Below are 66,247 nucleotides of genomic sequence, written 5' to 3'. Positions count from 1 at the left end.
TTCCAGTTCGATGCCCTCCTCCTAACCATTTCTATTTCCTACCCATTTTCCCATTCTGAGGTTTGCACCTTCCCACCTCTTATGCCTGGAACAAATTCCTCTTCCTAAACACTGAGCATCTTTTCTTTCTTCCTCCAAATGCTTCTACTAAAATAAATGTCTTTTGGGAATCTTGGCTGATAGTATCATCAGGATCCTCTGTACATCTTTGAGTGTGGACTGTTTCCCTTTCCTGGTCCCTCCATTCATGTGATTCAGATTCTAACAATAAAAAAAAGCATTGTTTTTATAAGATTATATAAACAGCTTGAATATTGCATTACACCACTTTGGATTATACTTATCAAAGTTTCTATTCATTCCCCTTAACACCATTATCACAAATGTATTCCTCAACATGAAAGTAATCACATTATGGATAAGCCACACGTTAGCACTGTTCCAAGAATTTGAACTAATCTGGTTCTGGACTGTGCTAATCACGTTATACTAATTAAGCCATAGCTCTTGTTGCCCCAGGCTCTACTGATCAGAGAAGATACAGTGGTGGAAGCGGTGCACACAGGTTTGAAGGGGACTGTTACTCCTGTGGGAAAGCTTTGTAATAATTTTTAAAAAGAAATACTTTTGGAACAGCAGGGACCTTTGAATTCTAAAATTCAAATGGTATCATAGGACTGAATCCTGAGAAGTGCTGAATGCTTGAATAAGGCAACTAAATTTTAACCTCAATTTATAAGGTTGGTCTAGATCTCCATAGACTTCCCTGGGGTTACTGTTGATTTACACCAGACACTAGATGTAGACCATTTTAGGATCAAGCCCATGTACTAAAATATATATTGTTGGTCTTATAAGCTAACCACAATAATATATTTTTAAACAGAATTTACTAGACAACCACTTTAATGTCCAAATTTCCCAAAGAAGCTTCTACAGTTTATTCTCTAATTTTGCACTCTCAAATTATTGCATGAACACTGTTTTGGGGGTAATTTTTTGTCATAATGAAGGAAATTGTCTTTAGGGGCAAAAATATGCTCTGTGCATCTGAAACCTAAGGTTCACACTTGTGAAAAAAATGTGGAGGCAATACTGCTATATGCCAAATTATAGGTGCGGTCTTTTAGTCTGTGTTGTGATCCCTTTAACAATTTGACTCTGAAAATCTCTGCTTTATCATGCATTTTTATAGTCAACTGCAATCTTTTCATCCTACTCTTCATCATCAGGCTGTCAAGATTCCTGTTTGATTGTTAATTACTCCTTTTAGTTATATTGAAGTCATTTTATATTTTTTGAAAAAATTCTTTTTAGTCATTTACACTTTGTAATCACTGCAAAAGTAGTAATTATCATATTTTTACAGTCAGTTATGTGCAGGTTTCCTTTGAAATCTGACTTTTGTTCTCAGGAGTTTACAGCAATAACTGGCTTTAACATGCAACATACAGCGGGCCAAATATTGAATGCCTTCACTTTTGCTCTTTAGGCTGGTGCAAAATAATACCTCAAAAGAACCATTATTTTGTGCCTTTATTCTGACTGGTGCTTGCATAACCCCTGCACAGCTGCTGCACAAACTACTTGTGCCACAAGCATTAGTAACCTGAGCGGGGAGGTTGCATGGAAAATTCGGGTATGTAAGCAAAACCATATGGATCATGTCCCCGAACTGTACAACCCTCTGTTACTAGAGCTAGGGAACTGTGGAGGTTGTGGACTTGGAGGGTTTTTGGGGAGGCAAGGTTAGGTGCAATAGTTGTACTCCAAAGTTTCTCTTCTGACTGAGGCTTATCTTGCTCATGCATATGAGTAAGCAAAAGCCAGAATTTGGCCCCAGTGTTATCTTAATTCAGTATCAATTTCTGTTTTATTTATGTTTCATTTCTATAGAAACAATGATTTTAATAGTTTATTTTGAATACATATTAAAACTACTCTAATTAAGAAGACATTCTGAGCTGCCAACTTTTTGAGCAGCATGGGGTTAGAGAGCTAAAGAGGTGCAATGTGTATTTTTGACTCTGATCCTGTCTCTAAAAAACTCTCTTCCTATATATAATGATTTCTATAAAAGTCTGTGAACTGATGTGGAAGCAGATTGAAGCTGAGAATTCATTTGACTTGCCAAAGCTCTGGCCACAAAAATCCCCTCCAGAATTACACAAACAATTACACTTTGGGACCAATTCTCCATGGTTTAAGGAACGTTCCAGCTCCCTGTCTGACTGAGAAAGGAGGTTTGCCACATTGCAAGTGCCTGCATCAAGCAATCTCCTAGAGTTTCAGCAGCAGAAAACCATTAACAACCAGGCTTTTGCTGGAGGCTTTTAAAATAAAATTAAGGGGCAAGATCTACCACTGATGTAAATTGGCATATTTCCATTCAAGTCAACGAGTTAAACTGATTTATACTAGCTGAGGATCTAACCTAAGCTATCTACTTATCAAAATACAGCAGCAGACTGTCTTACTATTAGAGTAATATTTTAAAAAGTGTGTTCTTTTCAGGGGATGCTGCAATCATAAATGCATAAAAATAATCACAGACAGTCATGAGATCAAAGCTATAGTTACCGGTGTGGATTTTCCTGCAGATTTTTTCGTAGGAAATATTTGTGACAACTAAATGGTGTTCAGCATGCACTGGGTTTGCACTGTAAATTCTCTCTTTTCAGCAGTCATCCAGAATCTCTTTTACAATTGTCTGAACCCGATAGGCAAATATATATTGTTAGACGATTAAGATAATTTTTCAGTTAAGATGTCAAACTGCAAGGAGAACAATGGAAACAAACCCCCTTTTGTTCTGACTAAACTGTTCCTAATGATTCCCTCTATAAACAGTGGCACCAGCGGAGGTTTCAACAAGGCACCTCATTGAGACCCCTTTCAAAAGGACAAGCAGAGCAGAACATGGGGCTGAAACTCTCAGAGAGTCAGTGCACTTCACTCTGCTTTAGTGGTTTGACCACAAGAGAGAATCTGTTGTTTTTGTTTATTGTTTAAGGTACCCCAAAAACATTTAAAAGCATGAATTTCCACAAAGAGTATCCTGTAAAGAGTTCTAAATGTTTGGGATGTCAAGATGTTTGTTTATCTAGTTTAAAGGAATGGACTGTAAAATAGATTCTGTGTAAATTCTAAATAAGCAGTGGGGGAGGTGTGTGCAGCCCACCTGCCATGATGATGCAAGTGTTAGGTGCCAAGGGAGCGAAGATTTTGGAGACTCAGAAAGATCCTCACTTTTCTTTTTGGAATAAAAATCCCCCTTGGAGCATAATGTTCACAGACCAATGAGCTAGGGGGAAATTTTGCAACAGAGCTCCCAGCTTTCTGTGTTTAACTTCTGAAGAAATTCAAAACCTAATGATGAATGTAACCACTAAAGGCCAAACACATATTCTTGTAGGATGTTCCATATGGATGTCAATTCCATAAACAGTGTGCTTTCACACAAGGGAGGGTTATGGAGGTTATAAATCACTTACGATGGGTCACTTCTCTATTTCAATGTCCTGCATATGTCTGAACAATAGAACAGAAGATCTTCCGTTGAAACAAAAACCTATTTACAGAGCTTCTCGGGTTGTATGTAATTAGGAGGCGATGATAGGTCAGACAGTACAAGCCCATAATTTGGATGATTTTGGACTGACACTGATTAAATTTGCCAGTAGAGCTGCCAAGCTTTTCTGAAAGAGTCTGGAGTTTTGTGTACTCTATCATCTGATTTACTAGGGTAACTGCTACCTTATATAAATAAAACGTGGGTATGTACATACCTTAAGTATTCCTGGAAACAGCTAGTAAGAGACCATGAATGAGGAAACAAGAATGGGCCTGGCCATTATATATAAATATAAATTTCTGAAACAGGAACCAAATAATTTCAACTCCAGGAGCTAATCCCTCCCACAAGATGTGGAACACCTTCAATTCCCACTGTGGTTAGTGAGAGCTGAGGGTACTCAGAAGCTGGTAGGAAGTCCTTGGAAGCTCACAGGATTGGGTTGACAAAAGATTGACTGTGTAATGGTTGAGCAGTCATGGATCCACTGGCCACACCTCCTCTTATATAATGTTAGAATGGAAGATTTGTGTGTGTGTATGTTTTGTGGAAGAGATGAGTCTTTAGGAGGGATTTGAATGAGGGGAGGATGAAGGCCTGGTATACTGGGTTTGGGAGTTTTTCCCACTTGGAGGGGGCAATGTGGAAGAAGACATAAAGACACTAGTGGTAAAAGGATGTAAAAGTGGCTGTAAATCTGGTATTGTTAGCAAAGCTAAGGGGATCAATGGGACACAATATGAAATGAGCTCTGATATGTGGGCTGGGCTGAGTTGTGCAGGGCCTTGAGGGCAAAATCAATAAATTGAACATGATATGATGAGCAAGGGAGAGCCACTGCAGGGATTTAAAGCAGTTAATGATGTAGTAGGACTCACAAGTAATGGAAAATATTATTACTTGCTATATTTTGGAACATTATAGGGGAGTAGTATGGGAATCAAGAAAGACAATTGCAGAGTCCTGTTTGCACCTAACTATTGTAAACTGCATTTTTGGACCATGACTGAAGAATACTAGAGTACTTTCATGTAAGGGATAATTTTGAACTAGAACATCATTGAACTGATTGGGCCTTTGATGCAAACTACTGTTTTTCACTGTTGTGATATATGCTACATACTTTTGTGTTCCATTAATTTCATGTTTTGTGTGTGTGCGCATGCACAGTCTATATGGATCCTGAGCGGTCTGGGTTTCAGGATGAAATATGCTAATTATGCATTGTATTAATACTACTGTATACTATTACATTATGTCACACGTTGTCTCTGTTTCTTCAGAAGTCTGAACTCAAAGTGCACTGTTTGCAGTGACATTTTCTGATAAATGGTTGACAACAACTGCCTGCAATTTGCTGGCTACAACTTCAAAGAGTTTCTGCTTGGGAATTCCAGACAGATAAATTGCTAAAACACCTTACTCTCTGAACCCACCTACAGCAGCTTGGGGGAATTAATTTATCCAGAACACAATGAAAGATGCTTTTGTAACTGTATTTAATGTCAGCTAAAATATATTTCATTTAATTATTTGATCATGTTTAGAGGCCACATGAAAATATAACATTGACTATACTGTTTGGTTTTGTCAACATCTTTTCTTTTATCAAATACTTTCTAAATGTGTCATTTTTCTTATTTTCCTGTGAATTCATTATGATGAAAATAGCAAAGACTAATTTGTAGAAATTTGCATTTTAATATATTTTGAGTGGTGCAAGCCATGTATTAATTTTTTAATTAATTAATTAATAATTTAATAATTAATTAATATAATTAAATCCCTTAAACTAGGAAGTTCTTAAACAGAGACACTATACCATGTAACAGAGAATAATGGAAACAGTCTTTCATACAACCTTAAGCTGTGATTTCATCACATTTTTAATTATTGTTTTTTATTCTGATTGATATAAGAGCCTATTGCAATTTCTATGCCTATTAACAATTATATGAAAATATTGGCATAGATCAATACACACTCTTGAAATCAAAACTGCCACATAGCAGAACTAAACTTCTCCCACTTAGCCTCCATCTTCTGAAAAGACTCAAATAATGGCTGTGCCTTGCAGCATGCCCGAAAAGTTTGCAAACGTGGACTTGATCAGGCTAAGGAGAAAAGTAAATTGCAGAGCGAAGGCTGTGCAATGAGAATGTCCAGCCTCTAACTTAATGATGTACAAATCTGTGGTGACTGTTTGCTCAAATATCCCTTTCGTTCTAAACTTAGGTCACAATCTGAGCAAGAACAGGGATCATCAGATCAGTGTTTGAATCGGAGTGCTCCAAGGAAAATGTTGGTAACTCAGTGGCCGTATCTGCCAACCCCTTCTCTACTAGTGTTGAAAATGGTTGTACCGCTGCTGTGGATGAAAGCAACAAGTTCAGAATCCATTGTAACAAAACATCATTGCATATTATTTGTGCAGTCAATGCCTAGAAGAACAAGAGGCCAATCCTCTTGCACCGTTGAACGTGGTACTGAATATGGTTTGGCCCCATCTTATTTGGCAGATAAAACATATACAACCATGTTTCAGAGTAGCAGCCGTGTTAGTCTGTATTCGCAAAAAGAAAAGGAGGACTTGTGGCACCTTAGAGACTAACAAATTTATTTGAGCATAAGCTTTCGTGAGCTAGAGCTCACTTCATCGGATGCATTCAGTGGATTCATTCGATGCATCCGATGAAGTGAGCTGTAGCTCACGAAAGCTTATGCTCAAATAAATTTGTTAGTCTCTAAGGTGCCACAAGTACTCCTTTTCTTTTTGTGAATACAGACTAACACGGCTGCTACTCTGAAACATGTCTTAGCTCTGGAATCCTGGGCAAATTTCAACTTAAATTCTAATATTTTGCATCCTTAAACTCCCACTATCAATTCAGCTGAATAGATGGTATTCTTCCTCACTGTTATGCCCTGAGACTCTGTGCTGTTATTTGATCTGAAAAGACTGTTTATGATACCTTTATTTTATGTGTGTTTAATAAAGTTGTGGCCTTCTTAACCATAATTCATGACTCTCATTCTCATTCTTCAATGGTGGAACCAGCAATTTGACATTCCGATGACACCAGTTCAAAGAGTAATCTGCAAGACTCGAACGGATTCCTAAGCATTTTAAATTTTATTATACCTTTCCTCCTATGTTTCTCTGTTGGAAAGATAAGCGCTTTAGCTGAAGAAATGAAAAGTACAAAGCATCCATAGACCTTGTTATGTAAAATGTAAAAAGCGATGATCTTATCTACAGAAAGTGGGTGTTAGATTATATCAGCACACATTTAGCATAAAACATTTCCTATGGTAATGCCTCTCACTTTCCCAGACTTTTACAGGCACCAAGTGGCACACAGGCCGCAGACCTCTTTGTAATGTTAATGAATCATCTTAATGGACTGTTTTAGCAGAAACATTCATCACCTTTTGTACCACAATGATTTTTTTTTGTTATACTTAAATGGTTAAGTAGGTAATAAATGCCTATCAGACCAACCACTATGGGCTAGTAATCCATCTAACTATAAATCATTGGTGGATTATTATTGTCCTGTTTAATTAACACTCTAAGGGATTCTGTCATTAGACAGACTTTAACCTTCCACCAAGGAGGCTTTGACATTTCAAATAAGAAAAAGTGTGTTTATGTGAAAAGTTAATTTGCGTGACCTGGAACTAGCAATGGTGTCAGGGGTGAGAGGGTGGGGGTGTCATGATGACTGCTCACACAGTTTTTCACAGGAAGCTAAAAATCAGAATGGACTAAGGGCCCAATCCAACTCCCATTGAAGTCATAGGGAATCTTTCTACTCATTTAAATGGCAGTGGAAAGAAGCCCTAAATGAACTTGATATAGTTGTATATAGCACTTTTGAAGTTTCTGACCCCTAAACTGGCAAGATGTGAACTTTGTATATGTATGTGTGTGTCTATGCTTGTCTGTTTTATGTTTCAATCTGAAGTGTTCTAAGCAGAGCTTGTGATGGGCAAACCCTTTTATTTTCCCTCAACAAAGCAGGGGAAGGGAAGGCTAATCCTGTTGCCTCTCTGTGAACTCTTTTCACACTTCAAGAATCAGCTAAGCAGCAAGAGCTCCTGGGAAAGGCAGGGAGTTCATAGGCTCATAAAGTGTTGTTTTTCTGTAGAACCAGTTCTGTAGTCCTATTAAACAAAATTTCCATAACTGAACTTATGTCTGGTGCAGAATGAGGTTGGACACTGTACAAAGGTGAAACGTTTGTGTATTTGGTGTACCTGGAAGTTGCTTTTTTGACCCATGGTAAAGTGGCAAGATGGTAGCTTCTTTTTTCTTTAGTAATGTTTATTTTATTTAATAATTGTTACTCCCCGTTTCTTCAACTGGTAAATGCTACTTGTAAGAAAAGTGGCTCACGTTAACACATTTATTTCCATCTATGAAATCAGATCTTGTTTTCTGGACCAACAATTTATTGTCTGTTTGGTTGAATGGTTGGTTGGTTTTTGGTTCAGCAGTATTGATAATACTAGCAGTGCACTTATAATCTTCTATATGTTTTGCAAATATTCAGTAATTAAAGCTCAGAACAGCCCTCTGAGATAAAGATAAATAAAAGTATTAATATCTCCATTTTATAGATGTTGAGGTTTGAACAGAGAGACTAAGGCTCTGTCTACACTTCACACCTTTTAGTGACACAGCTGCGCTGCTACAGCCGTGCTGCTAAAAGGCGCGCAGTGTAGCCGCTGTTTGTCGGTGGGAGAATGCTCTCCCACCGACAACAAACTTCCACCCGCCACAAGCGGCTCTCCTGCCGACAGAGCACTGTTCACACTGGCGCTTTTCATCTGCAAAACTTTTGTCGTTTGGGGAGGTGGGTGTATTTTTCACACCCGTCCTCTGAACGACAAAACTTCTGTCGTTCAGGTTCCAGTGTAGATAAAGCCTTAGTAGCTGAGCCATAGGTACATCTCAAGAGTGGTGTTTCCTAGTTCTGTGCACAAACTTCTAGAATGCACTTTCCTCTCCTTTTTGTATTTATATGTGGGGATCTTTTGCATTATTTTCCTAGTATGTGCCCTAGTCATCTTCTTATTTACTCTTGTAAAAAGAAGAAGAAATAAAAATTTTACATGGGGAAAAAAAAACCAATCTTCTTAAAAGCTCTTGTGCAAGGGCAGCTCTTTCACTTTTTCATTAAGATTTTAAGATCTTATTGATTTAAAATTCTTTTGCCAGGTAAATGTATGAAGATGTATTATCTCATTTTCTATGCTGACCCAGGAAAAAAGCAGCATTAGCATTTTAAATAACAATTTCAATTACAATTACACATTCATCTGCCAATTTCTATCCTGTAATGATTCATAACCAAAAAATGTGGAAATACATTTGCTTGAGTGAAACAGTACAAGACACCAAAACAAATATAATAAGATAAGAAATAAAAGTACAGTACTTCAGCAGAAATTATTGCCTGCATGAGTGAGTTTTTGCTGCAACGGTTTCTAAGAGAAGAGGTTTCTGCATTCCCTATAGACCCACCCCATTAATTAAATTTGTCATTGCCTGTCACAAAGCCCCAGGGTTCAATCTTTTTTATAGCAAGCACTGTGCCATCCAACATCTTATCTTATACAAAATGGGCAGCCGAGACTTCATGTCTGTGCACATAGTAGAACACCTAGGCAGGATTTCCCACAGATTTTCCCCATCCCAATCCAATATATTTTGGAGATTTGTGCCAATTTAATATTCACGGTTTGAAATAAATAGATAAAGCTTCAATGGCCATTTCAGATTATTTTCTTGTGTGTCAATGCCATATCCTTCATGAGGTGGAGGACTAAATTCTAATAATGTCACTGCATCTCTCCTCCACGTAGCTGCCCATGAGAAGTTCCAGAAGAATGGGTTCTGAATGGCTTCTACAATCCAGCCAAGTTTTATCAGAGCAGGTCATCGACCAGTAGGCTGTGCAAATCTGTTCCATTGCTTCCCCTGTTCCATTGCTTCCCCTGTGATGAAATATCCAGAGAAATTTACATATAGCTCAAATCCTCTATGATCTGTTTTATCTTAATCATATGCAAGCTATTCTTCAAGCTAGGGCAAAAAGGTTCCCTCTAACAGGTGTAAGTGAAATGATGGGACATCTACTTATTTATATCTCTGCTTTGTTTGAACATCCTAGGGGCCAAATTCTCACCTCAGACCCCATGCACTGAAGTTAATGGCATTGCACAGGAAGTAAATTAAGGTAAAATTTGGCCATATCTCTCCATATTTTAATGAATTTAAGAATCTGATTTCCAGTCTTGGTACAGAGGCAGAGCTGAACTGTGTGTGGATAGGGGGAAAGACTTAGTTCCCTCTGCACAGCAACCTCTTCTTTTCCTCATATGGACTTCATTCCCAGGGCTCTACCCACTCTTATACTATAAAATTATGTCAACCTAACTTATGTCGGCATACAGCCATCACAGTTATAAAATTGCTTGTGTGCATGCACACTTGGCTTCTTGTGTCAGCAGTGTGCAACTTCACCAGGACGCTTGTATCAATTGTATTGTTAGTGTGCGGCATTGTGGGACAGTTCCTGAAAGCCAGTAATAGTCGACTTAAGCAAGGCAGTGTCTACACTGACACGGCATGAACCTAATTACATCGATTGTGACTCTACATCGCTCAGGAAGGTGGTGTTACTAAACTGAAGGAGAGAGGTGTTTATGTTAGTGGGAGCCAAATTTAAGTGAAGACACTTCCACAGCTAGGTTAACTCAAGGCAGCTTACCTTGACCTAACCCTCTGGTGTAGACCAGGCCTTACCCTCTGCCTCAAAGAACAATCTTCCATGGATCCTAGGCAACAGGTCTTGCCCTAGGCCCCTAAGCAGCTGTGCCCCTGCTCCTGTCTATCGCTTTCTGTGCCTCCTTTCTTACTCACTGTTCTGGGACAGCAGTTGGCATGGAGAGCAATGGGGGGCGGGGGGGAAGGGGAGAACAAAAGACTACTAAGCCCCAAGTGGCTAGAGAGCAAACTGTAGGGATAAAAGCTATATTTTTTCTCTTATTCCTCTGTCTTCTGGACCAATGTAGGAAAGCCCAACAGAAATGTGTCTCTGAGTCCCATTGCCTTGCTGCCCTGAACAGTTAATACATAAATTCCTCTCTCCTAAGAAAGGCACAGGAAACTCATCTCATTAAACCTTGTGCTTTAGGAGCTACTATTATAGATCAGGATGAGACTTAATGTGTGTGCTGGGGGTGGCGGGTAGAGTATACCATGTCTGCCCATTGCAGAGCTCTTATACTTTACTCTGAAACATCTAGTGCTGGCCATCGTTGGAGACAGGACATTGGATTATATGGACCTCAGTTCTGACCCAATAGGGCAATACCTATGTTCTAATGTTCCTAACTCAGCTGGAGGACTTGCCCAGGTACAAAAAATCAGAGATAGAAAGTATGGTTTTGCAGGGCTTCATCCATACAGAGTACCTTTTTCCAGTGCATTTAATATCTTGGAGGAATCCAGCCACCTTTGTTGTCCCTGAATCTAATAGCAATGGAATAAGCACATTGGTCCAGATTCACAAACCAAGAGTCATAATTCCCTCCCTGGTCTGCCTGGGACAGTGAAGGTACATGCCTCCCTTTGTACACACCAGACTGAATTTACAATCTAGCCCTAAATGTAGAAACGATACTAGAGAACACAAAGAAATGAGAGGTAGGCAAACATAACAAATGTTCTGTTAAATTCTATATCATCTTTGTCTAGGGCATGTAGATACTTTATGCACTACCATGATGACATATCAGTTTGGTTAACTGGCCTTTTGGGGTTTGATTAAAATTTTCAATCATACCATCAGACTGTGAAATATTATATTAGTCCTTGTAATGTTCCAACAAAGTACGGAGGTATTTCATTAGGTCAGACTGAAACTGATTACCTTACTATCTGGAGATGAACTCCCAGGAATGCCATACCAGGAAAATAAATGTTCAAACATTGGATGATGTCATAAAACACAGATCAATATACATATATCACGAAACAGTCCTTTTTCGATGACTATCACATACTGCATGTAGGAGACAGCATGTCTAATGATTAGAGCAGAGCAAGACGATCTGTATCCTTCCTAGTCCAAATCTGTGTCCAGCTTTCATTGTGATTTTAGGCAATTTTATTTCCAGTCAGTTATCCTCAATCTGGTTTTAAGGGCTTGGGGCCTGATTGAAAGCAATGGGTGTTTTGGTCCAAATAACGTTTGCAGGGCTGGATTCTATATGCATTACCAGAAAAGTTCAATAACATTTGATGCAATATTATTCTTAGATTTGTTTTTTAAAAATATTTTGAAGCCTTCAGGTAATAGAGAAATGAATGCAAATATATTTTCCTTTTGAAGAGTTTAGCATATTTATTTTACCGGTGTTTAACATGCATGACTTCAATGTATTGCTGAATATATTTATTACAAAGATATCAGGTATCACATTTAAACAAACACCTCTTTTCAAAGAACTCAAAGATTCCCCTTTGTTTAAATTTTGGTTTCAATCTGACACTGCGTGAGCTGCGAAGTAGGGGGGGGAAATAGAATTTTGTATTTAATTTCCCTGTCAGATGAGTAGGAGAGGAAGGAGAATCTGAACATATGTTCTGCAAGCTCCTCTTTTACTGAGACAAGCAATACTTAATTTATTAAATGTGAAGTTTTTTTTCACATGGCAATAAAGGTTTAACTCTCCTGCCAATTTCATCCCACCATGAATATTGACTTTGGGCATCATTGAAATACTTGATTTTTTTTTCAAATTACACAAAATCAGTGACCGAAATCATCTTATGGCCTCTGTTCTCTGGCCAACGCTGGTAGGATCAGTATTAATTCCCTCCACGCCATGGAATTAAGTAAAGTGCAGATGTGGCAAGGGTCTCCCAAGAAAGACATGTTGCTAGAATAAAAGGAGGGCTTGGAAAGCAATTTGAAAGCCCTGGAATCTTTGAGACCTGGACCCCACTGATTTTCTTTCTTGCTTTCTTTCTTTCAAAAAATAAGGCAAGAACAGGGAAAGAAAGAGAGAGAAAAAAGTAAAGAAATGGGAAGGGAGAAGAAGAAAGTCATAGAGGGGAAAGGAGAGTGACATTTTTACAGTTGTGTCCTCAGCCTAAAGTGGCTAGTTTAAAACATACATACACAAAGGCACATAACCATTTTCCCCCATACTCTGTCCTCTACAGTACTTTACTCTGTCCAGCATAGGACACTCATTGTCCTTCCCACTCATTTCAACACTTCCCTTATTTCTGGCTTCCTGTCTTCTCTCTCTGCCAATCTCTAGACTTTATCCTCCTACTTTGGTTTTTCTCCTGCTTCATTTTTATACTTTACCCTTTGCTCCTCACTCTCTTCTGATTCCCTCCAGCCTAGCGGTGACATGAAAGGATGTTATTCACCAATCCTGTAAGTGACTGTGCATACGTGAAGCCCCATTTCTCCTCTCTCAGTACTCCTGGCACCCCCATTTCTCCCACAGATTTTCTCTCCCTGAGGAGATCCTCACAGAGTTTTCCTCTCCCTTAGCCCCTGCAACCATTAGTTTTATCCATGGGAGGGGGCAGTCTGGCCCCTTGATTCTATAAGCTCTAATGCCAGCAAAATAGCTCTTTACTGCCCTTTTGAAGCAACAGTTGTGTAGTGTTATTGGAGTGGAATTAGTTCCACATTTCATGGCAGAGGTGGCCGCATTTCAGTGGTGCATGAGTGATCCAAGTTTATAAAGCACTTCAGAATCCTTCCAGATAAAAGATGTGGTATAATTTTCTTGCTACTCATAATTATTTGAATTATCATTTTATTTTATTATGTGTATGTGTAAATCTAAAATTTACTTTTTTGTAGTAACTAATAACATTGCTTTCAGTATTTCAAAATGCTTTTAAAAACCATGTAAAAATGCTGTCTTTCTTCCTCTATCTCTAAGTTGCTAATTTATTTCCATTGATATGTATATTTTCTTTTTATTTCGCTGCTTAGCACCCAAAATCTTCTGAGCACATCACAAAAAATATAATTAGGATCAAAATATAAAAAAATCCAGTAGGCAATATTTTCTATTTTACCAGCCTGTTATGTGGCATGATGTAATTTGTTTGGTGAATCCAACTTTCAGGGTTTAAGAAGTCTTGGGTTTTGTGTAGGTGGCTATATATTTTAAATTCCTCCTTTGACACCTGGAAAAACCACAACAATGTGCAGGTCTTTATGTAGTGTAATGTAGCTATGTTGGTCCCAGGATATTAGAGAGACAAGGTGGATGAGGTCATGAAGTTGCCAGTAAAATATATTACCTCACCCACCTTGTCTTTCTGCAAGTCTTTATAACATTCTTAGCCACACTTGCTATTGTGGGGGTGGGGTATGATTAATCTATCTTCCAGCTTTCCTGTACATATGATAACTGTAACTCAATACTGATACTTTTGGGAGGTCTTCCTAACCAAATCTAATCCTTCCTTCAGGTGTTCTGGAGAGGGATGGGTATTGGATCATGACAGAAAGATACTCATTAATTTCTGAAGTTGGGTGCAAGCAAATTGTGTAAAGACAAAGAAGTTGGTGAGCTGAACATATTATTAGCATTTTGATCCATGGCAGAAGATCAGAGAAGAGCATAGATAATGATTTGTGTCAACATGCATGTCATAAATATAAAGGGAAGGGTAAACACCTTTAAATCCCTCCTGGCCAGAGGAAAAACCCTTTCACCTGTAAAGGGTTAAGAAGCTAAGACAACCTAGCTGGCACCTGACCAAAATGACCAATGAGGAGACAAGATACTTTCAAAGCTGGAGGGGGGGGACAAAGCGTTCTCTCCGTCTGTGTGTTGTCTTTTGCTGGGACCAGAGCAGGAATGCAGGTCAGACCTCCTGTAAAGGGTTAATAAGCAATCTAGTTAGATATGCATTAGATTCTGTTTTGTTTAAATGGCTGATAAAATAAGTTGTGCTGAATGGAATGTATATTCCTGTTTTTGTGTCTTTTTGTAACTTAAGGTTTTGCCTAGAGGGATTCTCTATGTTTTGAATCTGATTATCCTGTAAGGTATTTACCATCCTGATTTTACAGAGGTGATTTTTACTTTTTCTTTAATTAAAATTCTTCTTTTAAGAACCTGATTGCTTTTTCATTGTTCTTAAGATCCAAGGGTTTGGGTCTGTGTTCACCTATGCAAATTGGTGAGGATTTTTATCAAGCCTTCCCCAGGAAAGGGGGTGTAGGGCTTGGGTGGATTTTGTGGGGAAAGATGTTTCCAAGTGGGCTCTTTCCCTGTTGCTTGGTGGTGGCAGCAATAAGGTCCAGGGACAAAAGGAAAAATAGTTTGTACCTTGGGGAAGTTTTAACCTAAGCTGGTAAAAATAATCTTAGGGGATTTTTCATGCGGGTCCCCACATCTGTACCCTAGAGTTCAGAGTGGGGAAGGAACCTTGACAATGCAGGACACAGCCTTCTTACAAAGTTAATCAAATACAGTCTATATATATAAGAGCACTGCAGTTTGGGGAGACAAGCATTTTTGTTTCAGAGAGGGAGCCTACACCAAAGAGGTTTTTTAAAAGAAATGCAGGCAGTTTTGAAAGATAGGGGATATACTGGAATACTATCCCAGCCTGGAAGGAAGAAATAAACTTTGTGCATATGCAGTGATTTCATATCTATGAAACTGTGAAAAAACAAGAATGTGGGAATGTGTCGATTTCAAGAAAATTTTCACAGGAAAAGTTTCTAAATTATTCAAAATCAAAATAGAATACTTTGTTTTGACTTTCTTGCATTGTTTTATTTCATTTGGACTTAAATTATAACGTTTTTTGAGGAAGAGCTGTGTGAAGCTCAAAACTTGCCCCTACCACCAACAGAAGTTGGTCCAATAAAAGATATTAGCTCACCTTCTTTTGTCTCTGTTATAAGGTTTTGAAATCTAAATGAAATATATCATCCTTATTGAAATGACACATTTTGACATTATCAAAACCTTTTGTTTTGGTAAAGGTGTTTCAGCGTTTACAAATCAAAATATTTTGGAATTTCCATTCCACAAAATATTTCAAGATTTTGATCTTTCATCCTGATCTGGGAAAAAAACAACTTTCAAAATGTCATAATTTTTCCCAGAATGGAAATTCCAGTTTCTGACCAGCTCTATTTAAAATGGTCTTACCTTGGTTGCTAATCATGCAGACATTTAGGCATGGCCTGCACATAGTTTTGGTACCAGTATAACTATGTTGGTTAGGAGTGTGATTTTTTTACTGAAATAGTGATAGTGATACCATCCTAATGTAGACATGGTTATGCCAGTATAAAGGTGTTGATACCAGTATAGCATTTCCCCATACAGTATACCAGTATTAGACACCTTTATAGTGGTATAACTGCATCCACATTTACCTATTGAAGTCAATGGGACTATTCACAGTAATAAAGTTAACCATGCACAAGTGTTTGCAGCCTTAATGTGGAAACTGGTGCTAATGTGTTGTAGAACATCAGGGGTTCCAATTTCAGAAAGGCAGGTGGAGATGCTGCAGCAAGCCACTGTGAGCTGGATTCCAATTTAGGCCCTTCATCATACTTGTTTTAGTAAGAATTATGGAAAGCATCAAGGTCTAGTGGACAGAGCACTGAACAAGGGAGTTGTGAGACCTGGATTCTATTCTAGCTCTGAAATTGGCTCACTGAGTGACTTTGGAAAAGTTGTTATGAGTGTTGTTTTTATGTACTTCAAATGGCTTCCTGTGTGCAGCTCTTAGCGCAAGTCACTTAGCATCTCTGTGCTTCACTGTTACAGTGTGCTTAAAGATATTCAGATAAAAATACTATACAAATGGTATTTACATACATTTTTAATATAAATAAATTATATCAATTATTACACCAAAAGAAAAGGAGTACTTGTGGCACCTTAGAGACTAACCAATTTATTTGAGCATAAGCTTTCATGAGCTACAGCTCACTTCATTGGATGCATACTGTGGAAAGTATAGAAGATCTTTTTATACACACAAACCATGAAAAAATGGGTGTTTACCACTACAAAAGGTTTTCTCTCCCCCCACCCCACTCTCCTGCTGGTAATAGCTTATCTAAAGTGATCACTCTCCTTACAATGTGTATGATAATCAAGTTGGGCCATTTCCAGCACAAATCCAGGTTCTCTCCCCACAAACCCACTCTCCTGTTGGTAATAGCTTATCTAAAGTGATCACTCTCCTTATAATGTGTATGATAATCAAGATAATCAACGAAAGCTTGTGCTCAAATGGATTGGTTGGTCTCTGGGGTGCCACAGGTACTCCTTTTCTTTTTGCGAATACAGACTAACACGGCTGTTACTCTGAAACCACTTATTACACCATCATTAAACCATCATTCAAGATTCACCAGTCTTCTAGAGCACTCTTCTTTCAATTTGTAATGTGTTAGAATCTGAAGTGCCTACTGAACACTTTCAGCAATGAGCTGTAGAATCATAATTTCTTTCCTACCCATATTGTTTAATGTGAATGAAGACCCATTAATTCAATTATGGAGAAGCATTTAGAAACCCAGTTTGTTGAACAACAAACTCACAGTATGACTGCAACATAAATCTAGAAAATCAACTGTATTTAAATTTAAATGAAAAATTCCTTCCTGTTCCAATCTCATAAAATGGAACAGCTTATGTAGTGTAATAACGACTGGTAGGCAACAGCTATTACTTGTTTTTGTTACATCGCTAACATGAGGCAACCTGAAGTTAAATGAGAGGGTTAGGAATTGGCTTCCCTGATTCGCTTCTGAGAGTTCTATAATTTTGCTGAGACCATGATCTCAGCCGGCTCTCCACAGAGGGGCATCTGGATTGGCTGATGTAGATGTATCCTTCTGGTGGGACATCAGACTTTATTAAGTGACTTGAAGAAAAGCTGCAGTCTGATTAGTTGGAGAGGATGCTGAATATATGATTATCTCAGAACTAATGCACATAGTGGGATTATATAGCATTTTCACCAACCCCATCACTGCCCCAATTATTTCTGACTTCTCTTTGCCATGTCAGGGTCCCGGTCTGGCATTCCATGCACACTCAGAACTCTCAGTGAAGGAATGATACAGATTTGGAAACATTCCAGCACAAACAAATGAGGGAAGCTTTAAAGATACACAGAAGAATGTCTGCAGAAAACAAACGGAATGACTTATAATAAATTAACGTGTGCTATCCGATTCTTAAGAAAGCACTATCTCATTCATGATGTGGGCACTAGAACCACCTATTGCTTATTGACTTTGCCTAAGGCACAAATGAATATTCTTATACTGGAAGAGGTATCTCTGATGGCATATTTCAATTTATTATAACACATTTTTGTTGCCAGCTTCTGGTTCATTTTCTGCAAGGCTACAAAGAACTGACTGACTCTGCCTGATTTTCCAAGCATCTGTCTGTTTACAAACTGTTAACTGTTGATAGTTATTCCAAAATAACTATAGACTGTACACAACACAGTACTACTTAGACCATGTGGTTTGTCTTAACATAGGTTACACCATATTCAGTTAAATCTTGTGTCTCTTTTAAACAACCAAACACAGAAGAAGTTAGGCTTTTGCAGCAACATGGCATTAACATGTATTTATTTGACACCATACTCGTAACAGCTTGTGTGAAGTAATCCTGAGACCGGCTGCTGAGATGTGAGATCCTTTCAGTCAGAGGCTGCATTACAAATCTTATTCTCTTTACTGGATTGTCAACACACAGCTTTTGCGCTGATTTAACTAAATCAGTAGAAAAAAATATTTAGTTAAATTGGTGCAATCTCCTAACGTGAATACAGCTATACTGGCATAAAAGTGTTCACACCAGTATAAAGGTGTTTACACCAATATAATTGCTGTCAGTACATTATACTGTTATAGCTTGTTTTAGTAAATTCAATAAAGGGCCTTGACCAGCTATACATCAAGGTAAGACTACTACCTCCCTGCCTACTCTAGGATTTTATAATGTATTAGCTATCATCTGTTGGTTATTTCATTTTAAAAACAAATATTTTTCCTAGTGTAGACATGGCCCCTATGCACTTGTCTACATAGGAAATTGACCAGAATACCTATTAGAATAAGCTATTTCAAAACAGCTATTCCAGAAGAGCTCCCCATATCGACACTCTGTTATGGAATAAAAGTCACTTTATTCTGGAACAATTAATGCACTTTGTGAGTAAACAAATTGTTCCAGAATAAAATTATGTTTATTCCAGACTAGAGTGTTTACATGGAGACACATAGAGAATTACTGTGGAATATCTTATTCTGCAATAGCTATTCCCATCAATTTCCCTGTGTAGACAAGTACTTAGTCCACCGTCTTCCAAACTCTTATTTGGACCAAAGCGCTTTGTCCTTAGAGAGTATAGCAAGTACATTTTATTCAAACCTTTGAGGCCTAACATGGGTCTGAGCTCTCTTCTGGACGACTGATGGTTCCTGAGGCCAGCTAGAGAGAGTTCTATATACTAGTAATTTGCCTTTATCTGTCCTGGTACTGTAATTTTATTCACAGAATATTTATTTAACACCTTCCCATAGCTATGAGCTCTATGGTCTTTTTGGCTGCAGGATGCCCTCGGGGCTTCTCTGGCTTGATACCTTTCAGTGCCCAGTCCTGATCCAGGAGCCAAAAAGTTGTTTGGAAGCAGACCCATGGAGCCAGGAATCAAGTTCATTAGCAGTTCCCATTGCCAAATGAGAAGTAAAAGTTATATCTTCCACCATGCTCAAATATGGAAGGTGGCTCACAACAATGCATCAATCTGACTCATCTGGGCTTGTTCTGAGCCCACAAAGAAGAGTGACCTACACACACATAAAAGGTCTATGAAAAAGTTTAAAGGAACTTAGAATTCATCATAGCAGGGAAATGTAGAAAACACACCAGAGATTAATTTTAAAAGCTTGTTATTGTTAACCAACTCACTAGAACCAGAACATTTACAAAACAAGTTGGTTAATCATACTTTGGGATGAATTCCTTCTTAAATGTGAATGAAGTTGTTTTCTCTCCTCCCCTAACCCACACCTACACCGTCTCTCTCTCTCTCTCTCTCTCCTAATCTTTTATTTTACATCCCTTTTATTTCAGCCCCAGGACTCTTTAAAGCAAAGCTTGCCATTTGTCCAAAAGCATGTCTGTGTGGTGTTTTTGTAGTGTGGACTAACTGACATTAGAAACTAGGCTAAAATTGCCAAATGCATTTTAAATGGTGAATAATACTGATTTGAGTCTAGATTTCCAGGGATGAAAGGCTAGTCTATTAATCAACTGCCCCACCTAGCTCATTATTTGTACGGCTCATAGTGCCCAGTGTCAGTATAGGCTGCTACATCACCCTTTAACTTCGCTTCCCCTCGGCATTATTAGGTGACTAATAACAAGGGTCTAAATTCCATCCTGAGTTATACCTGTTACCGTCAATTGGGTCACACCCATGACTTCAGTGGCATGGCATGAGTATAATTGAAAGGAGATTTTGGCCCAAAGAATCTATAATACACCACACCTGGCACCGTGGGTTGAAAGAGCAAAATCACACTTGAGCTGGCATGTTTTTTAGGATTTGGCCAACATAAGGAAAATAGAAAAGGAACAAAATATTTTAGACATTTTGAAGCCAGACAAAAATTATGCAGCTGTTGTTGGGGATAGGCTCAATCACTAATCATTAGATTCAAGTTGTGACATGAACAAGGTATAAAAGACATTCTGAATTAAATATTTTTACAGCATTCAGTGCCTGATTCAAAGGTTATTGAAAAACTTCCACTGTTGACTTAAAGGGGTTTGGATCCAGCCTTTACTGTGCAGACAGCTGTAGCAGCCTTTTTGTGGGAAGGGGAGGAAATTGCTTGCCTGTAATTCACCCATAATCCCTTGGATGCCAGAACCCATTTTATTATTTATTTAACTAATATACAGGCATTTATTGAACAGCACCTGCGAGAATGAACATTAGCCACATCATTTGAATTATCCAAGTGCCACATGCTTTTTAACGCTTATCAATGCAACCAGCAGATAAGCAGAAGACACAATTTAGTGTCTTGTCCAGAGGATATCTGGACAATTTTTTATATTATGTACATGTCAGAAAAAGTCTATTCAACTGCAAAACAGACTCTTTGTTGTGCTTTCATCATAATGTGGAGAATTGAAGTATTTATTAGAAGTGCTGACTCTATTGGTATTCTTTAAATCCTCACAACAATATAGTCTAAAAAAATAAAAGTAGTAATGATAGCTGAGGCTGATAACACTGCCTATTATTAAGGTTACCAAACATTTCCCATTATAAGACCTTGTTGCTTACAACTTTGCCAAACTTTAACCATTTGGGAAGAAATTTTTCATACCAGATGTCCGCTTCAGGCTGATTTTTTGGGGAAATTTTCAGTTAAAATAGTTCACCATTTCCAAGAATGAGGTAAAGGAAAAATATTGTTTTGTCTATGTTAACAAATTCTGGCAACAATTTCTTTGAGAAGCATCCCATTCTTAGCATCAGAGACTTGAAGTTTGGCAGGGGATGACCCTTGTGTCAGGGATGTGCCATCTCTATGAAAATTTGCCTATGTTTGTCCACGTTATAAACCTTTGAACAATCATACTTTGCACATGCTCAGTAGACAGTTTGGGAGCTAAATTTCCAGATTCCATCTGCACTCAGCGTGCGCCACCGCAGGGCTGAGTAGGACTTTCACTGTTGGGCCAGCTCCAGGCATCAGAACTGAAAGCAGGGAGTCTCTCTCGCCTGTGCTCCACCCCACCCCACTCTGCTAGCCCCAGTAGCTGGGCAAGGACACTGGGAGCTGGGGCAGACTTGGACTGGAAGGATGAGTCCAGATGGGTAAGACTAGGATAGCCTAGGCAAACAAACTGGAACTGGGACGAGAAGTCTGTGGTGTGGAAATTGGACTGACTAGTTGAGGAGAAAGTGACCAAGATGAGGAGTAAAGAAGGGAGAGGGTTGGGACAGGAATAGGTTAGGGGGATAGGGTAACAGGGGTTAAGCTTGGGGGAAATTGGCAAAAGAGTCTGTGCCCACTAGGAAACACTCCCATCTAGAGTCTGCAGTGGAACATCTCCAGACCTTGAGTCTCACCTTTCTCTGCTGTCAGCAAATATCTGTGAAATCCACTGGCAAAGTGTCCCATCCCCCCCTAGTGCTCGTCCACTTAGAGGATGACAGCCTACTATTGCCGTCAGTTACTCCATTAGTAGCTCAAGAAGCAGATAGCTGTGTGGTGGATGTAAAGGTTCCACCCTTGTGGTGACCCATGTGGGTGTCAATATGATGTGACATGATGGAATTTATTTTTTTTCCAGTTTGCTTTTTGTTGTTGTTGGTGTGTGTGTGTGTTGGTGTGAATGACTGCATCATAATGCATATGCACCAGGGGGCAAATTATGGTTTCTGAGACAACCTTAATTCTGGTATTTCCTATCTTTTGAATGCTTGACTGTGCAACCTTAATTATGTTCTTTTAACATATTTTAACATATCAATACACCCATGTTGAAATAATGCCACTACAGTCTGAATACTAAATAGATCAAATACAATTTTCAGTTTCTGCCTTAAAACTGTTACACGTGTAAGTATATGGCACAATGAGTGAGCCTGAAGAAAGGATCAGGTTTCAGGAGTACCTATTTTGCTGTGACACCTGGAGCTCAGGAATGGGAGTTGGTGACTAGGTTGGTACTGGGCAAGCACTGATTTCTCAGCATGTAACAAGTGCTTCTATGCATGTTCAATAAAGATCTTTTCCCTACTACTCTGCCTGCCTGCTGCTCACATATTGTGAACAAAACAAAGTGTACGCAACATTTGTACTGTAAGAGATAAGGAACATTTTGTTGATACTACTTTGTGAGTCTTGCTTTTACTCCATTACCCTTCTTGCCCGCTCTCCCCTCACGCTCCAAAAACAGTATTAACATCTCTAAAGGCATTAGGAAATGTTAGGTCTGAAAATCACTGTGACAGAGATTAGATGCAAGCTTCCTTTCCACAAAAGACAAGACCTGTCAGAATTTATATATGGCTAAATGATTCAAGACAAAGAAAAGGGTCAGAAACTAAAATCCTCCTATTATAGACTTGGCTAACTGGATAGTAAATGACTTGCAGGTGTTTCTCACTCAAATGTTAGATAAGATAAAAACATGTATTAGATTTTCATTTTTATCAAATCATGTCAAATAGAAAGGGATATACCATTTGTAAACTGTTAGTGGTGCGTGATTTTTCATCTCCTATTTCCCTGGGCTTTGTTCATGTAAATGGTAGGTGAGGGATCTGGCTTCCCTTCTCCACTAACTTGTTCACAGTAAAAGCTGCTAGTTCACGCAGAAGGTCTATTTTTCCAGTTTTGTCCAAATCATAATTTTAGGACGCTGAAAAGCGACGGAAACTTGATATAACTTACTAGTTGCATTCCCAGGAAGCTCTTCAATGACTGCTGTGGACATTTTCTGCTTTTGTCGTCGTCGTTTTTTAAAGTATCACTGAGCAGAGACAACTGGTATGCCAGCTTCCACCAACCTACTAAGCATTCCTAACTGGCCCACATATTTATCATTGTACTTGGTCTCATGCTGTCACAGACGAAAAGAGTTCTTCCTTCTATGAGATCAAGGGCATTATGTTTCCCAATGTGATAAATGTAAATGGGAATATAAGGATGGCAGAACTAAGCCAACCAGTCTTGCTCGTACGCTGCTGCATGACATTTTATAGGCCTCTCCCTCTGTTTAGGATTGATTACTTAGAACTGATTTTCACCCACAGTTTGAAAATAACTGACTCGATATCTCAATGCCACTACTATGGTACTGGTCCATTAAAGTAATTAATTATGGCCTAGTTAGTGAGTGAGGAGTATCATCACAATCATGGAAAAATCACTGTAGGAAAGAGACTGATCAGACCAAAGAAAAAATATATCTTCTTCAGATAAAATATGCAATGAACAGAAAAAAAAGTATTTAAAGCCCACATACTTTGATATATTAGTCTACAGAGTACTTTGCTTGATACAGCTGTTACTATAGGAATAACTTGTAGGTCTGGGGTCAGTTAAAAATGTGGCATTAAGCTAAACATGCACTTTAATTTAATGTAATACTTTTTACTTTTGACTAGACCCACAAATCCAACTAGAAAAGTCTCTTCAGTCATTTACAGAAATTATTTTAAAATTTGATAGACCATGTTATAGTATAATAACCTTTTAAAAATATCCTTAAATAAAGCATACATTTGTAAAAGCAGACAAAACCTAATGAAGGGAACTTTTTGGCGCAAGGATATTTTTTAATTGTGCTAACAAATACAAATGTATCTCATTATCTACCCTGTGCAATTTTGTCAAGGACTAGTGCAGCTATAGGTTAAAACCTAAAGCAATTACTTTTTCTTATGTCTGCCGTCTGTGGTGTCCTCTACTGCTCATGTGCTTACAGACACACATGAGCAAATGTTGAGGCAGTTGTGGCACTGATGCTTCTTTTGGTCCCTCTTTCTCCTTCCATTTCGTCATCAAAAAATGGATCATTATTTGTTCTTTCCGTCATTTTTTTTCTTCTCATATATGTGGAAAACATTGAGTCAATACTCTAACTCATTTTTTTTATTGAGATCTATCAGAGTTTGCCAAGTAAAAAATGAATTAGGACCTCAGGAAATAGCCCAATAGTTGTAGATTTACTGATAATTTTCTGGATCCTAGTTTTATGTGGGCGTTTTGTTTGTTTTGAATAAAGATTGAGACATAGAGCGGTTTTATTATTTATTTATTATTATTTTATTATTGTTGTTTATTGCTCTCAATTCCTGCTTACACTTAGCTAACACTGAACGAGGCATTCAGTGTTTGGGTCATGCTTTTTTAAATTGAGGTTTACTGCTTTGCTGGAAGAAATAAGTCATTAAAATACCTCCCTGCAAGTTCACATATGCAGTTTTATTTGAAATCTGTTGCTAAGGGCATTGTATAATTTTGTCAGCTATATATCAAACAAAACTCTGCAACTCTGTTGATTTTGACATGGAGTTACTGAAAAGAGCTACAGGGGTTTTGCATAAATATTTCCTGAGTGATCTGCAGATACCTAAAGACCAAAGAGTCAAGATTAAAGATCTGAGAATTTAAAGGATTTATTAATTCCCTCTTCTTTTGTATGCCTCTGATAATTGCAGCACTTCGTTTTCATGTTATCATAGCCTGAGGTTTTCCTTGAATGAATATGTTTGTGGATTTGCTACTACCAAACCAGGCTGGATTTGAACTGCTTACTCCAACAAGTATAGGGAGCAAGGGTTCATTGATGGTAGCAACACTGGGAACGCCAGTGAAGACCAGCTGCTAGTGGTTGCCAAGTTTTTAAGCACCATGACATCAAGTCCTCCTAGGACAAGTCTAAGCAACACAGTTAGATGTTAGGCAGCCCACAACATTGCTAACTACAGTGCAGCAAAACTGGTGTTAGTAACAGTGGAAATTTTTGAAAAAATGTAGACGTGTTCAATGTGCATATCCCCCAACTTACCCCCAATCAAGTGTCTAAACCACCACTTTCAGCCTGACAATTACTATGATGCCATTATGTGTTGACAATACAAAAATCTTTGGTATATCAAAAACTGTAAAGGTGAAGACAGCGTAAAATAAATTCTCCAACTTTGCTTTTTCTTCTGCAGTTGGGCTTCTCCCAAAAAGAAAGGAATAATCTTGCCACAACAAACACTACTAAAGAAATAGAGGACAGATTTCTACTAACATACACATGCAACACCGAGAGGGCTCAATGGTAACTGTGATCAGATTGGACTAGTGTGAAAGCAGAAATTGGCCCATGCAGGGTTGCAGACTATAGGTTTTCAGAAGTTCTCCTTAAGCCAGGTCATCTCTTTTTAAAGGTGGCATGAAAAGAAAGGTTGTTGTTTTTTTTAAAGAGAGAGAGAGCTAAAAGTCTTACTAACAGGGGGAAACAGTGTTTGGAACACTTGAATATGATAAAAACTTAAATCTATTGTATTTATTCCTGCAAGTGCACAGAGTTTCCCACTTCCAGCACCCTGGCATCCCAATTAGAGTGACACTGCAAAATACTCTCTGGCTAAGGATATCCCACACCAACTCCCATGATTTTATCATGCAATAATTAGTGGGTTGTTTTTTTTTCAAAAAGCCCAAGCTCCTGGAATCCAGTGATCCAGAACCTCAGTTTTTTAAAAAATATGTTTCTAGCCCTCCTGTTTGTAGAGAGAAACTTGAAAACATGACTCAGGTATACACTGAAGTCTCAAACAGAAGACCAATAAAAAGACAAAATATTTATTATTTTTCAAAACCTCATAATTTTAAGTCAGAGTCTAGGGGAAGGGGGAAGGTAACTCATGATTTTTTGAATATTTGGGGTTGGTAAAATATTCCATTGCAGTTTTCAGTGTCCTCCCTTTGTCCTCCTTGATTTGCACTTCCCCTTGTCTCTTCTCTAATAACCCAGCCCCGAAGACCTCTCCTAGCCCCTTCCCTTCTCCTGCTTGTTTCACTCTGTCTGGGAAACAGCATATGGATACTCTTCATGGCCTTGTACTTTTAATAGCTCTGGGTAGCTTTCGTTGGTCAGACACAGACTTAGGCTGCCTGCCACAGACCTGGGTACCTGCCCCTAAACTTCTCAACACCTGTGCCAGCCTTGCGCCCCTGCAGCCCCTTTCTCTTTTCCTCAGCCTAGGACACCTTCCACCCCCACTACTTGCTTGCAAGCGCACACCTGGGCCACTGTACAACCCTTTGTCCCTGCCTAGGAGCCACTTATTTCCTCCACATGTGGTGCTCTTTCTACATGGCAACTATTATCATGCTATTTAAAAAGTCCACCTTGCCTCTCGTTAGCCACCTGACTGTGCGAGTAGGGATCAAGATTGAGCAATCAAGGCTCAATCCGTGCATGCTTCTGGGAAAGTCATTAGGGTGTGAAAAGGGTAAGTCATTTCACTAAGGGTGTGAAAAGCCATTGGTCTGTCAGAAAGGGCGGGGAAAGCCGTTGGTCAGCCAGAAAGGTGGGAAAAGCCATTGGTCAGCCAAAAAGGGTGGGAAAAGAGGTGTCAGTCAGAGAGGGTGGGAAAAATCATTGGTCAGCCAGAAAGGGCGGGAAAAGCCATTGGTCATCAGAAAGGGCGGGAAAAGAGGTGTCAGTCAGAGAGGGTGGGAAAAGCCGTTGGTCAGCCAGAAAGGGCGGGAAAAGCCGTTGATCATCAGAAAGGGCGGGAAAAGAGGTGTCAGTCAGAAAGGGCAGGAAAAGCCACTGGTCAGTCAGAAAGGGCGGGAAAAGAGGTGTCAGTCAGAAAGGGCAAGAAAAGCCACTGGTCAGTCAGAAAGAGCAGGAAAAGCCGTTGGTCTCACACTGCTCCTCCTCCTCACTGACTGGGCCTTTGCTGCCCCTATTATTGAGTTGGGGAGGGTAGGAATTTGATGTTTGATGCCCATAATACCCCATTTTAATCCTTTTGCTGAGGGTGTCACCTCTTCTTCAGAATGTCTTTATCCCTGCCCGGGGAGACAGACTGGTCTGCATTCACCTTATTGGACCACCACAGGGTTTCCCTGCTGCGTTCCATCAAGGAGGCAGCCAGAGAAGAGACCAGAACTGGGGAAACTGGCCCCTCCAATAACGTTTGCCAAATCACTAGGTAAATCTTGACAGGCTGAAGTTTCAAAGGGTGCTCAGACAATCTTCCATTGGTGTGGGTGTAGCAGGTACCTGCACCATTGCACACACAGTGTCCCAGTTCCTCCATGTCCAGGCAAGACACAAGTTCTCCTATAAAAATATGCTATATGTCACAGGCAAAAAGGGTACCTGTGACACTGCACATACATAGTGCTATAATTCACTCATGACAGTGTGGAAAATAACAATCCTCCCCAAAGCCCATTGGCATAGGCAAAAACAGGTACCTGCACCATTGCACACACACTGCCCTGATCACTCATGCTAATATGGAAGGATGATGCCCCCAAAATGCCCCATTGGCTTGAGCAAAATAGGTACTTGTGTCACTATACAGATATAGTGTACTGATGGAACCATGCCGGCCCAGTGTGGAGGATGTGCCCTAAAGTCCCCCGTTGTCAGAAATGTCACAGCACACACACAGCATCAGAGCATCAGGTTTCACATATGCAACCACATACCTACTCTAAATAATAGAGTTTAATATCAGTTTTTTCAAAACCATAATTTGTATTCTATTGCTTAAATTAAGCATGAAGATAAATAAAATTAAATATTTTTATCTTCATTCCCAGTTTAAACTACAAACTCAGATTAAAATTTAGTATAAAATTATTAGTCTCACAAACTGCAGATTTGCATTTGGAATAGTTTTACTTTTCTGTCTCCGTATCACTGTTTGCTAAAAGTACTATAAGATTAATTCTTTAACAGTTTTTTCTTTTATGACATAATTATTTAAGTGCATTCCATGTACTATGCCAAACTACTAAATGTTCATGTGTGACCTGTTAGAAATGAGCTAACAGGCTGTATACTGATGTAAGATCTACAGTGCCTAGCACGTCTTAGCCCAGATTTCATTATTATTAACCCAAAGTGCATTTTAAATAGGCATAGTCGGCCAGCACTGTGTGCTTACTTACTAGAACTTAGTTCATCTCTTGAAAAGGAGATGGAACAGAGGAAAGAATATATGTAAGCTGGTAGAATTTTGCAGCCCTCCCAGCTTCTGATGGCCCAGAATGCAAGAATAGGATAGGAAATGGAAGCCTGGACCTTCCATTTGATAGTGTAGAGCAGACTTTTTATTACAGAAATGGGAAGAGACCTGGCAAAACAGTCTGAGTTGTGCAGATCTGAGGCAAACTTCAAGATGCATATGGAACATAATAGATAACTATGGTATCTAAATAAATAGTTAGAGTCAGAAGAGGCTAATGATAAAAGTATCTAAAAGAAGCATGACAGTGCCAAAATTTGGATGATCTATCTATCTATCTATCTACCATTCTATTCTAGGTATTCATATGTCCCTCATCACCATAGCATCTGACTATACATCTTACCTGCAGAACAGCCCTATTCAGCTTTGCTTTCCTATTTTACTCTCTCCCTTCTCTACATTTTACAGTGTTTCACCTTTTGCCCATTTTCTCTGCACTCATTAAAATCTTTTTTAGAAGTAATTAAGTTTTAGGAAGTAGAGTATATGTCTGAAGGTCAAGAGATAGGGGACTCAGTTATGCAGCTGCTTCACAATGGCAAGTGAACTTATGCAGGGGCTGTATGATCAAGCTTTTTTATTTTTATTAACTTTACAACTGTGTTGCTATTTGACCTTAGCGACAAAACTGTGTTGCAGGCAGAACATTGCGCTAAAATATATTTAATATATTTTCTAGTTCTTACCCAGATTTATACTGGCACACTGTGCACTTGTAATTTTAAGGACAGCTCAGAGGTTGGAATCAGATTGCTTATGAAAATAAAAGGCATCTGTCACAACACTTGGACAAACCTACTGTTTTGCTATAAGGGATTTGCTACATGGTTAGTTTGTCTGCTTAGGTGAAAAACATAAATTTTGTCCTTTTCACTGTGCATCTTTTGAGCCAAATCCTTCATATAATTAAAAACCTCAACAGTTCATTCAGGGCAGCAGATCAAAAGGTTAATGTGATATGGTACAACAGGAATTATTTGTACTCTTGAATATTTTTGCAATTTACAGCATTTAAAAACAAGTTAACCCAAATCATAGCCAAAACCAATATTACATCATTTAAACTAAAACATTAATCATTAGTCTCAAACCAACCAGTTGGTCTGAAAGTTCAGCTGGTTGAAAATCTGATGGTATGAGGAGTGGTTGGAAATGTATTTTTAATTTGTGCAACTCAGTCATGCATGTGGAATGGCAAATCAAGGATTCTAGGGAAACTAAGCAAGACAATGTTCAGGAAAGTAGTAGTGGGAGAATGTTTTGTTATGCATCTTTAAAACCAATACATAAATTATAGCAATTAAGATTTTAAATATTTGTTGTAGATTTTAGGGGAGGGAATCAATGGTAAGAATTGACAGTGAATTATGGTTAATCATACAAAACTTTAATTAATATTCATTGTTTCAGTTCTGAGATCCTTGGAGCAATAGAAAATGTTATACAAGATATAGTTACAAGTCTAGCCAGAAACAAAGCACCTGTTCTGACCTTGGTTAACAGATCAGATTGGGGAAATATACAGTAGGTATTACTAGTGTGTGTGTTCGATTATTATAACTGGCACCAATGGTTGTTATTTGTCTCCATTAAATATTTTCAAATGAGCCCACCTTATGAAATCCCATGTACAACAGAATCAATAAATGACTTCATGCTTCGTGGCTTCAGCTGATCAACTCTAGGAGTCAGGAATGAAATTTTTTCCTCAATGTATTCTGGGTTTTGGGGTGTGGGTTTGTCTTCTTCCTCTGAAGCATCAGCGATTGCCACAGCTGGAGTTGGGTCACTGCTTAGAGTAGACCAATGCTGTGAGGTGGTTCTGAAATTCTCTTTCTCAGGTGCTTGGCTGGTGGTCTTGATCACATGCTCAAGATCTTACTGATCACCATCCATATGTGGGGCCAAGGAGGAATTTTCACTCAGGTCAGATTGACAGTGACCTTGGGGAGATGGAGTTCATTTTCCTTTGCACATGGAACATGGGCGGCTTGCTGGCAACATCTGCGTTTATGCCACTTAATCAAATCCCTGCCACTGCAGGAGCCTATGGCATTGTTGCACCCATTCTTTACCTGTGGCACACTTGGTGGAGTGTCATTAGGTAGTGCTAGGGCCTGTGAAGTTCAGGAGGTCCCTTCTGATCTAAAACTCTATGACTATAACTTTATTTGTTAAAAAAACAAAAAGCAACCACCAACCTTAAAAGCTGTTTTTTAAAAAAGTGACCTTTAATAATCATTATGCACAAAGAGTCATTACGGACCACAACAGAGGAACACAATGTGGAGGGGAGAGTGACACCACTGTAAAGGGAGAAGAAAGGAGAGAAAGGTCATACAGAGGATATTAGACTATCCTTTTCTGGTGGGAAAAGAAAACACAGATAATGGGTTGCATGTGATTGAGAAACCTGGTTCAGGCTGGAGCTATTTCTTTAATTCATTCTCTCTGTTTTCTCAATTTCTTCTCTCTGTTCTCCCTCATGTTATCTCCTCATCTCAATCTCTGCTTCTTTCATCTACTATGTGATGTTTAGGCTTCTACCCTTTTTGCTATTCTCTCTTCTTTCTGTCCTCTTATTTTAGTGTCTTTCCTCCCCTGAATGCTGTTTCTTTGTTGCTCTATTCTGAGTGCACTTGCAGGAAATTATTATATAAGGAATTCTTATATAATGAGAATAAGAAACTTCTCCCAGTGAAAAACTGAAGAGCCTAAAGATATTCAGTTAACCAAAGGGTTTTGTATGGTCCGGTGGATTTAATTGTTTATGTCCCTATAGTTTCAAAAATGATTTTCTTATATGGCAATAAAATTAAAATAGTATAACAATCTTTGGCAATGTTAGGGGCACTGAAATTCCAGGTTAGGAGACCAAATATGAGATATATGCCATCAGATCACATAGGAAGAAAAAAAGTGTTCGAATCAAAACAAGTGAATACCATAGTGTTAAAATAAGGTGTTAGCAATTAAATAAAAATAATTACACCCTTATTTATGATGGGCCAAATTCCAATCTCAGAGAGGTAGTTCCAACGAAGTAAGGCACCTATAGTCCACTTTGAGGTGAAGCCTAGAAGAAAGCAAATAAAAGTAAGTAGGAGCAGAACGGGTGGCAGTATGTTCCCCTTTTCCCCAGGAGCCTTTCCAGAGCAGGAAGAGGTGGAACTAGGGAATAGCTCCATACTTAGCACATTCCTCATAAACACCGGTAGATATACAGTTGAATATCTGTCTGAAAATAAGTAGAACTGGTCCCTACAGTAGTACCATTAGTTACCACTATCCTATTATACCTCCTTCAAAAAGGAAGATATTGTAAAATCATGGAGAGGAGAATCAGTAGGGAATTCTTCTGGCTAGAATGAAATGCCAGGTAGCACTGCTGGACCTCTGACATAATGCAAGGTTGGAGCTTCCTTTATCCAAGTGTCTCTGAGAGCCACAGTGTTTACAGCTTATTCTCAAAAAGAAAAGGAGTACTTGTGGCACCTTAGAGACTACCCAATTTATTTGAGCATAAGCTTATTCTCAGTATTTCCCTGCAGAGCTCAGCATAGTGCTCCCTAAAGGGAACACTTCTCACATACAGCATGAAGTCAGCCTAACTGAGTGTCTTGGGCCTTCTGTTCCCTTTTCATGAATTTTACAATATGCAGATACACTATAGGGTGCATCCAACTGAAAAGCAGGAACACCTCTCTGCAGTGTTGCAGACCAAGAGCAAAAAGTTGTTTAAAAAGCCAAATACAATGGATTTGAGAGAAGATATTCATTGCTGTTCTTTTTTCTCATACGTATTGTCTATAAAGCACCATATTCAGTTATGATGCTATTATACTCAATAAAATTATACTTAATAAAATAATTATTACTACCATCACCCTAAGTCTGATAATTTTGAAAAGTGTCATCATTCTATGTTGCATCAGCTTTGAAGATGATGCTTGTACATTTGTCAAAATACTTCAATTTAGCTTTGATCTTACAAAATAACAATGAACAAAAACCTTGTTGCTCTAATAGCTTCAATTATGCAGTTTTTCTCTTATTTATTTAGATTGTTGTGCTTGTCCGTTGTGACACCCTGCACATTCTCATGCTGTGCTATGTGGTGTGTTCTGCCACCCAAAGGATGCATGAGGCAATACATGTGACAAGTAAAGAAATAGAGAAGTGTTATGTTAGTGTATTAGAAACTATTATTGTTATTTTAATATTGATACTTTTTAAAAGATCAGTTATTAAAAAACAGGATAAATACATGTAGAACTCTTGTGGGAACATTGTGCTTTCGAACAAAAATGATTTATAACAACAATAATAATTGTAGAAATCATTCTTGCCAAATAAGAAATGGCACTAGGAAAAATTTTATTCTGATTATACCTTTCGATAATCTGGCGACTGTTAATCCTGCAACTGTGAAATTGACAAAAAGAAATTTCGATGAATCCATTTTTGAGGCAATAGGGAACAATAGATGTTTGATCCACAAAGTTTTATAGACGGAGTTGAGGCACTTTGCTAAAATTGTCAAGGGCATCTAAAATAAATATTGTTAGTATTTTGCTAATATGGAGTAATTGGATGGAAATATAAACACCCTATTGTTCCAGGAGGTGGGTAGTACAGAAACAGCATAGTGGCTCCCCAGGTAGCTAGTAACACTGGCTTTCCAGATGGGTTCAGCCACCCCATTGATGTTAATGGGGTTCTGCATGGGTCCTGAAAACTGCACTAGCAGTTCTGGTTGCAGGAATAAACGCTTAGTGTGAACTACCTGGCACAAAATAACTAATTGTACTTTCCCTTCATTAACTTACATTTTTATTTTATTTGTTCACAAAATGTCAGGTTTAAAGATTCTGTAGGTCTACAGATGATATCTCATTATACCACAAGAAAAATAAAAAGTGACTGCCCCAAATCAGCACCAAAATTTGGTAAGCTAAAAATATAGCAACGGAGTTCTCTATTAGTTTTTTCTTTTCTTTTAGGTTTGTTTATCATACTGCAGTATTCCGTAGAAGAAATAAAACATACTTTGTGTCATTAGAAGTATATAAATAAAGTAAAACCCAGATCTATCTTCTAAGCCCCAGTCCTCACCCAGTCTTTCACAGCTCTGTTAAATTGTAATGTTAATTGCCATAGAAATAGTTAATAATTCATACAGAACCTTTCGGATTGATACAGTAGAAATTAGTTTCTGTGGCTGCTGGTGTATGTATTCAACTGCACCACCAAGCAAAAGACCTGTTTCCATCACTTTCTCTCTCCCCACTGGGATCTGGCATCCAAACCCTCTACTTAACAAGGACAGTTCAGTTGAGGGTGACCAGTGCTTAATTTTCAATGAAAAAGATGCTGGGGGCTCAAGTAAGTTTTTTATATTCATTGCTGATGTGGCAAGCTGAGAGGTACCGGGGCTATTAACTGCCAAGCCTAGAGGTGCCAGGGTTCAGCCTCGGCAAGTCCTGGCACAAATTAAGCACTGAGGTGACCCCCTCAATCAGGACAAGCTAAGCACAGTTCTGCTGCCCTTTACTCATACAATAACAATAACAATATTTAATTACCCCCACATTCAATACTAAACTGATCTGTAACCCAACACCAGCCAAAATTGATCACTTGGGCAACACAGCTGTGTCTGCTGGATACCTAGGCAGAGTAGGTGTATTCATGTAAATACAGTCTGGTCCTGAACAGTGTTCCCTCTAATTTTCCCACCCATGTATGGAATAAATTTTATGTGCACCAATATGGAGGTGATGTGATGTGTGACACATCACCTCCATATTGGTGCACATAACAAAATTCATGTGATGGGGTGGGACCAAGCAGTTTGGAGTGTGGGAAGGGGCTCAGGGTTGGGCTGCAGAGGGGTGAGGGCTCCAGCTGGGGGTGTGGGCTCTGGAGTGGGGCGGGGGATGAGGGGTTTGGGGTGCAGTGGGGCTCCCTGGGGCTACAGTGGGGAGAGAGGACTCGCCCCCAGCTCTCTCTCCCTGCAGCAGCACCTAGGCTGGAGGGGAGAGGCGCTCATCACTAGCTGTCAGGGGAGAGCTCATTCAGACCTTGCTTACGAATCATAATTTGAAATTTTAAGGTTGGCCAACATCACCAAACAGCTGTGTGAAGAAAAAAACAGCTGTGTGAGCAAGCTAGTTTTTATTCATAGTTTTCAAACCTGTTATGCTTTTTCAGGTACAAGTATTTTATCATATACTGTATATGCTTTTAAAGCATGCATTATTGTTTTGATTTCAATTCAAATTTCCAACCAATAACTAAATTGGCAACACTGCATGTAACTAGTTGACCACTGGGGGGGTTGTGTGTTGGGGAAATCTAGGAGGGTGTAGGGAAATCCCTGTTGGATACATATTTTTGCAAACATGGTTTTGAAAATGTGGGATACAACTTTTAAATTGTTAAAAATAAATGGGTTACTTTACAAAAAATAACTAACCATTGTTTTCATTTCTAATATAATTTAGTTTATTTATTCTATAGCTTTATACTGGATAAGTTTAAAATATTATTGCAAAGTATTTTATTTTCCAGCTCTAATTCTTAAAATATTATCTGTGATCTACAAGATGGTGCAGAACAATACATATGCAACCAAAAGGTAATGGACTGCATTTCTCTAACTGCAAATCAAAAATATATTTTAAGAATTTTATATAGATAAGGGAAGAACCTAGCTATTAAGCTTGTCAAATATCATAACGCATTTTTGTACGTAAAATATTTCAAACTGATTTAATTATTCATGTGCTCATTAAAATGTTCTTTTACAATCTCAGAATCCTATAATTCAATCAGTATTGTATTAAAATTAGTTTATTTTTAAAAATATGATATTTTATCTTGATAGAGATATATATTACAGTGATACACTACTATTTGGTAACCAGAGTGTTGTGGACAATATAGTCAATGACATTTCCTGCATGCTTAAGATACCTAGGAGAAGTCTACATATAGTAAGTAGTTGCATATGGTTATTATTATTATTATTAAATTATATATATTGCATTATATGAACAACTGAAAAACTAAGAAAATGATTGGTAGGAAGCATGTATGTAGCAAAAATTAAAAATTGTAATTTTGTTAAATAAAATACACTCTTTATTTATTATTTTTATAACACTGATGGATGTATTAGAGCTTGAGGTGAAATGCTGGCTCCATTGAAGTTGATCAGAGTTTTGCCATTGACTTCAATTAAACCAGGATTTCAGCCTTTGAATCTAAGGCCTTGATTCAGTAATTTGTGCTTGGCTGGTTTGCTGATTTGGGGTCTAAATGAGGGTTTAACATATCAAACAGAGGAACATGGCATCCTTTCAAATTTTATATTTGTTTCATGCCTTGACATTTGTAACATTTTTTTCTCTGTAAACACAATTAGTAGCATATGTTAAGTTATGTAGGATGAATGAACTAAAAAAATCTGTATTTCATGATGATCATAATGGTCAGTAACAGCTTATTTCTGGTCAGAAGTTTTTTGTAGCTGACTCCAACTTTTCCTAGCCAATGTACAAAATTTACTTACAAAACTTGAGTTACTGCTATTTTTCCCCCAGCTGTCTACAACGAAAGGTTGCATTGCTGGTAACTTAAGTTATACTGAGGAAGATGGTACGAAAGTGAATTGTACATGCAGTGCAACAGTATGTATTACTAATATTAACATTTTTATGTCCATATTTGTGTGATTTCCTACATTTGTTGTGACCTAATTTATTTACGTATGTACATTTGTGCCTGTGGCAAACTTAGACATTACTGTACTTTTAAACTCTCACTACTAATGCCCACTTCCTACAAATGTTATACATTCAAAATTCTTAAGGAATGCAGCAAAAGTTTTACATGAGAAAGGACTGTAAGATCAGAATTTCCATATACTTTTGAATGTTATCTCTGTGTGCTTTATGTAGTCTAAATTTGGGGGTCAGCTATAGAATCAACAGAAAGACTTACCTCTTGGTAAGAGCAAACTATGCTTACATTACCTTCCATATTGGAAGTTCTGCAGGGGAAGACATTTAATTTGTGGTTGAGGCTCTCTATGACATTGCTCTGCCTATGTTGTGCTTTGAATTTGAGTGTCCTGGGCACATGAACACACACAATTTCTGGCCATGTGTGTTTCTGGCAGAGTTGGAGAACAATCCCTTTGCAGTACTCTGACCCTGTCCTCTGGGTGCACCTTTCACTGCAATGGGCATGCCACTAGGATCTGTGTTAGTAAAAGCACATACAGTGAATCAAGCCATATATTCAGAGACAGGAATTTATTTATGGATCTGATTCTCTTCTCACTTACACAAGTTTTACACCAATAAAAACCCACTGAGTTCAGTGGAGGCACTCGTGACTTCCATCAGGGTAAGTAAAAGTCTTCAACTCACTCATATCCAAGTATTGTGCCACATTATGGCTTATAACAAAGGGTCTCACATATTAGAAAGGTTTCAGAGTAACAGCCGTGTTAGTCTGTATTCGCAAAAAGAAAAGGAGTACTTGTGGCACCTTCGAGACTAACCAATTTATTTGAGCATAAGCTTTCATGAGCTACAGCTCACTTCATCGGATGCTTCATCACGAAAGCTTATGCTCAAATAAATTGGTTAGTCTCGAAGGTGCCACAAGTACTCCTTTTCTTTTTACATATTAGAACGCTATTAATAATCATACCACTTACAGACATCAGAAAGAGTTCTGTCATCAACCTCATTTTACAGATGAGAAAATGAGGTAAAGAGAAGTTAAGAGCCAGATTTTCAAATGCTCAACACCAATAGTTGATCTGAGATTTTGAAAATCTGTGCACTACTTTAAATGGGAGCTGAGTTCTTTTGAAAGTCTAAGCCTAACAGATTTGCCCAACATCATGTTGCTAGTGAGTAGAAAGCAGGAAATAAAACTGATTTTCTGACTTCTGCTATCATTCCCTGGACAATGTTTCTACACTAAGCACAAGTGAATGATTTAAAAATGGAAAGAAAACCTTATCTATCTTTACTTTGTTTTTCATCTACATCAGAACTTTAAAGATCTCCATTATCAGTGCTCCTCTACAGGGCCTCACATTTCTATTTATGGAGCTGGTCCACATTGGCACCTGAGATGATACAGCAGTAAGAAATTAAAACAGACCACACACGTCAATATATACAGACTATTTTGCCAAGATTGTCTTCCATTTCCTGCTATCTCATCCATATGTTTGCCAGACTGAGCCAAATCCTAATCTGAGATGTGAAGTAAGCATTACCATATCTCAAATTATCTGTCACCAAACAGTTATAAATATAAAACAAACTCCAAATAGAGGTTATCAAAAGCAGGAGTTTTAAAGGTCTTTTGTAAATATCTTTAACAAGCATCCAAGTACACTTTTCAACCTGCTTTAAACTTGCAGTCTCACACCCAGTGGCTTTTTTCCTGGCTAAAACACAAAGGAAAATGGGGAGCTGCATCACTGTGTAGTGATCATATGATGAGTGATCCTGGGTGCAAGTAGCATCAGATATTTTTGAAAGATGCCTCATGGTAGTAGTAGGATCCCTATACATCCTTGCTTCACAGCAGGCTATATAGGATAGACTATGCCTAAAAAGCAGTGACGGTGTCAAGAGCGATGCTGTATACAAAAAGATGAATGGTTGTTTCAGGATGTAATTTTGACCTTCATTACCCAATGTCGTTGTTTCAAAATACATCATTTTCTTTATTTAAAATTATTAATTTCATTTTTGTTGTTTTAGGCAGTCATTGTGCCATCTAATGTTCAAGGAATTAGAAGTATCCTTTGAGCAAGAAGTCTAGTTGTAGACTTAAAAAAAAAAAAGTATAAACAAAGTATATTCCAAGTTAAACAATGTTTTTATGATTTTTTGCTCTACTTCTTGGCTTTGAAACTGAGTTATGAGCACTGCCTTTGGCTTGAAAACAAGTATATTAGAGCATTCATTTTGTAGTTGATTAATATAATACAATGCCACTGATTTCATTTTACATGTAGCTAGCCTTAATATCAGAGATGTGATCACAGATGCAAAATTTATACTAATTGTAGAAAAAGATGCAACTTTTCAGAGGCTCCTGGATGATGACTTCTGCAATAAATTGTCTCCATGCATAATGATTACGGTATGCATCTGACATTTCACATTCCACCTCTAGAACTAAGAGTTTTAATAATATAGTAACAGTGTGGTGATTTCCAAAAATAGTTTCAAATATACTAAAATAAAAATTAGACATGTTTAACTCCAACATTTTCCTCCATTTTTATTAATATAATACCATAAAAATGGATAAAAACTGAATTATATTTAAGACTAAAAGGTATTTACTGTTCTTATACATATTTACAAATACACATTTTATAATCTTCTTTTCCAAAAACATTTCAAATAGAGTTGTAATTAGTACTCCTAATTCTGCCATATAACAGAATGAAATGTGGAATACATATCTTAGTATTTTAAAAAAAACATGTAAACAACATATGACATGATATACTGTGTTTAAAAAAGGTATTACAATTGATTAAATTAATAATTCATGGATTGAGGTTTTTTTGAGATTGCACAAATCAAGTACAGAGAATAGCTCCTGAAATCAAATTATTGTGAAGATTTCCTAAAGGTAGAGAAGCATGAACAGAACAGATCGCAGTAGTTGTTGTTGAGGGTTTTTTTGTTTGTTTCTATGAGTTTCTTTGGGTTTGTAATGAAAGAACAAAGGGAAAAATTCTGGCTACTGTAAGGAAAGTAGCTTACCTTACCCCATCCCTCAGAAACACACACAATACTACTTCGGCAGTATATGTATGTGTGCCCAAATCCAGGTGAAGTCCACCCGTATTTACAGCCACATTACATATTCTTTTTGTGCCGTTAATATGAAAAAAAGCACAGGTTATTTTTATAGGGAGCATGGCTGGATACAGACATCTGATTATGCCTGTGTGCATACCTGTTACTCCGTTCTTCCCCCACCCGCACCCATGGTTCCTATCATACAGGACATCTGCCATGCTGCTTTGTAACTTTTCGTGGAGCTACAAAAGGGCAACCATCTTCTCCCTACACAATAACTGCAGGACAAATGTTTCTGCTAGACATAAACACATGTCTAGTCAGACTTTGTTTTAGTTCATTCCAAAACTTATGATTTGATTTTATTTTAACCTTAGGGAAAAGGAGTACCAGATCTGAACACAAGACTTCTAGTCAGAAAGTTGTGGGATACATGTCATATTCCTATTTTCACCCTCATGGATGCAGATCCACATGGTAATTGCATGCTAACAGGAGAATAGAACCTTATTTATTTGACTTTTAAGACGAGAGCTCGTGGTATGGGTATGTGAATGGAGGTTCCCCATCAAAGCAGAAATTTCTAAACTCAACCAGAATGCCTGCAGGAGTACTGAGGAGTACTGTGACATCTATGCTGGCCTTCCTCCAGTGTTTAATGTGGAAGTGGGACATCCCTCACCCTCTGGGGTGACTAACACAGCTGTTGACTCCAGGCAATACTCGACCTTATGCCTAAGGAGTGAAAGGACTTTCCATAGAACTTGTGAGTCAAAGTCACTTAGGATCAGATTTTTAAATGTACTTGTGCACCTAAAGATGCAAATAGGCACCTAGTGGGATTTTCAAGAGTGCCTAGTGCCTATCTCATTTATATCAAAGGAACTTAAGTGCCTTGGGGCTTTTGAAAAGCCCATTAGGTGCCTATCTGCATCTTTAGGCACCAAAGTACCTTTGAAAATCTGGCCCGTAGGCATTTTTGAATAGTCCACACTTAGACTATAGCTGCCCCTTGGCAGATGTATGGGAGGATGGAATAGGGCTTTTTGCATCCTTTTCCAAATTTGGCACTGAAGGAAAGCTAGCCACATCCTCTCAGCAGAACTTTATATGTACTATGATGCATACACTTCTCAGCCAAGGCCCAAATGCGAAGCAAATCAAAATAATAGATTTGAAATAATCTTGTACTATTTTTTTCATCATGATTTTTTTTTAAATTTGATTTAGGGTAACCAACATTCTCTATAGCTCCACCCTCATAATCCAACACTTGTAATGTCAGTAAATTATCATTCCGAAAGCTAGATACTACAAACTTGATGTTGGTTACAGCGAATTTTAGTCTAAAATGAGGGTTGTGCCTTTTAATGCAGGATCACTTAGAGCTACCAGTATGATGACTCATCTCAGAATGGTTCTTTGGATATTATTCCATTGGAAAAAGCAAAAACAGGAAATATTTTAAAATATCATAATTTTGTTTTCTTTTAATAGACAAACAGTTATGTACTGCAGGTCCAATCCTCCAGTTGCAACTCATGCAAAATTCCCATTGACTCTAATGGGAGTTTTGTCAAATTAAGGCCTAGTGGATTTAGCCCTAAGAAAGTTGCATGATGTGTTTTAAGTAAAATAAAAATGCATCTTACTGTGTTCTACAGCTAAAATCTGAATCCTGAATATAGATTTGTTCACAAGTTTATAATTTTTTTCTGGTGAAAGGTGAATGGTTTTTGTTGTTTCTCTTTAAATTTTCACTATACTTTGATAGAGACGTCATGGACAATGACATTTTGCCTCTTCACTTCTGCAAAGAATATTGGGGATGGAGCACAAGGAATTATTCCAGTTGCCATCATAAGTGTTGCAGTCTTTCTCCCACCATTATGTGGGAGGCAGGAGGGTCAGACTTAATGGATGACAGAATCTTTGCTGTCTCCATATTTCTGTGACAATGATGTGGGGGAAGCAATGAAGCTGAGAGTTGGTGGAAGGTAACTCATTGCTGGAGCGGGAAGCAAGCTTTAAGAAGCTTCATCTGATGATTCAACTACAGAACATGCTTCTTGATGTATAGTTTTGTAATTACTCTTTGACATGTGACTTTTTCTAAACTAATGTATAGCTTTGTTTAACGAATTTATGACTAAGGATAGTTAGAATGCTGATAATTAAAACTTAAAATGAGGTACAACGGAAAAATGGGTAAAAACTGAGACACTGAAGAAGAGCTTGACACCCTCCATGTTGACTGGGCTTTTGCTCAGAACTAGGTGTGGTCATGGAATCCCATTTTTAAAAATCTATAAATTAGTAGCTGTTAATATGCATTTTAATTAATTAGTAGTCTCCATTACCAGTAATAATACAATATAATTAACTGGAATTTGAACCAAAACCAAGATGGAATGTAAATTAAAGTCAATTTTATATTAAACATGCTTGAGATTGTCAGTTGACTGTTCAGAGAATGATCTAAATTTAAAATATGATTTAGCTAAGAAAAAGGTTTTCTTAACCATCTATATATCTTATTTTAACATAGCCTGACTGCATAGTGTATAGTTCTGTTTTAGAAAAACATAGAACAGTTTTTGTGTATTCCCACAGTTAATAGGTGAAATCTTTGCCCAGCTGAACTCAGTGGGATATTTGCAATTGACTTCAATGGCATCAGGATTTCATCCATTGACTGTAAAATAGGAGATGCTCATTTGAACTGTTATATCTTTCTTTTTGAGAGCTGGTTGGTTCTTATTATTATCTGAGGAAGACAAGGTGGGTAAAGTAGTACTGTATCTTTTATTGGACTAACTTCTATTGGTGGAAAAGATAAGCTTGTGAGCTTCACACAACTCTTCCTCAAGTCTGGAAATCATAACCAGAGTTTCACAAATAAATATAAGGTGGAACAGATTGTCAAGCCTAAGAGTTAACACACATTGCAAGAAATCACTTAAAATGAAGTGGTTCTATTAACACCTCTAACAGTGATAGGACAAAGAAGGATTAGTAGTTACAAATAGTTGTAATGAACCAGAAAACCATTGTCTCTGTTGAGACCATGATTTTTAGTGTCTAGGAGAGTTACAAATTTAAGTTCCCATGCTTGCCTTTGGAAGGTGTTATGCAGGTTGCCTTTGAGGATGAGGACTGACAGGTGAGCTATGGAGTGATTGCTTTGTGAAAAGTGTTCGCCCATGGATGATGTTTTTTGGGGGGTTTTTTGGTCTTTTATCATATTTCATTCAAGAGCATAGTGATTGTCTGGTTTCACCCATATCGTGGTTTTTTGAGCATTTGATGCACTGGATGAGGTACACCACAAGTTGTGATAGGTATGTGTAAAACACATAGATCTTGAAAGATGTATTCTGGAAGGTACTGATCATTGTAGTGGTAGAGATATGTATGCAGGTTTTGCATCTATTGTTCTGGAAGGTGTGGTGCCAATTTGAGTTGTTGTCTCCTGGTCTGAGGGCATAGGCGCCAACTTCCCCTCTGCCGGGTGGGTGCTCAACTGCCCCCCGCACCCCGCCTCTTCCCGCCCCAGCACCACCCTGGCCCCAACCCCATTCCACCCCTTCCCCAAAGTCCCTGCCCTACCCCCCCTTACTGCCCCATTCCACCCCTTCCCCCAAGTCCGCTCTCCTGCCCTGCCTCTTCTCCGCCTCCTCCCCTGAGCGCACCGCATCCCCGCTCCTCCCCCTCCCTCCCGGAAAGTCCTAAGCAGTGGTGAGCTGGAGCCGGTTTGCACCGGTTTGCGCGAACCAGTTGTTAAATTTTGAAGCCGGTTTAGAACCGGTTATTAAAGGGGAGGGCAAACTGTGGCCTGTGGGCCACATGTGGCCCGCGGGACCGTCCTTTCCGTCCCGCCTGATCTCTCGGCTGGAGAAGCTCCACTGAGAATTTTTACTCACCCAGCGGCAGGGTGCCGCTGCCAGAACTGGTTCCTTCAGTCGCTCTGGGCCTTCTGTGGCACTTCGGCAGCAGGTCTTTCACTCGCTCCAGGCCTTCGGCGGCAGGGCCTTCAGCACCGCCGAAGACCTGGAGCAACTGAAGGACGTGAGCCGAAGACCCGAAGCAACTGAAGGAACCAGTTCTGGCAGCTCATCACTGGTCCTAAGTGCCACCAAACAGCTGTTAGGTGGCAGGAAACACTGGGAGGGAGGGGGAGGAGCGGGGACATGGCACACTCGGGGGGGTGGGGAGAAGGAGACAAGGAGGGAGGAGCTTGGCTGCTGGTGGGTGCTCCTGCCCTGGAACACCCAGAAAGTCGGCACCTATGTCTGTGGGGAGTTTACTTCTGATGATGTACTTGGCAAGGTTGGGGGTTGTTTGAAGGACGGAAGATGGGGTCCAGGAAAGATTTTTTTCAGGATGTGATCCCCATCAAGGATGGGTTGAAATTTCTTCATAATACCTTGTATGGGTTCCAGTGTGGGGTGGAAGGTGACAGCAAGGGGTGTGTGGTTGGTGCAGGTTCTTTTTCTGTATTGAAGCAGGTTCTCTCAGGGTATTTGGGTGGCCCATTCAATTATGTGATCTACTTCTCTGATGGAAAAGGAGTACTTGTGGCACCTTAGAGACTAACCAATTTATTTGAGCATAAGCTTTCGTGAGCTACAGCTCACTTCATCGGATGCATACTTGATGAAGTGAGCCGTAGCTCACGAAAGCTTATGCTCAAATAAATTGATTAGTCTCTAAGGTGCCACAAGTACTCCTTTTCTTTTTGCGAATACAGACTAACACGGCTGTTACTCTGAAACTTCTCTGATGGAGTGTCCTTGTTTGGTAAAGGTGGTTTTAAGTGTGTTAAGGTGTGTATCCCAGATGTTCTCCCTAGAGCATATTCTGTGGTATTTGAGTGTCTGGCTGTAGATAACAGATTTCTTGGTGTGTCTGGGATAGTGTTGGATCTGTGGAGGTCAGTGTGGTGATCCTCTTTTGTCCTATGATTGCAGAGGTGTTAATTGCCCACTTCATTCTAAGTGGCTTCTTGCAACATGTGTTAACACCTTATGGATAACAACCTGTCCCACCTTGTATTGAGCTATGAGACTCTGGTTACGTATTCCAGGCCTAAAGAAGAGTTCTGGGAAGCTTAAAAACTTGTCCCTTCCACCAACAGAAATTTATCCAATAAAATATATTAGTTCACCCACCTTGTCTCTCTCAGAATCTGAGTCCAACATGAATACAACATTGCAAACAACAATGGAAGATATTATCTGAGGGAGAGTTATCAAAATGTTGTTTCTTAAGGGGACAGTAAGGGCAGGTCTACTCTTAAAATGCTGCATCAGCACAGCTGCACCACTGTGCTGTTGTAGTACTTTAATGAAGATGCTCTACACTGACACAGTAGCTACGTTGATGGGAGAAGCTCTCCTGCCATCATAGCACTGTCTATACCAGGGGTTAGTGCGGGTTAACTGTGTCGCTCAAGGGTGTGGATTTTTCCCACTCCTGAGCGATAGAGGGCTGTAGCATAGACCAGACCTAAGAGGTACAACTGTAGACCTGAAAACACTGATAATTTCCCTTTATCATACCGTGAAAGAAAAATGCTAATAATTTATCTGAACAATTAACACATAAAATAATTAATTCATACTGTCAAATGAAAAGTATGAAAATTTAGAATAATTGATTAAATCAACAATGTTGAAGTCTATTAAGTTGCCACAGAACAAAAGTACAATATGTAAAAAAACAAGATTCAGGTGTCCATTACTTTTGTATGATGCCTATGCATAACAGGTATGAAATATTAAATAAATTGAGGTAAGTGTCACATTATCAAAAATGTCGATTGTATATGACAATATGCTGTAAAGCTAATTGTAAAATATAAAGGGCCTGATTCATCAGTCCAGTCTTACACCAATGTAACTCAAATGGGCTTACATAAGCATGAAATTAACACAATGGTGAATCACGCCCAAAATGTAGACAAATAGATATGTAACATTTGGTATTCTGTAAATTAGGTATAGAAATAATGTGCATCTACAAGTATGGATCTGTGGTGAGTATAGTTGTTTTCCACTTCAGGTCTGCTTAGTTATTTTGTCATCCAGCCTTGGAGCTGGAATGTGAAAACTGTTAAAGTGTAGTTCAGATGTGTGTTTTCTTTTGTTTTAATACTAAGAAACAACTTTTGGGCCGAGGGTGCTTTATTTTTTTAAACAAGTTTTTGTCACTAGCAAAAAGTTGGCTTTTGCCATAACAAAAAGAAATTGTGTGAAAATGGCAGATTTTTCATTTTTTTAAAGTCTGACAAAATGTGAAGTTTTGCCTGCTATACAAAATTGTCCATATTATTATTATTATTATGTATTATTTGTGGTACAGCAGTGCTCGGGGGCCCCAAGTGAGATCTGTGCTGCACTGTTCTAGGCAATGTTGTCCATACAGTAAGTCACAGTCCTTGCCCTAAAGAGAGCTTACAGTCTATATAGACAAGACCAATCTAGAATGAAGGGAGGAGATATAACATGTAAGTAGAGTGAACAATGTGATAGTTTGTAAACAGCATGTTATGTTCCCAGATTTTTGATGGAGTGTTTATTATTATTAATATTTACTATTATTTATTAATTTTTGGACATTTTGTTGGGAAGGGGTTACCTAACAGAGAGAGAAAAGAAAGGAGAGGGCACATTACACTGCAAGGAGTGGGGGTAAGAAGGAAAGAGAGAGGAAGAGAAGGGAGGAGTGAGTTGGACAGAAAATCAGCAGAGTGGAGAGAATGTCCACAGTAAAAACTATCAGGTCATCTGTGTCCAAATATATCCTATAATTGCTTGTCTCTGCTCCAGCTGACTTGCATTTCTGACTGGCTGTACTCAAGCTCTCATGGCTAACGGGGGCAGACTGTCCTCTGCACAGTTCTCTGGGAGAGGGTGCAGGAAGTGGTACCCCCAGAACCCCAGCTGGATTTTAATTTCCCCCCTTTCCCTCCCTGTGTTGTAGTTTACCTACTGCAGCCACTTGTCCCAATTTCTACAAGCCTGAGTTTCATAAAGACTTCTACTTGTGAATAGAGTTAGCTTCATTTTTACAAAACCTGACCCTGTCCTTAAAAAAAGCATAAATATTTTCTCAAAGACAAACATAAATAATTCAAATTAAAGGGACACTGAACATAATATATGACATTTCATATTGTAGTCAATGTCTTTTGAAGCCCATCATCTCACAGTTCCAGCTATAAGATGGCTTGGTCTCCTTCCATCTGATATTGAAAGGTAAGTTATTTCCTAGAATTAGTATAATTATCCTTCTATTCTATCACAAAAAGTATATGTAACATTAAGTCTGATTTAAATCCACAAAAGACAATTAACTGTTAATTCTGCTCTCAATAAACTTACTGTTTTTTTTATAGAGCATTTTGATGGTTGGAAATAGGAATTTAAGTAGGAAACGATATGTAGTTTTAAAAAAAAATATTAAGCGGGCTAAAACTTTTATCTGCTTTTTCAGATTAAATATATGCAAAGATGCGTTGATTCCACTTACTAAACAAGATCAAAATAAACTCGCCAGTATGCAGAAGAGGCCTTATGTGGCTTGCCAACCAATGTGGAAAAAAGAAGTATGCACAAATTAAATTGTTTTCTGTTTCTTAATCCCTAAAGAACAAATCCTGTCTACCACAATGCTGTCCCTCCTGGCTATGGTGAGCTCTGAACACAGCAGAACCAATAAGGTTTTGCTGAACTCCACCTGGAGCGGTCAGGACTAAGAGCCATGCAGGCTGTCTCTGTACCAGTGTGCCTCATAGTTCCCTCCCCAGCACAGAACTAACAGCATGATAGGCTTTGCTGCCATTGGCCATCTCATGACCGTATGTTTTAGAGGGGGGTTATTACATTTTAAATATCACAGAATAAATTACAACTCTTGAAGAGGGGGAACATGCCATGTGGAACAATTATTTAACCTCCACCTCCAGCTTCGCCTGCATAATTTAGAACACAAAGCACAGTTCATGCAGATATAATATATAGTGGTTACATAGTGGGAAAACATATTATGTGCTTTCCCCTTCTGTTTACACTGCCCTGTTGTATGAATTGCTATGATTTTGCTACTGTGGACTGCACAATAGAGAGCACATCTCCTTATGATAAATACTAATCAAATCTAATGTAATTTAAACATTTAATTACATCACCCTATGGGTCAGGCCTTTCTCAACAGCACACTAATTTGCAATTTTTTCTTTTTCAGATGGAAATTATGGCAGCATCTAAAATGAAGGCTGAAATTCAAGCTTTGACTTCTCTTTCATCAGATTACCTTTCCAGGGTGTATCTACCAAGCAAATTGCAATTCGGTGGATGGATATGAATATTTGTTTGTAGATCAACTGTTTCCTGATGTGGATTTATTTTGGAGCTATTATAATATAAGCCATTATTTACAAAAATTGCATAACATTGCACTATTTCTGGCAAATGTTCTACATATTCAGTGAAGAGATATAAAGGTTTGCTTCAGCTCCTTGTTCAATTTTTTTTAGTTAAGTCAACAGTTTAATTTCTTTACAGTTTTGATTGTTTTTCCCTAATGTACCTTAAGGACATGAACATATTTTAAATACAATTTTTTCTTTCCATTTTGTGGCTACTGTACATAACTGTAGCAATAATTCCAACTGTAAAAGTATTATCCTTAAAAAGTTACTGAAATTTATTTTGAGGGGAGAAATTAAAAAGTTATATTTGTTTAAATTTGTGTCAGTTAATTCATAGTCTACTTTAAAGCACAATCAAACTAAGTCTGTGTCTTCTGATACGTTTTACTTTTGAAGACAGGGAAGTAATTTAAATTACTGTAATATTTTTAAGGTACAATCGCCTGAAAAGTTACTATAAACATGGCATGTCATGTTCCTCATAAATGAATCTATAACAAATGTGCTTAGCTTGCAGATAAAAGAGATGAATTTTTTAACTGCCAACTCCATAAACCCTAGCTCAGATCAGAAAGTCAAGATGGTTTTTTTCGTTCTTGCACATTTGCAACAGTAATGAGGATCTGCAGGCCAAATTATGCCCTCAGTTCCTACACCCCCATTGTAATGCACAAGTGAGCAAGCACTTTTTACTGATTAGAATTTAGTAAACAATTCTGTTGACGATGTATAGGACAATGGAATCCATAGACCACTCTAAGGCCTTGGCTACACTTGCGAGTTACAGCGCAATAAAGGAGCCCTGGGCGCACTAGCTCACTACCCGTCCACACTGGCAAGGCATGTCCAGCGCTCTGACTCCGCGGTTACAGCGCTGCTGGTACTCCACCTCGGTGAGTGGAATAACGTTTGCTGCGCCCCCGCTGGAGCACCGCAGCGCTAGTGTGGATGCCCTGGTCCTATAGTGCGCTCTGATCGGCCTGCAGAAGTGTCCCACAATGCCTGTGCTAGCCACTTTGGTCATCACTTTGAACTCTACTGCCCTGCCCTCAGGTGACCAACCATCAGACCCGCCCTTTAAATTCTCTGGGAATTTTAAAAAATCCCTTTCTGTTTGCTCAGCCAGGCGTGGAGTGCTATCAGCGAAACTTTCCAGGTGACCATGCCTCCACGCGCCAGGCAAGCCCCAGTATGGAGCAATGGCGAGTTGCTGGACCTCATTCGTGTCTGGGGGGAGGAAGCTGTCCAGTCCCAGCTGTGCTCCAGCCGTAGGAATTACAATAACTTTGGGCAGATATCAAGGGACATGATGGAAAGGGGCCATGACGAGGACGCACTGCAGTGCAGGATTAAAGTGAAGGAGCTGCAGAACCCCTACCACAAAGCCCGTGAGGCAAACTGCTGCTCCGGCGCTGGCCCTGCAACCTGCCGTTTCGACAAAGAGCTGGACGTGATACTTGGGGGTGACCCCACCTCCACTCCGGGGACCACTTCAGAGCCCAGTGCAACAAGGCAGGAGGAGGAGGAGCAAAGCAGGAGCGAGGGTGCTGAGGCGGAGGAAGACACCCGGGAATCCCTAGATACATGCAGCTAGGAGCTGTTCTCAAGCCAGGAGGAAGGTAGCCAGTCGCGGCATCTGGTGTTTGGGGAAGGACAAACACCAGAAGAGGTTCCCGGTAAGCGGCTTTTATTTTGGGAAGGAAGTTATTCGGTGCGGGCTCTTGGGGCAAGGAGGGTTAGGGCTGCATGCATGCCTAGATGCAGAATAGGGCGTTGATGCGCTCTTTCACATTGCAGTAATCGGCCTCAGTGATGTCTTCAAAAGTCTCATCCAGAACTTGGGCAATGCGCTTGCGCAGGTTTCTTGGGAGAGCCACTGTGGTCCTTGTTCCAGTCAGGCTAACTTGTCCATGCCACTGTGCCGTGAGGGGCAGGGAGACCATTGCTGCACACAGGCAAGCTGCATATGGGCCAGGGCGGAAGCCACATTGCAGTAGAAGACCCTCCCTTGCTTCCCAGGTCACCCTCAGCAGCGAGATATCTTCCAGGACGAACTCCTGTGGAAAACGTGGGGATAGTGTTCAGTATAGGGGCCCCCTGCCACTGTTGGCTCTCCCCAAGGCACAGAAACCCAGAGGAAAGTACAGCCGTGAAACAATCAGTCATGCTTGACTCTGTGCTTTCTCACCATTTTGGGGCTCCGGTGGGTTATGTGCACTCGCTTTCGGACGGGCAAATTATGCTATTGTGTAGACTGTGCTTGCCCTTAAGTATGGGGGAATCATTGCTCTGTCTGGTGTGAACAATGTTGTCTCTGTTAAGTGTTGCATTTTGCCTTTACAGATGCAACATTGAGATCTCAGCCGTCCATGTTATCACCGGCCAAAAGACTCCAAAGAATCAGAAAGAGGCCACGTAGAAGCAAGGAAGACATGTTGCATGAAGTAATGCAGCATTCAAGTAATGAAAATCAAAAAGTGCAGGAGTGGCAGGAGAGTGAAAGGAGGGTCTGCCAAGCAGAATGCGGATCACCGGCACCAAAGCACGGAGCAACTGCTAAGCATCATGGAGCAGCAACCGGACTCAATACAGGCGCTCATAGCAATGCAGGCGGAACACTACTGCACCCTCCCTCCCCCGCAGCCCTTGTCCCAAAACTCTTTCCCTTGTGCCCCCATGTCACCTCCAAGCCACTTTCCCCAACATCCGGGTTCTTACCGCCACTAGCTGCCTCCAACACCTGTAGCTTCACCACCCAGCCCTGAAAACTATGACCCTTACCCTCTGCACTCAACCCTCATCACCATGCAGTTTAGCCAACCTGAAGTCTAGCACTCATTGCACAGCCCTCCAGACAGGACATATGCGAATCTGTGATTGTACCGTTCTCCACCCCACGCCCTTGGCACTTTCTGTTTCCCTAGAAGTTGTCTCTTTTCAATAAATGGATTTTTCGGCTTTGAAAACATTTTTTATTATTGCATAAAGTAAAAGATACCTTGGCCCAGGAAAGAAATAGGCACTGCAATTCAGCATAGCAAACACAGATTCCTACTAACGTTGGACCACTGCACCTGCAGGGCACCAGACATTACTGGTAGCTTTCAGCCTCAAATTGCTCCTTCAAAACATCCCTAATCCTTGCAGCCCCACGCTGGGACCCTCTAATAGCCCTGATCTCTGGCTGTTCAAATTCAGCCTCCACGTGTTGAATCTCCGAGTTCCGTGCCTGAGTGAATCTTTCACCCTTCCCTTCACAAATGTTATGGAGGGTACAGCACGCGGATATAACCGCGGAGATGCTGTCATCGACCAGGTCTAGCTTCCCATACAGAGAGCTCCAGCGGCCCTTTAAACAGCCAAAAGCACACTCCACAGTCATTCTGCACCTGCTCAGCCTGTTGTTGAACCGCTCCTTGCTGCTGTTAAGGCTCCCTGTGTAGGGTTTCATGAGCCACAGCATTAAAGGGTAAGCGGGGTCTCCAATGATCACAGTGGGCATTTTGACTTCCCCTACGGTGATCTTCTGGGCTGGTAAAGAAGGCCCGGCTTACAGCTTCCTGAACAGGCCAGTGTTCCGAAAGACGCATGCGTCATGCACCTTTCCAGGCCAGCTTGCGTTAATGTCAATGAAATGCCCACGGTGATCCACAAGTGCCTGGAGAACCATTGAGAAATACCCCTTCCGATTAACGTACTTGGAGGCTAGGTAGGCTGGTGCCAAAATTGGAATATGTGTCCCATCTATCGCCCCTCTGCAGTTAGGGAAACCCATTTGTGCAAAGCCAGCCACAATGTCATGCACGTTACCCAGAGTCCCGGTTCTTCTGAGCAGGATGCGATTAATGGCCTTGCAAACTTGCATCAACACGATTCCAATGGTCAACTTCCCCACTCCAAACTGGTTAGCGACTGATCGGTAGCTGTCTGGAGTTGCCAGCTTCCAGATTGCAATAGCTGCCTGCTTCTCCATTGTCAGGGCAGCTCTCAATCTCGTGTCCTTGCGCCAGAGGATGGGGGCAAGCTCCTCAGACAGTCCCATGAAAGTGGCTTTTCTGATCTGAAAGTTCTACAGCCACTGCTCATCATCCCAGACTTGCATGACGATGTGATCCCACCACTCAACGCTTGTTTCCCAAGCCCAAAAGCGGCGTTCCACGGTGGTGAGCATGTCCATGAATGCCACAAGCAAACTCGTGTCATATGCGTTACTTGAGTCGATATTGTCGGAGCCCTCACAATCACTTTGGATCATAAGGAATAACTCAACTGCCAAACGTGACATGCTGGCGAGACTCATCAGCATACTCCTCAGCAGTTCAGGCTCCATTCCCGCAGACCAAAAGGGAAGACAGAACGCTCAGGACAAAAAATGTTGAAAGATGGCGCCAAATGTGGACAGAAGCAAAGGGAATGCTGGGATGCGAACCGATGCATCACGGGGTGTTGGGACAGGACCCAGAATGTCCCACACTCCCCGCCCCCTTCCCACAAGCCACAGCGCCAGAATGGGAAGAGGTGCTCTCTGGGATAGCTGCCCACAATGCACCGCTTCCAATGCCGCTGCAAATGCCGCAAATGTGGCCACGCCAGGGCGCTTGCAGCTGTCAGTGTGGACAGATTGCAGTGCTTTCCCTACTGTGCTCTACGAAGGCAGGTTTAACTCACAGCACTCTACATCTGCAAGTGTAGCCATGCCCTTAGTTTTGTTGGTGCTAAAATGCTGACAGGAATAAAAAGTAGTAGTGACAAAAAGTAAGTTAAGTAATTATATATGACTGAATGCAGAGAGAGTGACTCTACCAGATGCTTTTCTAAAAGATATGGTCTAGGAATTTTTGGGTGGAAGTTCTATGGTCCGTGTTATACAGGAGGTCAGGTTAAAGCATCACAGTGGTCCCTTCTAGCCTTGGAATCCATGAATTTATGAATAAGAACGTGCTGTTGCTACAGTTACTTTTCATAGAACTGCAATTTAAGGTATAGTACATCAAATTAGTACCTGACAAAGAAAAATGTCTGTAGCCTACATCACTTGTTCTTTTATTTAAAAGAGAACCACTTTTTCTTTCTACCTACTGTACTGTACCTTAGTTCTGCTGCATTGTGGCACTCTGTCATTTGCATCACTTCAAGTGTCTAGCTACAAAAATAGCCTAGACCAGAAAATTAATGCACTGGTGTTTTGTTTAATCAGTAGTTGTAATAAATTCTTACGATCATTAAAATTCCACTTTTCTCTAGCTGGTAACTGATGTAGCACATTTCCTGTCCTATATTGCTTGATATAAACATCACAACTCAGTTGGTCCTGTTCCACCATCCCAACATAGTGTATTACATGTCCATTCTTCTTCAGAAGGTGTTAATTATTTAAGTGCATTTTCATTAAATATGTTTCCATCTTTGTAATCTTTAAAGGTTTGTTTAGCCTTTTGGGAAGAGAATTTAAGTGATCACATGCACCTTTTTAGCTGGTGCCTCCCTCTTGTCTTTGGGCGTCCCCCTGAGAAGTTGGTATAATTAAATGCATGATAACAGTTCTCCTTCTTGATGGGGGAAAAACAGCAGACAGTTGCCCACGGCCCCTCTGCGACATGGGCCTTGCTTACACCCTCAACACCCTAGGCCGGTGAGTGTGCGATGTGCCTGGTCACATGACCCCGTTACCGCCCCTCCATCCCATGTCCAGCAGCCCTCTCGTGCCCCGCTCCGCCCAGCTCAGAGTCAGCCCCGCCTCTTTTCCCGAACAGATGCGGGCGCCCTCTGTGAGCTCAGCTCCGGGTAGCGCATGCGCGGTAGGAAGCGGCCTGTTCCGGCTCGGCCGTGTGTGAGCCGGTGGTGCCGCGCCGCTGCCTCACTCGCTTTCGTCCCGCCCTGCCCCCCGAAGCGCGCTCCTCGCCTCACGCTCCCTCAGGAGCTCACCCGGCTCTTGGGTAAGTGCGGAGTGGCCCTCGCCGGGGCAGGCCGAGTCGGGTGTCTGAGCCCAGCACCTCCCCTGCCCCCTCAGCGTCTCCCTGCCGGGCACCCCTTCCCTCCACATCCGCCGCTGGCCCGCTCTCCTCTGGAGAGCTCCCGATGGGCACCGGGCGGCCGCTCCCTGTTTCCCTGCTGCCCCCAGCAGCTGCCCCGCTGCCTCCTGGCCCCATCCCCCAGCTCTCTGCTGCCCCATCCCCCAGCAACGGGCCCCAGCTCTCTCCTGCCCCATCCCCCAGCAACGGGCCCCATCCCCCAGCAACTGGCCCCAGCTCTCTCCTGCCCCAGCCCCCAGCAACTGGCCCCAGCTCTCTCTTGTCAGCCAACAACTGCTCCTTCCGCCCTGCCCTCGTGCCCCTATTTCCCCTCCTAATGCTCCCTGCCTCAATGTAAACTGCTCCTCAGACATGTAAATTGATTGAAACAATTGATCTTACACCCCCCCCCCCCATCTGCTCACCTGTCAATGTTTATTATACAGGCCTCAGCAAATGGTCCTACCTGATTAGAAAGTATCCTCCTCCCTCTCCCTGTGTACCCTTCCCCAATGTAACAGATTTTATTTATGAAGTTTCTTCTCTGTTTCCAAAGGCTGTTTGGAGTGTTGCATAAGCAAAAATACTGTTATTAACATAAATAATAAGAAAGACAAAGGTAGCAATGTTTTTCAAAGCTCTCTGGGCTTATGCAGAGACATAACCAATGAGATTAAGATGATCTGTGCATAGTTATTGCTCATTGGAGGAATTGTTGATCCTCCAAAATCAGATTTTTCTGGGGAAAATGAGGGTGAGGCTGAGGCCAAGGCCAACACTTGACCTGAATAAGCATTGCAGAATCTTGCACACACACACACAAAAGTTAAATCTCTGACAGGGATAGGAAGAAACTTATTTTGTGGGCAGGTTATTTTATAATTATCCACTATGTTGTTTACTTCCCCCGCACCTTCCTCTAGAGAGCATCTTGTACTAGCTGTTAGAGAAAGGATACTGAACTAGATGGACCACTCTGATTTGGTACAACACTTCCTATGTCCCCAAGTAAAGGTCTGTTGCTTTTAATGGCATTCTTGTCATTTGCAGGGCCAAGATGAGTTTGTTTGGATCAACCTCAGGGTTTGGAGCTGGTGGTACCAGCATGTTTGGAAATACAGCAACAGATAATCACAACCCCATGAAGGTACTTGTATTAACCTTCTTGTAAACAGTGGGTATCAGGCAATCTCCTTTCCATGAATTAGGAGTGAACGTGATCATGTATTTATTTATTTTCTCTCTTTCCCCAAACTCATTCTTCCTAAGTACTGAGAAGTTTCAGGGTTTGTTATCAAATGCAGTTATGAATATCCTTTTTTAATAGGCCCTTTTAATACTTTTTTCATGTACTATCTATTTTGCAAAACTCAGTGCTTTGTTAATTTGCACTATGACTAGAAGACACATTGTTAAGTTCTATGACGTATAAATATTTGGGGTTTTGTTTTGTTTTTTTGGCCTTTTTACAGGATATTGAAGTTACATCTCCACCTGATGACAGCATTGGTTGTTTAGCTTTCAGTCCCCTAGCATTGCCGGGTAACTTCCTTATTGCAGGATCCTGGGCAAATGATGTAAGTATTAAATGAGCATTGTCTTTAAAAAGGACAGTTTAAATCTCTTTAGCCTGATACATACTTACCTACTCTTGTTACAAGTTATACCTAAGATTGCTGGAGTTTAAAGATTGGAGGAAAAGAGCTTTTTTCCCCCACTTTCCTTTATTTAATTGACAGAAGTTTGCCTAAAACAAGTTTTGTTGTTTCATCTGAAAAGTCAGTTTTTCCCTTATTTTCTTTGTGTCATTGTATAGCTCTAGGGCACAGAAAATAACTTTTAAAAAACAGAAATATGGTTCTGTAAACATGAAAATCAGCAAAGGGCAGGCATAATACCCGAAATTACTTTTAATAAATTTTTTGAAGTTGACAGCATTTCAAGCTGACAGTGTCATTTAAACTTCAGCTCAAGGGAATGACTTTTACTTCTTGATTCTATGCTTTATAACGGCTAGTCCAATTTGTATATCTGTAGAGAGGACTAGTCTCTGTAGCATATGTATTTGTTACATTTGTCCGCTACTTTCACTATACAGAAGAAAATAATCCCCTCCTCTCCATATCTGTTCCTTAGACAGTTGTTGTATGCTATGCAGATATAGGTTATGATTCAGAGTATTGTTGTAAGAGGTTGGAATTTCAGCAGATGCAGATTTTCCCAAACTGTGGTGTGTGGACAGCCAGTGGTCCACTGTGAATTAGTCTCGGTGCTGGCTCCCGCCTAAATAGTTCCCTAATTTTCATTTTCAGAGTGAAAAGTTGGTTAGTTTATGTATGGGTGCTATTTGATTTCCAGTAGGAGGTGAGGTGGTCTGTGCAATTGTGAATGGGAGGGAACGTGGTCCACAAGTCAATCTCAATGTTAAGATGTTCATTCTATTAAAAGATTGGGGTCTTCTGAACTAGACAAAGTTCAGTCCAATATCAAAGATCTTGCAGTTCCCAGTTTAATTTAGATTAAACAACAAGTATTGAGCGAAGGGAGTTAATGGCTTTCCTGAACATTTTCAGTAATTAAAAAAAATCATGAATCTCTATAACATTTGAATTCTTAATAGGTGCTCCTATTTATCGTTCCTTTCTCATAATACAAAAGCAATGGGCTATTCAGTGAAATTGTAAACGTAAAAGAAACTGATAGAAAACATTCCTTTACATAGTGCTTAATCTGGGAAACTCATTGCCACAAGACATCATTTAAGCCAAAAGCTTGGTACAATTTGAAGAAGGATTATCGACAGTTAAATGTACACTGGTAAATGTAGGAAATGCTCCGTGTTGCTGACATCAAAGGCAAAATCAGAAAGGGTTATGATTGGCAATTGTATGATTGTAACTGTTGTCTTTCCTCTTCCCTTCTTCCCCTCCATCTAAATTCAGTGTGTTAAGTAAGGGTAAGTTCTTCAGGGCAGAGGCATTGCCTTGTTTCTGAGAGACATCTAACACATTTCTGGGTACGTAAACAATTGTAATATATTACTAAATTGATATGTGCATCTTTTCTCATAGGTTCGGTGTTGGGAAGTTCAAGATAATGGACAGACAATTCCGAAAGCTCAGCAGATGCACACAGGACCTGTGCTAGATGTGTGTTGGAGTGATGTATGTTCCTTTGTTTCAAAAAGTATTTTCAAAGAAATTGTTAACTTTATCCAGAAAACAAATATCTTTACTTCTAGTTTCAAAACACACACAGACTTAAAATGTAGATAATCCTAAAATTGTAGCATAGATTTTTGTCGTCTAAATTCATGGTTCGTTTGTTTTAATAAATTAGACTACTACTTGGGTGTGCAGATGCAATGGTAGGAGGTTGTTTTAAGCTGTTAATAGCTAGTACAGTTTTCAATAATTTGTGATAGTACAAAAGGCCTTCTATAAGTCTTATGTACTGGAGTTAATTTCACCCTAGAATACTACTATTTTAAGCATAATGACAGGTTTCAGAGTAGCAGCCGTGTTAGTCTGTATCCGCAAAAAGAAAAGGAGGACTTGTGGCACCTTAGAGACTAACCAATTTATTTGAGCATAAGCTTTCGTGAGCTACAGCTCACTTCATCAGGTGCATTCATGTAGCTCACGAAAGCTTATGCTCAAATAAATTTGTTAGTCTCTAAGGTGCCACAAGTCCTCCTTTTCTTTTTACTATTTTAAGCATAATTGCGGAATGTTTTGTTTCATTCCCGTTCATAGTTTGAATTTTGTGCTCTTTCAGTTTTGATCAACACTTTTTTATTCTTTGTTTTTTCTCACAGTTTGGTCTTTGAATGTAAATTATTTTTAGGGGTTTGTTTAAATTAATATGTGAAACTTCCTTACATGAGTAGACTATTATGACAGTTTGAAACTGCATGGTTATGATTTGACCAATTAAAACACTTGTCAAAAGTTAGTAAATACTAGTATCAGTATATTCTTCTGTACAATATTTTGTAAGTATTGGAAAAAGGAAAACAGTGGAATATTGGCATGTTGTTCGCTATCCTCTTTTAAAAAAAATAAAATGCCACTCCTTTGAGATCTAAGATGCTTCTCAGTTTTTTGGGGCATCTTATCTTGTGTGTCCACTGTTTGATTAGAAAAAGCATTGCATATTTATAAGACTAGAAAACAATTAGGAGAAAGGTATGAAGTAGAATTTTGGACTGCTGTTAAGCAGTAGAACAGGACAATATCGGTCTATTCAACTGGATAGCAATCTCAGCGTGTTTGTCAATTCAGATAAATGTAGTGACAAACAGTACATAACGGTTGAGAGAGTGATTCAGATAATGAACATTAGGCAAAATGCTGTTTTGTATGATTGTTTTTTTGGACAATTGGCCTGATTCTCCATTATCTTTACTCCTGAGGGCATTCTGCGCCAAATAATTCAAAATTATGCGCATAATATTTTAAAATTCTGCAATATTCTCCAAGTTTTATTTGTCAATAAATAAATGCAGAGTCTCCAGCATGGCAGTGGGGAGCACAGGCCACTGGCTGCACGAAGGTGAGAGATCACCCTGCAGCCTCCCCACCCCCTACCTTTGGGACACGGACTCAGTGGTGACGCTGCACCTGACTCTGACACAGCACAAGGCCTGGACCTGCCCCAGAAACACTCTGGAGCCAGGTGCACCAGGTGTGGGGCAGGCAGGTTTAACCAGGCAGGATCCAAATGTGGAGGGGAGGGGCTCAGCGTGGGGGGGATCCAGATGTGGGGTAAGAGGATTCTGTGTGAGACAATCTGGGTGCAGGCAGCTTGGGGGTCTAGTGCGGGGGGCGGGAGGGATCTGGATGCACCGAGGCTCGTTGGGCGGGGTGGGGCAGGTGCAGGGGCAATGGGACTCTGCAGGGGTTTCCTGGTAAAAGTGGTTGGGGCTTGGCGGAGAGGTCTGGGTGTGGGAGTCTCAGCAGTGGGGTCTGGGGGAGTAGGGCATGGTGGGGTGGGGGTCTGGGTGCAGCTAGTTTGGGATCAATGGTATGGGGGTCTCGATGGGGGGGCGCAGGTGGTGCAGAGGGGTGGGGCTCACCAGGGTGGGGGTTTGAGTGCAAGGAGTTCAGTGGGGGTGGTCTGGGTGCATGGTTGGGGGTCCGGAGGTGGGGGGCCTTGGTGCAGGGGGCTCCAGATGCAGGACTTGAGGTTCAGTGGGGTGGGGTTCGGTTATGGAGGGCTAGGGGGGTTCTCGGTGTACAGGGTGAAACTTGATAGGGGTGTCTGGGTATGAGAGGTCCAGATACCTGGGGGTTGGGCAGATGGGGGAGCAGCTCCCTTTACGGTGACCCCTCCCCCCACTGCTGAGGAGCGATGGGGGCAGGAAGTGGGGAGGATGTTGAGCTTCCTGCAGCTGGGGGAAGTTTCTGGGGGTGGTTCTGACATGGCCACAGCCACTCCATGCAGGGAAAGAAGTCCCATCCTCTCCTGCCTCCAGCCCAGCCAGGACTATCAGCTGATCCTGACTCGGAGTAGGAGCCACTCGCTGGGGTGTCCCCAACCTGCGATGGTTTACCTCTCTGCCGGCTGCTCCAGGTGCCTGAAATGATGTACCTGTGCAGCTAGGGAGTGCTGCGTGACTGCTCTTGCAGCTTCCTTTTGCTTCCCTGTCAGAAAGTCATTTTTATGCGGGGGACATGAATTCTGTACACGCGCAGTGAGTGGCACAGAATTCCCCCAGGAGTAGGTCACCTTGCACCGAATATAGTCGCTTACTCCTATGCAAATACTCTCAGAATAGTATTATTATACATACCCATTTTATTAAATGACTACACAAGTACTAGGCAGTGAAGAATCAGGCCCAGCAATTCTTTAATGGGTATTGGATATTACAAACATAAAATTACATGTACTGTGGTGCAGTTAATATTTAATCTTTTAAAATTATGAAACTGAATTATTTTTCTCTCATTTTAGGATGGGAGTAAAGTATTTACTGCCTCTTGTGATAAAACTGCCAAAATGTGGGATCTCAACAGTAACCAGGCCATACAAATTGCACAGGTAAGTAACTCCCAAGTTCTTTCCCTCAAGAGAGATGCTAAAGCATCACTTCTTCTAAATAAATCTTTTAAAAAAGGAATCTTTACTAGTCAATTTAAAATAACACTCAACATTTTCCAATTAGATGTTGTTATATGAAGAATAATGTGAGGAAGGTGCCTGTCAAATTGCTAGCTAAATTTTAAGGTGGCCGTAACTGATGATTACTGGGACCTAGGTAAATCAAATCTTAGGCAAAAGTCCTGTGTGCCCTCAAGAGATTTCCCATCCCTTATGGCCTCACTGTAGCACCCAGCTGCAGACTGATTCCTCCTTTGATTACCCAGTGTTGCTTCTCCACCTAATTTTGGCTCCACTTCACTTTCTTTGTTTCAGTTACCCAGTCCTCTGTGCTGCTTTCTTGCTCTGTTTCACTGATAGTTTGTTCTGCTCTCCAGTCTTTTTTACATAGATTTTGGATGAGCTCTAAGATTGTAGGAAAACAGAGCTTATATGTAATTGTTGAGTTCTCTTTCATGAGGGTATTGACTTCATAAGTGCACTGTTAATAGAATCTGATATCTACATTCAACTTCAATGCATATTTTTACTCTAATATGAAACACTTATTTCTGTTGCTTAATGTAAAGTCTCTATGGTATGTGAAATTAAATAAGTGAAAATGTTCACTCTTTTCTTATAGTTTCGTTGTGGTGAAGCATACAACTTTTGGTTGTAGTGGTGATTTAATAAACATTTATATCCTGCCTTTGTACCATTCTTTTGCTGTACACAACCAGAAAGTGATACAGGCTGTTATTTTAAAAAACGTATGTGCATTGTTCTTGGTTGTTTTCCATCAGCATGAAGCCCCCGTTAAGACTGTCCATTGGATTAAAGCACCAAACTATAGCTGTGTGATGACAGGAAGTTGGGATAAAACTTTGAAGGTATGAAAATTGTACCTGATAAATGGGTTTTATACGATGCTAATATATGTAAAACTGGAAGTGTTTACTATAAATTTTGCTGAAATAGACTAATTTAAAAAATCAAGAGGTCACTTTTATTGGTGATAATTTCTAGCCCTAAGAAAATGTTTTATCCCCCTCTGGCCAGTTGTAAACAACTTAAAATGAAAATGTGGCCAGGCTCATTGTGCTAAAGTAATCAGTTCCAATATCTCCAACGGCTTATATGGTATATTTGATGGCAAAAGAAATTCAAGTCTTTTAAATCCATTGATTTTCTTTTTTTCCTTAGTTCTGGGATACACGATCACCAACTCCTATGATGACATTACAGCTGCCTGAAAGATGCTACTGTGCCGATGTGGTAAGCCAATAAATAAACTCCTGTTTCATAAAAATGAAATTTGTGGGAACTAGTTTGCTCAGAGGATTAATGGCTTCAAAGCCCATGATACCTAGGTCATATGAAACCAGGCCAGGTTACTATTAAATAAAAGTTACTCTTTGATGGCTGTTTGGTCTCAGTCTAGTTCCGGGTGGATCGACATTCCCTTCCTATGAAGCACTAGTAGTGGCCTTCTTAGCATTAAGAGGAGAGGGGCCAAAAATAGAATTGACACTGAAACTGAACTGCCCTTGCTTCCTTGCCCATATCAGAATTTATGCTTCATGTTGGAAGAAGCCTGTGCTACTATTGCCCTTGCTGTACCTATTCTGCAGATAAAATTTTCAGTCTATGGGTCACCTTCTACCAGAACTAACAGTCTTGCTCCTTTGAGTTGACTTTTTGAGGGGTTTGGGTGAAATAAGTAACTTGAAGGAGATAAAATTCTCTGTTGTGAAATTAACGTTGCCTAGTCTCTTCCAACCAGTCCCTCTCGTCCTTGTTCAGGTGCATCCCATGGCAGTTGTCGCAACTGCAGAAAGGGGTTTGATAGTATACCAGTTGGAGAATCAGCCTTCTGAATTTAGAAGAATAGAATCTCCACTGAAACACCAGGTAAATCATTAATTATATTTATTACAAGTTTATTAATGCAGCATATAAAATGGTGGTTTAGATTCTTAAAAATAATAAAAAATTAAAACTACATTCTCTTCATTCCGTATAGTTTGTGCCCCTGAGTACACTTAGACTTTCAATGTGGTGCATATTCTGCAACTCTGTTGTACATATCTCCTTCCAAGTGGATGACTTCAACTGAAAAAGGTTTCTTGAAAACACATGGCATTAAGAAATGTATTAAGATTTACTTCAAATTTGACTGGCTTTCTTTATAGGAATAAGGAACAGTGAAAGACTATGCATTACAATATTTTAATGAAATATATCTGAATATTTACAACTAAAATCAGGAACTATTTTAGTTAAATACTAAAAACTTTACAGTTCAGCTTAATGGGACAGATCCTGCAAACCCATTGCAAGCACATTTTGGCACCTGTGGAGAGGAAGACTTGCAGGATCAGGCTCACAGTTCAATTTCATTATTGTTTTTAATTTTGGTCCAAAATGTCAGTCTCCCTTCTTCCTGTTTGTTCTTAACAAGACTAATACAGTGCTGTATTGTATAACAGGTAATTCTTCCAGAGAAGCAGGATTGATGGTATCTTGCTAGAATATAGTAATTTTTCCTCACTATATTAATGTACAGTTTGGGACATGGAATTTTGAGAAATCTTTCAAATTCAGTCATGTCACCTAATATGCAAAAGATTTTTGTATGTGTAATTCCTTGGTGAAGGAGGAAAGCTGTTGTGTTCGTTTTGAGGGAATGTCTGCTACTGATCCCCAGGTGAATTCAGAAATGTAGATATTCAGGTCCAAATTTTCAGAGGGGCTTTGACCCATTTGCTAATATTGTATGTGCTTTTCTCCGTGTGGTGTTAGTACATGCAGTGAATTGTGCCCCCATAGAGAGGCAATGTTTAGAAAATCTGGCCTTAAGCTTCTGTCTAAAATGCTCTGTATCTTTCTCAAATTTAGCATCGCTGTGTTGCTATTTTTAAAGACAAGGTGAACAAACCTACTGGATTTGCCCTTGGAAGTATAGAAGGAAGGGTAGCGATTCACTATATCAACCCACCAAATCCGTAAGTGTGATTTTTAAAACACTCTGCATTATATTGTTCATTTTGAAATGAAGAAAATGTGAAGGAATATCTTTCTTTTCAGAGCCAAAGATAACTTCACTTTTAAATGTCATCGCTCCAATGGAACAAACACATCTGCACCTCAGGATATCTATGCTGTAAGTATTCAGCACATATCATTGCATCATTTTTGTAGTGCGGTTAGAAGCTACATACACATAATAAACAATTTTGTATGAAATCTACCATTAATGCTCTTTTCTTTGACCTTTTCTTGTACCTAAAGTGTTCTTTTGCTTATGCTTAGAGGAAAAATTATCATATGCAAATATTAAAATAGGAGTAGGCAAAGTATTCTGCCCTTTGTTATAAACAACCAAAAAACCCACAACTTGGCTGACTTTCTATTAAGATTTATTAGGACAATGCATTCAATATATTTCTGTACCCACGTTTTTGTTTATGGAAAAACATACTACTCATTAAGCCTCTGCTTAAGAAACTGTTCAACACCAAGGGAATTACTGTGTTCTTTAATGGGAATTTGTATTTAAAGTATACCTGGTCAGGAAGAACAAATGATTTTTGGCAAAAAATGCATTGTCAAGACTAAAATGCAACTAGTCTTAATTTAAATTAGGTAAATCTGCACATAATATATTTACACTCACTGACTACAGTATATGCAGTGTAAAACTCCATCTTGTCTATTGTTGGTTGTTTTATGTGATGGTTTGTATAACTGCAGGTAAACGGGATAGCATTTCATCCTGCCCATGGCACCCTTGCAACTGTAGGATCTGATGGTAGATTCAGCTTTTGGGATAAAGATGCACGAACAAAGCTAAAAACATCAGAACAGCTTGACCAGCCGATATCTGCTTGTTGTTTTAACCATAATGGGAATATTTTTGCATATGCTTCCAGTTACGACTGGTCCAAGGTAAGAAGGATTAACATTTAAATTTCGTATCAGTGGTTGTGAACTAAGACGACAATATTTCAGTAGTCCTTTTCATCTGAGAGTCTCAAAGTTCTTTACAGGTATTAATAAAGTCTTCTAAATACACTCGAGAGATTGGGAATAGGTTGATATGGGATCAGTTTAGCCACCTTTCAGATGAAACATAGCACAGAATTGATAAATAAAAGTAATTGTATAATTGTGTGTGGACCGTGCGCTTCACTGTTTGAAAATTTGGCCCTCTTTTGTTTGGCTCAAAAGACAGAATGTACAGTAAGGCTGTAATATCTTTATAATGTCCCCTCTTCATTCTTATCCCTGTCTAGAACAATCTTTTTACTTCTCTTAACTCTCAAACTACTTGAATTTTGCATGTGAAGCAAAAGTTTAAGGAATGTTCATTCACTCTAAGCTTAAAGACCTGTTTTGAAAGTTGCCTTGCTTAGTGAATTGTTTCTAATTATAGTGCACACCCACCAATATTTCCCCTGGGTTGCATAGTAAATCTGATCTTTAAAAGTCCATATTTTTAAATTGTAAAGTCTCACTAAATCGAATTGACGGAATGTTCAGCTTCTTGTATTTCAAGATTAAGTTGATACTTTGAATAAGATAAATATAGCTAACTTTTTCTCTTTTTTAGGGCCATGAATTTTATAATCCACAAAAGAAAAACTACATTTTTCTGCGTAATGCAGCAGAAGAGTTAAAGCCCAGGAATAAGAAGTAATGTGTATAATTCTGACTGGTGTTACAGCAGTACTTTCTGCCACTGGACTCCCTTGCAGTTGTCAATTTTGGATCGCTAACATTTAGCAGGAAAGCCTATAAATAATACCAAAGTGTATTCTGACTTGCTGGAGAACATCATTTGAATTATGTATTCTGATGTGTACAGGAGCGTCTGATATTTGCAGGATGACTTACCATACATCTGTTCCTCTGCAGTAATTGCTGTAAAATCTCTAAATTCAAGACTGGTATTACTCTACTGTTTAGAAACGCAAGTATGTCTATGCCAATGTTTTACCATTACTACAATAAAATATGTACATTTACAATAGTTCTGGAAAAATTGTACAGATACTGTTTCTTTTGACTATTTGGGGAATTATGAATAACTTGTCTCAAAGGGGGCTGGTCATTCTGATTTTAATATAGAAGCGTTAGCGACTATATAGCAGAAAGAAAGGCATTGCAAATTTGGTTTTCCTCAGGGTTTGGATTAATTTGGTATTTATGTATGTGACCAATAATAGTGACGAAGATCCAACATAGAACAGAGGGGCCTTGTGCAAACTCTCCTTTTCTCTTTCCGTGTACTCCAACAGTGTACTTCAGTCCTAACTTGCAGTGCCCTTCCTTATCCCAGTCCTAAGCAGAGACTGCCAGTTGCGTCAGGTGGTATAATTCAGTAACATGGACAGACAGCTAATGGTTAAGATGTGACCACCAAACTGATTTTTCAGTTGTGGCCTAAACTGTTTGATCACCCAGATGTCTCCAGAGTTGAAAGGCTGTTCTTTTAACTGAGTGTGCCACCAATTTCTCCATAACATTTTTGTGAGGCTGAAATAAGGCTGATCACTTTAAATACTGGATAGTTTATAGTGCAGGTGGGTTTCATCCCTGACTAAACAGTGCTGTGAAGTTAAGCAAAAATGATGTGGGTTTTTTCTGACTCAAATCTGCTACTGTTTATTTTTGTTAACTAAATGTTGTACACATGCCAAAGTTTTTTTCTTTTTGAAGCTGACTGCTTATTATTCCTTTTGAGTATTATTTTTGGGGAAAAAATGGGGCCCCCATGTATACAAAGACGTGTCTTATTGTAAAGATCTCTGTAAAAATATACATTGTAACACTTGTGATTACTGATTCATAGCTACATTTAAAATAAAATTTTTACTAAATGCTTTTGAGTATTCAGTAGTTCTAAATCTCCTTTAATAATATGAACAGAGTGCATCAGGCCAGCATGTTTGTGCTACATTTCCAAAAGTGGCTTCTTGGCCTTTCATTGCAATTTCAGGTTTCTCTTCTAAAACTAAAGCAACAGCTAAATGCAGTTGCACAAAAAATGTCGTGAGTTGGAAATCTACCTCATTTGCCACTTGCCATTTCATTATAAATCATTCCTGTGGTTTTTGTCTCAATGCTACTCCTCTTAGTTCATTAAATATAAAGGCCTTTTGTTTAATGGAATTAATCAAGTTCCTTGGTATCTCAACAGCCAACCACCTGGCAGCATGTTTTTGGTACAAATGAATCATGCTATCATCAAAATCTCTTGCTCAATGGTGCTCCTCTGTTTGCAGTGTTGATTTAACAGCTGTTAGCTGCATTTTTGAGGAATAATCATGCAATATGCCACTATTTCTCAGAGGTGCTCTTTATTATGTTTAATTATCCAAGATAGGTTTCTACCCTGTACTGCTATGTTTGTCTGGTTTTAGT

At 39.6% G+C, this 66,247-nt stretch overlaps 2 protein-coding genes across 3 annotated transcripts; both read left to right on the top strand.

The window, feature by feature from the left end:
• The first annotated feature begins 27,231 nt into the window (after positions 1-27,231).
• On the top strand, positions 27,232-47,844 carry SPO11 (SPO11 initiator of meiotic double stranded breaks). The gene is made up of 13 exons (XM_027822317.3): positions 27,232-27,386; positions 29,847-29,960; positions 33,297-33,385; positions 35,010-35,076; positions 35,326-35,434; positions 36,044-36,130; positions 38,234-38,270; positions 38,509-38,618; positions 39,670-39,769; positions 45,292-45,329; positions 46,475-46,551; positions 46,790-46,901; positions 47,540-47,844. Exons 1-13 carry the CDS (start codon positions 27,232-27,234, stop codon positions 47,657-47,659), a joined length of 1,215 nt encoding a protein of 404 aa, XP_027678118.2. The 3' UTR covers positions 47,660-47,844.
• A 5,528-nt stretch (positions 47,845-53,372) lies between these two features.
• On the top strand, positions 53,373-65,707 carry RAE1 (ribonucleic acid export 1). Of its 2 annotated transcripts, none has more exons than XM_007059771.4 (12): positions 53,373-53,662; positions 54,788-54,884; positions 55,210-55,314; positions 56,809-56,901; positions 59,696-59,782; positions 60,625-60,711; positions 61,025-61,096; positions 61,625-61,732; positions 62,720-62,826; positions 62,909-62,984; positions 63,575-63,769; positions 64,434-65,707. In XM_007059771.4, exons 2-12 carry the CDS (start codon positions 54,795-54,797, stop codon positions 64,518-64,520), a joined length of 1,107 nt encoding a protein of 368 aa, XP_007059833.1. In that variant the 5' UTR covers positions 53,373-53,662; positions 54,788-54,794; the 3' UTR covers positions 64,521-65,707. The 2 variants fall into 2 exon arrangements, with proteins under 2 accessions (XP_007059833.1, XP_037771709.1); XM_037915781.2 differs by having other exon boundaries at positions 53,490-53,662; positions 55,198-55,314.
• The last annotated feature ends 540 nt before the right edge of the window (positions 65,708-66,247 follow it).

Source organism: Chelonia mydas, chromosome 13 (genome assembly GCF_015237465.2).
Source record: "Chelonia mydas isolate rCheMyd1 chromosome 13, rCheMyd1.pri.v2, whole genome shotgun sequence".
NCBI classification, from domain to species: domain Eukaryota; kingdom Metazoa; phylum Chordata; order Testudines; family Cheloniidae; genus Chelonia; species Chelonia mydas.
Note: the sequence above shows the minus strand (reverse complement) of the source record. Positions and strands in the feature narration are given on the sequence as shown.

Bases quoted from the DNA above. Each gene is read 5' to 3' on its own strand.
- RAE1 (XM_037915781.2), top strand. From the start codon at position 54,795: ATGAGTTTGTTTGGATCAACCTCAGGGTTTGGAGCTGGTGGTACCAGC. The intron at 60,712-61,024 runs GTATGAAAATTG...TTTTTTCCTTAG, and splicing joins GTTGGGATAAAACTTTGAAG to TTCTGGGATACACGATCACC. The intron at 62,985-63,574 runs GTAAGTATTCAG...GTATAACTGCAG, and splicing joins CACCTCAGGATATCTATGCT to GTAAACGGGATAGCATTTCA.
- SPO11 (XM_027822317.3), top strand. From the start codon at position 27,232: ATGTCTTTATCCCTGCCCGGGGAGACAGACTGGTCTGCATTCACCTTA. The intron at 38,619-39,669 runs GTATGCATCTGA...TTTTAACCTTAG, and splicing joins CTCCATGCATAATGATTACG to GGAAAAGGAGTACCAGATCT. The intron at 46,552-46,789 runs GTAAGTTATTTC...CTGCTTTTTCAG, and splicing joins CTTCCATCTGATATTGAAAG to ATTAAATATATGCAAAGATG.